The sequence below is a fragment of the Ostrea edulis genome, chromosome 6 (assembly GCF_947568905.1).
Source record: "Ostrea edulis chromosome 6, xbOstEdul1.1, whole genome shotgun sequence".
Taxonomy (NCBI): domain Eukaryota; kingdom Metazoa; phylum Mollusca; class Bivalvia; order Ostreida; family Ostreidae; genus Ostrea; species Ostrea edulis.
Genome location: NC_079169.1, coordinates 60,723,180 through 60,784,127, shown reverse-complemented (window position 1 = coordinate 60,784,127; position 60,948 = coordinate 60,723,180). Strand labels below are relative to the sequence as shown.

The window sequence follows — 60,948 nt, the reverse complement described above, 5'->3', positions numbered from 1 at the left end:
CTTTATCTTAATTCCTCTACGGAATTATTTTTAATTAATACAGTGGTGAGAATTCAAAACATTCTCAATCAGCTGTAAAAAATAAAATAAAACTGCGTCGTTTACGTATCATCCCGATACCAGATGCAGACGCGAGACTATCATGTTAGTGTCGATGCTGTATTAAAACTGTTCATGTAACATGAATGATATTACATGCGATGTGAATACATCAAACTTAATTTGACAGATATTCGACACACAAGATCCTTTATCTGTAGTATATGGAGCTCAGTGCTGTTGAGGTATTGCACAAAATTGGTTTTCCACAAAACTATGAAAAAGGAGGATATATTTTTTCGTAAATAATCACATTTCTTTCCTGTAATAGATTCCTAAGGTCTTGAATTTATCCATTTAACATGATAAGTGACTTTTCCTTATTTTGTACATGATATGGAATCACACTAGCGGGAGATTTTTTTCTAGCAAACTTAAGGCCACATACGAAAAAACAATCAAGAGACAATGTCATGAACCACCAAGCTTCGGCAATGATATTCATGGAAACTACGAAATCTGTATTCTACAGTATTTTTTCACAATATCGTAAAGACATTAAGAAAGTAAACAAAAATCCTATATAAAACGTTTCCATAGAAACTACTCCGATGAATTACCAAAATTAAAAGATTTTCCAATCATCATCGATTATCAATAAGTTTAAGATCTGTAAACGAATAAATTGTTGATGAACATTAGCTTATTTAAAAACATTAAAATATTTAGTTTGATGGGGGTTGGGTGGGTGTTATTCTATTTTAAAATATCATCATGCCTTATTTTAACCTATTGTAAGGGTTGGTATATATCAAATCTGCATCAAGATTATACACTACATGTACATTTGGATATTACCGATATATTGATTTGCTAACTTCCGACTATACTTTTAGGATCAGGCAAAAGATTCGGAAGCATATATAAATCTATCTATATTAAAAGACATTTCTATCTGAAAATATCTTTTTTAACATCATTTAATTATTTCCCTGGCAACTCTTTCGCGAAGGAAATCATGATAGGCTATTGCAATGTAAGTTCATGTATAAAGTTTGGTGGGAAATTTGTTAATGACGATGGTCGTAAAACAAGGTAAATCTTTCTAGGATATAAATCATACTGGTGCCAATTTAAACATCCTCTTTTTAAAAATATATATGTATTTGGATTCATGCAACCATGAAAATAATTCAAATCTGGTCATAATTATGTGATGCAAGCAAACAATATCATATGCTTTAAATGATCAGTAATTCGGAGAGTACGGGCACATATTTGCTGTGAACTATCATATATTGATAAATTGCAATTTATACAAATCATAGCCCTGTAGGATAGGGAGGAGCCTTAATAGGGTATAGTTGTACATGGAGTTCCTGTGGAAAGAGATAGGGCTATGAAGTGTTTACCAATGATGTACCGAGGATCCCAGTCAAATGAATTGGAAAACTTAACTGACGTATAGCAATTAGAACCTACAATACTGGTGCCGACATTCAGAGTCAACCATCATTCAGGTTTTCATATTGCCACTCAAGACACAGCAACCTCAAATGCTATTTTAAAAGACTGTTTAGAGCGTTTGAAATTCAAAGGAAATCCAAGCCTTTAAAGCATACCGGTATATACGATCTGAAAATGCAGACTGCTTTCATAATGTTGAGGGGATATTGTCTGAATGAAAACAGTGACTTGAAAAATTTTCAAGAAGATTTCGATGATCCTCAAAGTGGCAAAAGTATATGCGACAGAAGGGCTGCTCATATAAACATAATCACGTCAACGATTGAAACAATGTCACAACTTCAAGTGAATCCTTGAATACTGTCGTCAAATCAAATATCAGAAATCTCCAAATAGTGTCTACGTCTCCTGGTGGAATGGTTCTGAGAAGTTTTCCAAAAATCAAACACAACATTGAACAATTTCCAATTTCATGAAGACTTTGTACTTGCTTTTACACAATACCAACTTTGAAATGGTATTCACTTTTTAAACACTAATATGTACCCCATCTCTATAACAATCGACATACTTGTATCTGATAGAACAGATGATTGTTCTTCACATCCAGGAATAACGTCAAACACAGAGGCAGGAACAATGAACATATGAAGTGAGACTTAAAGATGATGAGACCAGAATTTGTGATGATGAACCAAACTGGTGAGGAGACTTGATAGAGAGAGAGGGAAGCATCAATGCATCAAGACTTTCAGAATAATGGTGACAGTACCAACATGAATAATTTCTTGAGGTAGACTGCCTCTGCAAATTTCAGAAGTTTTGAAATTCTGGAAGTCATACGAGAAAGATAGAAGGAGAGAGGAATAGAGAAAGACACAGACTAATAGATTTCGTGATATGTAATAACATATTAAGTGCACATTCAGGCTGACGCAATTCAGTCCCTAGTCGGAACACTAAGCAAGGTTTTGGGGTGAAATAAAGGCATCATGTGGAAACCATAGAATGCTATTTCTTTAAGAGATAGGAGTTCCCAATTTACGACTTAAAAATAAGAGTACTAATATTCTACTGAAGAGGCAGCTTGGGGTGTTCCCACGCTCAGTTTATAAATATCGGTGACACACACCCTTTCTACTTTAATTTCATGACTCGGACATTGGATTATATTACTGTGTCAGTCTGAAAATCTGCGTAATGAATAACATTATACTTTCTCTCTTTGGTAGAATTACTCAAGCAAGTTCAGGTCATACCTTTGTTTCACCAACTTTGTTCGTAAATTTATTATCAATTTACGCTAAGTTGGGAAGCGGCGACTTCTGCTCCCTTCATAAATATATATATGTATACATGCGCTATACTGTGATCATTTTCCCATACGACCTCGTTTGAACAAAATCTTTCGAACGAAAAAAAGTAATATGCGAGTACGAAAACTACATTGCCAGAACATAAAACTATTCGCTTGAACGAAAACCAAATTCGTCGGGACAAACATTAATTCCTCTCAGTAAAACCCAGTTCATCCAAACGAAAATTAATTTCTTCAGAAGGTTAAATATTTCTTTTCCATGACCCTTGTACGCCGCCGTACAAAACAGTAGTGTATGATCACAAGTTTCGTTACATCTATCAATTGATACTAGCGGAGGGAGGGACTTCATTGTAGCCAGGCTCATTTCAAGAGCTTCTATTGACATTGCATCCCTTCTACTGTTTGCGACGTGGTCATCGAGTCTGTGGGAATATACCGTTTTACGATTGTAGTTATGTCGCTATGGTGTGAACTAATGGACACCACTCAAGCGTTTTGACTATCGAAGAGTTCATTTGACTCTTAAATTATAACATTCTGGCACATGACGTCACGTACTGGCCAATATTGATGAAATTCAAAAACCTGCACAGGGATAATTAGTCAAGACTTTAGTGCCGACTAGGTAACCAATATAACTCGCAAACTTACGGCAGCAATTTAGCATCTGGGGATAGCGAGGAGTGTTTGCGCAAGTACCAGTCCCATTCTTTAGGCGAGGAATAATTCAAGTTTGATTAAGCATTGTTTTTTTCTTGTTAGTTTCGTTTATATAAAAAGGTGTGACTTCAACCCACGAAATCATATAAAGGTATAACCTTTTCCACTGAAGCAGGAGAATTCGGGATACTTGCTCTGTAGAGGAAAACAGGTAAGAAAATCCATATAAAGCTGATAAATTATGTTGGAACAATATACTAGTAATTCTTTTACAATAAACATTACGAAATAGATCGCTGTCTTTCGAAAACGTAGATTGAAACATTTTTCTATACAAACTTATAACGTACAAGATTAAAAAATAATTTGATATCGTAACGAAAGTATTAACTCTTCTTTACATAACATAAATATAAGTTTGATTTATCACCTTTGTAAAAATCTCGTTATCATCAACATTATATAAATTGACAAAATACGTGCTTCAGGTGGTGTCATTTTCATAGCGTACAGTACATTTCATCACCATTCAATTGTACCTCAGTGACTAAAACTTGATACTACATATTGTAAGTCTAGTCCGCGCTGTATTCTTGTATTTCAACATACACCTATTGACCATAGACGTAATCAGGAGTGTACGGTAATTTACCCGGACTGTATTTCAATATACACACATTGTCATGGGTTGTATTTCAACAGACACCTTTTGACCGAAGGCGTCATCAGGAGTGTGCGGGAATTTACAATGTACATACTTTGGCCCGAAGTCCACGAAGTTGTATTTCAATATACTTTTCGATCAAAAGGTGTATACGCATTCCCGCACATCCTTGATGAGAGAAACCAAAACCCGTTTAAGGTAGTATCAAACACCTGTAAAATCTGGTTTCACTTATAACTTCTTAAATTCATTAATATAAATTAATAGATAAAATATCCATAATACTAATATTCTGTTCTGAACAAACTAATATGATCCATAGCATGCATTTAGCATATTCTGAAAAATATGGGAGGCGTCCAATATATTGGAGGTTTGGTAGTCTAAATCTTGAATGCATTTATTTCATCTTTGTGAGATTTTACTGTCTATTATAAAGTACATGTAACAGGTAACGTTTGTTGAGTAACTAGTAGAGACCTGATATATGGACATCCGTTTAAGCAGTATTTTATCTTAAAGTATAATGAAGGTCAATGTCATATCGTAAGAATAAAGGTTAAATAGGATGACGTCATTTGCCGAATATATCATATTTTTCTGAATCAATTTGTCTAGAAAGTCCAAAATAACCGAAATCCTAGGTTGAATGTTCTTTATTCTGAATTGTATCAATTTTTGCACCATTTTGGTAATTTTTGTCAAAATTTGAATTATACATTTCCTTTTAAGAGATCTCAGTATGATTTTACTATTGACGAGTCATGCATGTTATATTGTACATCGCGGTGTACACAAATATATCAATTGCAATATATTTTGTTGAGATTTAGTAACAAATAGGTCAGCTTTATAAAAAGTATTATCAAATTTTGTGAAATATCAGTAGATAATTTTTACATCAGGCACATTCTTATCATAGAAGTTTAATTTCACATTCTTCTAACTGGGGTATGTTACACTACATTTGACACCATGTGGAGAAAAAAATGGTATGGTAGATTTGTTACACGATGCACAGTAAGAGGCTTTGTTCCTTAGAACAAAATAAAATGTTACGTATCCGTTCGGTACTACCTTCAGCTTTAAACTGAAATACAACCCTTGGGAAATTAACGTGTTAATGAAAGGTCAGTTTAACGAACAGTGAACACTCTCATTAGACTAGATAATAAATTAATTCCCCATATATAACAAATTTTCTCAGTAATGTATTAATGTGCATAGGAAAAACATGTTGATATGTGTGACGTCAAAACATATTCGTGGACGTATAGAAAAAATACCATTGTGATGTCACGTTTTCCGTTTACCCGGATTCAGTGGTCCACTTAATAATTCATCAGCACTTGAAATAAATATTTTTCACATTTTTGTAGTACTACAACAAGAGTATATCACGAAAATCGTTTTAAATACCGCCTGTACATCTACACTGTGCGTATTTTATTAGACAAGAGACCCACAGGCCTTATCGGTCACCTGAGTTACTAGTCAAGGTATCACTAGTCCCAAGGGGAATGAAATTGAGAAAAAAAAATATGTTCTGTATTTCGAAGCTGAATTCTAATATTCAGTAACAGTATAAAAAAGACCTGTTCTTAAAACTTAAATGCCCCCAAAAGTGTCTATAATGTTGAAATTCTACATTATATAATATTCGTAACATTAACATGATATGACAAATTTGGTTTGGACCCACCTAGAGTCAAAACCCTGGGGTACGAAAATTAACAACTTTGGTACACCCTTTTCTGCTTTTCCTAAATATGCATTTAGTTTTCATACCGTATTAGTACTTTTAAATGAAAAAGACAATAATTATGATAATAATTTTGACCCCACCGTGGAACTAAAACTCTTATCTCTTGGGGATAATGAAATTTATAAATTTGATATTTAAAAAAACTACTCACTCCTTCCAAATATCAATTTTGTTTCAATTTAGGACGTCTCCATATCAATGAAAAATTCTCGAGAGGGACGTTAAACAAGATACAATCAATCATCATTACGTGCATGTATATACGAATACATGTATAATACCAAGTATGGTCCCGCCCTAGTGTCAGAACCTTTACCCAGAGTATCATGAAAGCAATTTTGGTAGATGTCTTTCTGCTCTGCATCACTATAAATGCATTTAGCTTTCTTAAAGATATGCGGTTGTCGAGAAGAAATTTGAAAATTTGTCAATTGTTCGCAGCTTTTGCTCCGCTTCTAAGGCCCCGTGGGTGCAGGAGACCTAAAATTTGCAATTGATATCACCCTTGTCCCAAAGATGGTCATTTTTTGCCAACTATCTATTTTGTATTTCTTATGGGATTTATGAGATTGATCACTTTTAGTTATCTTCACCTTTCATAAACATGTACATTACACGGTGTAATCTCATAATGTGTACTGGGTGTAATTTACACCCAGTACACATTATGATATTCAGGGGGGGGGGGATTAAAAGTTATAAGGAGTGTCAAAAGGAATATCATAGTATGAAAAGGTGAAGATAACGAACAGTGATCCATCTCATAACTCCTTGGTTCCTATCAGCGATACAAAATAGAAAGTTTGGCAAACACGGATCCCTGGATATACCAGAGATGAGATCAGGTGTCTAGAAGGAGTAAACATCCCCTGTCGACCGGTCACACCCGCCGTGAGCCCTATATCTTGACCAAGTAAACGGAGTAATCCGTAGTCAGAATCGGTGTGTCAAGAACGGCCTAACAATCGGTATGAAACACGTCGGACAGGATTTGACTCAAGTTGTATTGGCAAACTAGATCGTTATAACGACCATAGGATTTGCGAAATGCTGAATTTAAATGAAACTGTAGATACCCCTGTAACATCAACTTGTTTGTAAGTAGCCTGTCTCGATTTAAAAACTGATCATACGCAGAACAAACGTTTGTGTATACGTCTATAAAAAGTAATTGAAAAATAATTGAATTGAAAGAAAATTCGCCCACGTTGATAAGTTCCCTTGTTTATTTTTCAAATCGTCGACAAAATACAAAGGTTTTGGCAAAACAATCCAATCATAATAAGTTTTATTGACATTTTGCATGTTACATGTACATGTATAAATGCAATTATCACACAACAGCACTTTTCCCAGGTTCATAACACGGGTTCGGAAAAACGATATGAACTCGTAGCACAGGATCATAATTATGCAAATTAGGTACATGTAAGTCAATCATTCATGCGCCACATAAAAAAACAACATGTCATCTTTTGAAATTGTTAACATTGACGGTAAAAGACCTTATTTTGTCGCCAAGGTTGTTCCAAGAGGATTTTGTGTCTTTTATAAAATGAAAATGATTTCAAGTTTCTTGAAACTATGACGTAACAACGACGTCTCAATCGAATTGAAAGCAAAAATTTGTGACATTCGGGTTGTGAAATAGACAGTAAACTAAAATGTGCGTTTAAAGATAGTTGCGTGATGAATAGAATCTTACACTCGTGCTTATGACATGAAATTTATGAAATTCGTCACTGGATTTAATATATCCCTCGCCAAACCATAAGCACTCGTTCACAATCCTCTATGTATTAAAGTAACTCAAACCTTGTGTCACGTCATAGGTTTTGCAAAATCTAAAATTTGTGCATGATAGAAATGTATCTTTAGGAGGAGGAATATTATTCATTGGGTATTATAAAAAATTTGGTAAACAATTTGATATTGAAGATGTTTATATTTCGTGTAAATAATCAATTATCTATATTACGAAATTTTTGTCAAGGACAATAACTCCTGTGCTGGATTTTGTCTATTGTATGTTTATTATACAATGATTTCCTTGATATTCATACATATTTATAAAGCAGCAGTTTTTTAAACTGTGAAATTGATTAAAATAATTTCATTACAACCAGTTTTTGTGTATTTTAATCATGCTATTTAATGAAAATGTGAGATTTTCTGATGTTGATATAAACGTTTATTTTTGTATGTCTGACATATTTAAAAATCTGGCAACACCTGTATTTTATTCGTTTATTGATTAAATTAACCTAAATTAAGTGAAAATCAATACAACTTTCCTACTGTGAACCATGGATTTTTATAGGTCCCATGAGGATGGAGCTACCTTAAACTACTTGCATCTTATGCATGCACCTGGTTTTAATTTATAATACTGTACTTTCAGATAGCTGTTAGCACAAATTAAAGCACACGTTTCTCAGTCTAGAATGTGTCGAAAATTTGTAATAGACCTTGTTCCTTATGAGTTTATCTACAAGGAGATGGCCGAAAAGAAGCTTTTACCATTTTTAAAATTAATTCATGTACATGTAGATGTACTTAAAAATTAAGCTTCCAATACTATTTACCTTTTACAGATATGCAAATAAGATCGATTAGTAAATATGTTGAGACCTTTTTACGAATGTATAAATATGTCAGACAGGACAGTAGTTGTAGTGACGAGTGAGATAAGATCCCCCGCAATAATTGAACAACACAATAGCATTGAACTGGAAGAGTATGGTCAAACGTCTTCTTTATTGTTATTTATTGGTAACGAATAAAAAATAAAATACACCTTCATGACAGACCATATGTTGAGGGTACACGGTCTCTGGGCAATTGTTACGGGTATGCAAATATCATTAAGGTCTTACTTCAAACAAAGACACATGTTCTCTGGATACTCCAGCCGACCTGTGTGCGAAAAGGTGGATGATTTCTTACAATACAAAAGGTGTACAATGATTCTAGATTATCAAAGATTAAATATGGCTGTGTGCCAATCTCATTTATGGCCTAATAACTTTTCTACAATAGATTAATCTATGTACATTAATTTCTCGGGGGACGATCTGTCTTTTATTTCTCATTCGCTTGTATTTACAATGTTCAGTAATTATTGTGCAGTTTAAGAGAAAAGCTAATAGAAGAAAACAGTAATTACATTTATTGCTGTGCTAGGACTAGCTACACTTTTGGTGAAGGTTTCAACACTGAAAAGGAGAGGTACTTTTGATATTCATTTGAACAGATTTTCCCAACGCAATCGTCAGTTGTCGAATGGATTTCCGGATAAAACACTCAATTTGCGATTATCTAAAGTCGTTCAAAACCTCACCAGCTGATACCTGATTACGCTGTGCAAATTACGTCGTTTTAGGAGGGCGATTACCACTCAGTTTACGTCTGCCTTAATAATTAAACATGGGAAGTGAGAAAACGTCTTGATAAAATCAAATCTTCTCCTAAGATTTCTTCCGAAACTGTTGATCGTAATGACTGAGACTGTTAAGGAAATGGAAAACATGTTCTTTTGTGGCATTTAGATTTTCCCTGGCACCAGATGTCTTTCCAGGAACAATTAGTCTCGGTTATGAGGGTGACTTTTCCGTTTTCAATACATGGTTGTAGATAAATGATAGGAATTGAATTACGATCATTAATACTGGCCACGCAATGGTGGCAATACTGATGGGACCTTCTCTCAACATACTGAAGAGCACAGTCAGTTTACAGTGAACATTAGCATAGAATATGGAAAACAGATTTTACATATATTTGATAAAAGATGCCGATAAACATTTAATTCAAATACATGTAGTGTTTTATTATGATAATAATCTAGATAAGCATTGATATATTAGATATCTGATTTCACAGCCAGCACAAAACTCAAAAGTTTGAGTTAAAAAATAGTAGTTAATCAAAACTTAATAGCAACCCCATTAGAGGAACGTACGACCCTACACGTAGTTCTCAAAATCCGATTGCTCTGGCGATTTACATGTACCGACACGTCTAGATGAATATAATTACTTAAAAACTTGTTTTTACGTAGATAATTACGACTTTAGATGTAGGTAGTTTTCACCATAAATTTGCAATTGGTCAATAATGTGATTTCAAAAAGCATATAAAACTTATTATTGACCAAATGATTTCTTTTATGGTGAATATACGGTTTCGAATTATGCTAATGCTATTTTTGATGGTTCAGAAATGACACTTGCCGGGTAAGATTACTACTATGAAAGAAATTGATAAATCTACAAAATGTACGGGCTATTGATTGATTGCTTATGGATTTACGTCGTTTTGGCAATATTTCAGCCAGACTAAAAAATGTCAAATTGTATAGATAAGTAGTAAGAATATTCTGAAGACTGGATTTGTCTAGAAATGAAATTTCAAAGGACTATGTAATTCATATTATTGGCAAATTCATTATGTTGATTTGTTAAGAATAAATAAAAAAATAAAAACTAGGAAAAATAGTGAAAATAAGTCAATAATTGAACATTGGAAAGAAAGAAACCTGACACCAGTTGGAAGAACCATACTTGTAAAATCAATTTTATAGCACAGGTTAGATATTTATTTATTCCCGTATTGTACTGGTAACACTCGGACACCAGATTTGAAGTGTTAGGTCAAGCAATAAAGCCCAACACGGGGAAAGAAAATGTAACGATAACTCCAAGTGCAAAATTTCATTACAGAAGTTGATTGACATTAATAAATTATTAAATAGAGGACCAGATTATATCGACTATGCAAAAGAAAATATACCAAAATGCACCGTGGAAAGATGTATCGATGACTTTCAATGAAATCTAAGATAATTATGATATTGTAATTTGACAAGGTTATAGACATGCTAACTATTGTGTTGATATAGAATTGGGAGTCAGTGTACGGTATACAATGTAATAGTCATGCTATAAAAAAGGCATATAAATTTTGTCATGATTTATTGGATAGCAATTTCATTTTTCTTGAAATACTTCAAAATCAATTTAACATTAAGGATGAACAGCACATCGTCACAATTGCTGACTTCCTTTTGAAACATGACTGAAAATATCGGCAATATTCGTATATTCCTTTCAACTCTTCATTGCCTACACTGTAGCTGGGTAGTTCACTAGGCTAACGTGCCCATTAATAATCTTTAGATTGTGTGTTCGAGTAAGCAGGGATTTGAATTTGTTTTCAGATAACTTTCTTCTTAAACTTATTTAACTAAATAAGGTAAATTTGAAAGTTTTCAATTTCAGAACGTTATTGTACATGTCCTCTATTTTCAATCCATTTCAGATTTCTCGGGTGTGTTATTCCTCCTTAAGATTTATCATTTGACCTACAAAGAAATTAGACAAGCCATTCTGACAGATATACATGTAAAGAATAATTTCTGTACAGATGGATTCATCCATAAACCACATACATGTACATGTATTCCATTGGAGATCATTAAAGTCTCTCTGTATGACCAGAAAGGGGTCTACAGTCTTAGATAAAGATATGATATGGAATAAATGTTTCAACGTCATAGAAAGACATTAGAAGGTAACATGTTGTATCCCCATTTCAGCCATACATACTAGTAAATCGCTGTGATTTTAATACAGAATCCATTATCAAATTCAAACTAGCGACATATTTATACTTGGGAAAGGTAAATAGAATAAATTGTGAGTGGTTTCTGTAAAAGAAAGACGTACATGTATCAAGGAATACGCCCATTGTACAACAGTTGCAGTGATTTCATTTATATCTGTAAAACAAATGTAATGCTAAAAACTGGAACGCCAGTACCTTTAATTATATATATATATTACATGGGCATTTTTTCGTTACATTCTTCTATACTAATGGAAGAAGTGAAGATAGCGAACAGTGATCAATCTCACAAATCTTATAAGAATACAAAATTAAGAGTAGGGAAACAGCAGAGATGGATCGGGTGACTGTAGCTCGACCACACCCACCATAAGCCCTATAATGATCTTGATCAGGCAAATGGAGTAATTCATAGTCAAAATAATTATGAAACGAACGACCTACACTGTAACAATAGGTACAGGCATGACACACGTCAAACAGCATTCAACGTAATGATAAGTTGTACATGTATTTGCAAATACGATAATATTTTAAGGATTATAAAACTTGCCGACTTTAAATAAGACTTTTCAAACCCCTGTAAGATGAGAGACAGAAACCCAATATGAAGGTAATAATTAGATATGAGAAGTTAACGATGGAGAAGCTGAAGTCATCCCGTTTGTCATAAAGTTGTGTTGCTAGTTTATCGTTAATGTCCGGAACATTTTTTTAAAAAATCAGTTTTTACACCCCATAAAACATCTTCCCAGTAACCCTATAAAACATCTTCCCCAATAACCCCATAAAGCATATTCCTAGTAACCCTACACTTTATAAAACTTGGTTTAAATTCAATCCATATATTAAAGGTTGAATAAAATATCTTTGAAAGTGCTGAATTACGATCACCATCCTTAAATGTAGGTGACTTCGTACGATTCAGTAAGTAAATATAATTCGATCTTTTTCCATCTAAGTGTCAAGAAGATGAATGGAACTAAACTCGAAGTCGCGATGTTAATTGATTCACGGAATAGAAATAAATATCAATTCAGGATTTAGCGAATAAATGTTTTTATAAAGATAAACGAGGGTGCCGAACATATTCGTAATAATGTATGCAGAGGCATTACAGGATGCATAACATAGAGATTTTATTTGCACAAATCAATCGGCGGAAAATTTGTTTAATAAGTCATGATGAGTTAAATGTCAAAATAGTGTGTCAATTAATCAATGTGGATGGACGTGCAGTAAAAATGGTAAACAAGCGTAAATAGAAGAAATTAATGTTCTAGCCCGGTCTGCCTGATAGATTATCAATTTCCAGGCTGTTTCGGTGTGGCACTTGAAACTGAGACTAGTTACACTGAAATTAAAAAGCTGTAAAACAGCACATGTAGACGATGACTGGCGTACTCGTTTTCGTTTTTCGCTGATACGTGATATTTTCAGAATATCTCACATTTTGTTCATCTCAAAATGAGAGGAGATGGCAGTGTTATACGTTATGCTATCATATAACTGAGAAATTTGTATGAAATTAAAACATCTGATTAAGGTATTTTGTATAATCTAGTTGTAATATAGAACTATATACCTACATTCCAATCAGTGTTTGATACATTTATAGCCAATGCATGCATTGCTGACGTAGAAAACATTTTTATTGTTCCATAGATCTGCAATTAAATTAGGGCAAGCATTCATTGATTGATAATATTGCACAGCATTGAATGCCAGTTGATATTTGACAATTATTTTCAGGATTTGACAATCATGGAGGGATTCAGGACATCCGTTTATTCCGTGCTTCTATTCGTCGTAGCCACATCGTCAATTGAGATTAAAACACAACATTTTCGAGAAAAACAGTATGTATACTTGCTCTAAATTCAATTACGCACGTGCAGTCAAAATTTAATTTGCACAAAAATTATACAAGTACATAAAACCTTGAATACTTGGTTGAGAGAACAGGTGAAATTATTTGTCTTCGTTGCAAATCACTGATGTTTAGAGGAAGTGAATCTGTGGGTACACATGTAAGTTCATATATGCACACGTACATGTATATCAAAGAAAACTAGTGAGAAATCAGTGATTTCATTTGCAAGTATAAATATTTTCCACCTGTATATATCTTCTATATTAATTGAAAGGTGATTGGAGGGCATACATCTATATATTAATTTATGTATTAATGCAAGATATAAATATTTCTAGCTTTTTATACGTCCGTCTTTTGATGGGCCTTATGGTATAGTTTTCTTCCCCATTCGTCTGTTTGCTTATCTTGAACACTGATAGACCTAGGACCATCAAATTCGGTATGTTGATGTATCTTGGAGGGAAGTGTATCGCGACCCAAAAGTAGTTCATTATAGCATCAGTTTGGAATTGTATGGCTACATATTCAAGACGTGTCTGAATCATGTTGACCACTGTGAGGCCTTTGTCAGTTGCTGTATTTTGGGGGGACGTGTGTCGCGAGCCAAATAAAAGTTTACCTACATGTACCAACCTATTTATCACTTATATGGACATGCATTAGACCACCTTTGTCCTCGACTGACAGACAGATAGTCACCCGATTCAAAACTTTATCAAGTGTTCTAGAAATAATATATATTTGAACATTGCGGATTTTTTTTATTATTATTTCCTTGGACATCAGTTTAAATTGTACATCTTCTATTGATCTGATATTGAACAACAGAAATCTCAGGGGTCAATATTCGGCTATATCAATCTTTCCCAACTTAGTAAACACGCAGTAACTTTGCATGCATGCAAGTTTACTCTCTTAAAAAACCCATAAGTAACGTGGCCCTATTGTCCATAAATCCGTCCATCTAAACCATTTAATAGTACTGCAGTGATAGTTTATTTTCGAAAACACTTATAAAAAGTATCGCCAACTATTCCGAATTTTTTTCATTCTTCTTAAATCGAAATATTTGTTAATTATCTCCTTACTAAATCGACTTCAGAATTATTATGTAAAATTATGAGTTATGTCACAATGAAAATACAAACTGTCAATGCATTTTTAAGTGGAAATAAATCTTAGGATCTGTGCACTTCGTTTGCGGAGGCTAATCACCAGAAACGGTAATATTGTATACTACATCGTAAGATGGGATGTAATGTATTCACTTTAGATATAAATTCATTTTTCAGTTATCCTGATGATTATTACATGTATATTTTTTCAAGATTTATTGAATTTAAATCTATTTCACAGAATAATTCTGATCTATCAAGTCCATACTGTATGTCTTACTTTGTAGTTTGATTACAATGTATTATTGTAATATCATGAAAGTTGCTTTTCATGTCACAGTTGTTTTAACATGAAATATATTTGAAAAGAATATATTTGCTTCAATTTTTATTTTTCCCAAATTCATTAAATTGTCGATTATTTCCCCCCATAAGTGTTTCTGAATATAGACTGAAATATCAACCTCATCTAAAACGTCTTTGCGATCGTTACTAAATTCGAAATGGCTGACTTCAGCAATTGGATGAAAGGTGAAGAAAACGAACAGTGATCAATTTCATAACTCCTATAAGCAATAATGCCATGTGGCAATGCCAGCAGAAGTTTCGAGTTGTGCTTCCTGTGTAAATTCAGAGGAGATACTAAGTAATCCAAAACGCCAGCGGAAAAACAAAACCAAAGAGTCCCACAGGCCATATCGGTAACCTGAATATTAGTTAAAAGTATCACTAACGCCAAGAACTATGAAATCTAGAAAACGTTTCTTTTCTCCATATATATGTATCTAAACTAAATTCTAATATTCAGCAACAGCATGATAAAAGATGTGTTCTTAAAACTTAAATGTCCCCAAAAGTGTCTATACTTGCTTATTACTGATGAAAGGCATTACATAATATATCTAACTTAAACAAGATACGTTAGTTTGGACCTGTCCTAGAGTAAAAAATTAACAATTTTGGTACATCCTTTTCTGCTTATCCTAGATATGCATTTAGTTATTATACCGTATCAACAAACAAAGAAAACTTTCAAATGATAAAGACAATAAGCACTATAATATTTTTGGTTCCAACCTGGAACCAAAACACTTACCCCCTGCCCCTGGTATTATGATTGATTGATTGGATATTGTTTAACGTACCTCTCGAGAATATTTCACTCATATGGAGACGTCACCATTGTGGGTGAAGGACTGCAAAACTTAGGCCTATGCTACGCGCTTACGGCCTTTAAGCAGGGAGGGATCTTTTTCGTGCCACACCTGCTGTGACACGGGGCCTCGGTTTTAGCGAAGGACAGCCCCAGCCTGGTATTATGAAATTTACAATTTTGGTAAAGGACTACCTATTTACCTACTCCTTCGAAATATCCATTTAGTTTTAATCTATTATCAATAGCATTAAAGATGTTGTTTTAAATGTTTTACACATAAATACTATGTATACCAAGTCCGATTGATTGAATATTGTTTAACGTCCCTCTCGAGAATATTTCACTCATATGGAAGGGCTGCAAAATTTCGGCCTATGCTCGGCGCTTATGGCCTTTGAGTAGGGAGGGATCTTTATTGTGCCACACCTGCTGTGACGGGGCCTCGGTTTTTGCGGTCTCATCCAAAGGACCGCCCCATTTGGTCGCCTTCTACAAGCAAGGGGTACTGAGAACCTATTCTAACCTGGATCCCCACGGGATTACTAAGTCCGAACCTCTATCAAGGGTACATGTATCATGAAATTTACAATTTTGGTAATGGCTTTCCTACTCTACATGTACATTACTATGTACTTAGTTTTTCTTAAAGATATGCGGTTGTAGAGATCGGAAGACGATTTTTGAAAATTGGTCAATTTTTGGCAGTTTCTGTCCCGCTCCTAATGCCCTGGGAGTGTAGGAGTCCTGAAATGTACAATTTATATCATCCTTGTCCCAAATATAATTTATTCCAAATTTGTCTACAACTATTCTATGAAATATATGATGCTGTATTATTTTACACAGCAAACAATATGCTACCCCAACAAAGGTAACTGAAATAATAACTCAGCTGAAGATACCTGGATCATTTGAACATTTAGCGTATTCTGCGTATCATTTTATAAATCGAGATAGACTACTGAGAAATACGTTAATGTTACAGGGGTTTCAACAGTCTCGTTTGCAGTCAGCATTTCGCAAATTCTCCGATTGTTATAGTCATCTAAATTGTAAATATAAGCTATCACTGGGTCGAATACTGACGTGTTTCAATCTATGGATTATTATATCTATCTTATCAAGATATTGGGCTCACAGCGGGTATAACCGGTTAACAGGGGATGCTTACTCTTCCCGGGCATCTGATGCCACCTCTGGTATATCCCAGGGGTCTGTGTTTGGCTTTCTTTTAATCTTTATAGGATTTGTGAGATCCATCACTTCTCTTTATCGTCACTTGTTCATTCACTCTCAACAGTCAAATCCTATGAACATGTATGAAATATATCATCTAGATATGGGAATGAGTTACCATCTGGCATTTTCAGTTTTACACTACAATATAATTTCAATACGTAACGTGTAAGGAAAGATGGGCGGTACCGGTAGTGTTATAAAGTAGCCAACCACGGGTCTTTAACTATAAAGAGGGTGTTGCACTGAAGCGGGAATTTTCCCTAATCGGAGCTCCGTGCCAGCACTTGTGATGTAGAACTGACCTCCATTCATATTTATACTTATTGTGTATTTGCCATTTGAATACCTGAAGGATTCCCCAGTACTAGAGGCAAGCCTAATACATTTTATGTGTCAATACATTATAGATAATTCTTGAAATCGTGAAAATTAAATTGTCTTCTTTTTTCTGAGTATCAGTTGAGCTACGCCTCGGTTGACAATGGTTTTCTCGGGGTAAAATTTTCAATGTTACCCTCAACTACATGCAATATTTATATACTACTACAGTCCAAAAGCTCTTATGCTCGTATGTATTACAACCAACAATTGGGAACTGTACATGACTCTGACCACAAAACAAAATATGGGAAGTTTAATACGCATTAATAAAGTTCAACATTATTCGAAGTACATGTACCTGTAAAAATTGATTCAACATAGCAATTTGCTACTGGAATATATATAAACTCAAACTGTTTAACGATTATTTACCTTGTTTGGCCTTGAAGTTTTTCTTCCAAAGCTTTGCAAAGTTCGCAGCGGTTTATCGTAAAAGGCACCATGCCTTTGTCAACAACTTTCATTTAGAAAAACATACAAGTTCTCGTTAGCAGCCTTGACTATTAAAACACAGGTATTACATGCTGTAATCGGCGTGTTGAGAGTTCTATTCACAAACTAAAGAGTGTCCAGGTTGGAAGCTAAAACAGAGATTTGACATGAAACATTTATAAAAACTAGAAGCGTGTTTCAATTAAGGAAAAAATATAGATGGAAAACGTAATATGAACAACAAAAAATGTGTTCGTGAGGGAGTCGAACCCGGTCGTTTTAAAAATAGAAAACATCTTTATAAGAATCGACGACCTTATCCTCTGAACCACGCAGTAGATCATAAGGAAAATTAACGTACAGGTGATGTTGAAAATAATACTTATTACATGATTTAAACTCGAAATATTTTGGTTAATATTGTCAATACACGTCTTTTAAACTTATTTTCAAAAATTATTGAATCAAGACATACGTTCCAATTGGTTTTATCATATATCTTAATAACTTGTATTTTTCGATCTCTCATGCAACACCTTTAGGAAAATTAACATGAGACGTGCAACGCCTTCTTTCAAAATATTTAAAACATGTTCACGTAACCTGTACGCATTTATGATCAGATACATCATCTACATTAACGTAGTGTTGTTTAACGACTAGTATACAAGTAATTGCTGTTTTTGTTTTTCAGTTTGATCAGATACATCATCTACATTAACGTAGTGTTGTTTAACGACTAGTATACAAGTAATTGCTGTTTTTGTTTTTCAGTTTGATCAGATACATCATCTACATTAACGTAGTGTTGTTTAACGACTAGTATACAAGTAATTGCTGTTTTTGTTTTTCAGTTTGGTTAACCAACTAGACAAAGTCCGCCATCAGCTACGGGAGTTATCAACATCAGTAGCAAAACTCAGGACCTCCACACAAAGGCGAGAATTAGCTCATAAGTAAAACGAAAGCCTAGCAGCAACTGTTTAAAAACTGGGTTCACCAATAGTCTTATTTAGTCCTAATTCTGATCTTGATTTAAACTACATAATTAACAGAAGTTTTTGTATACAAAACCAATTTCAATTTTAGTAGCGAATGCACAATGTCACAAAAACTTGCATTCTCCTCTATTTTCTTTCCCTTGTTACATGTTTGGTTTAAGACGTACGGACGCATTCCACACATCAAACGATTCCATATGAGTGAAAAATTCTTGAGTGTGACGTTAAACAATATACAATCAATCATCCATGCATTAAACATGAAGTTGAGGTATTTAATGCGCATTCGAAATATTTCAAGTTGTCAGTGGGAGTTTGTTGTTTTACAACTATCAATGCAAAACTTGTTTTAGGTATAGACTATATAAATAAATCCATCATTCGTTCTATCAACTTTTCAAATTTAATTCTCCTAGTTGGTAATCAATGTATAGAGAATTCGATAAGCGCCAAATGTAACACTTCAATTCATCATTCGTTCAATCATATCTTGTGGGAGTTATGAGATTGACCACTGTTCGTTATCTTCACCTTGCATCAATGTAAATTCAACATTTGTAAGCTGCAATGCCATTCGACAAACTTCGGCAGATTCCGGTTCCTTATATTTAGCTTCGGATGTATGACGGTAAGTGATATGTAGCTACGCCTAACAGTCTATTGAATCTCCCGGAAAAACTTTCACTTTCAGAAAGTAGTGATCAAAATATGTTGCTGTTGTTTTAAAATGAATTTATCGTGCTTTCCTTAGAAAACTGTCCTCTATTTCGAGGGGGAAAAACACAAATCAAAACATAATACTCAAAGAGAAATAGGGCGTTATAAAAAAAATAATGTTAAAATGGACTGCATTTCACGAGAGCTGTCATCTTCGCTAGCCAAGGGTGACACTCCATGGGGTTTCTCTTTAATTATTTTCCTTTTCTTTGAAAAGAGAAACACCGTGGAGCGTCACCCTTGGTTAGCGAAGATGGGGAGCTGGCAGTATTTCCAGTTGATCAGTGATGTTAAACATGTTGTTATACGTCACTGTATACGCATTAGGCGGAAAACATATATCGAGGTTAGATGGAATCGACCGAGGTGATCAGAGTGGTTGTAATGCCTCATGCATGGTGTACATTATTAGAAATGCACTATAACCTTTCGGAACTCCTCTAGGCTTAGTAATAGCTGCATTTTCCAATCTCAATGATCCCAAGCCAGGGCGAGATTAAAAAAACCCATTAAACATTGGTACCGAGTCACTATGTTTACCAGTATTGAATTAGTTTAACGTTTGACAGTTTTGGTTGTTCATACCGTTGACGCATGTAGTTTTTATCAGAGATGAAATAGTCTTAGTCAGAACTCTATAATGTTTAAATTCTATTCATAAACATGCAGTGTATATTCTAAATCTCACACAGTAAAATTGGGACTGATAACAAACCGAGAAAAGGTGGTACTCCTCATCGTGCGACGTACCGTTTACCTAGTTTCGAAGCAGTTCAAAAAATCAAATCTGTACAAAATACGGGGGAGGAGGTATTTATATAATCGTGCAAATTGAATATCTGCATTCTAAATAATTATAAAGGACTTCTGAACCCTGTTCGTAACACTTAGTACTTTCTATCAACTGCATGCATACCCGCGATTTCAGTCGAACTACGAGAATGTGGTAAATTGAGTACTCCCGACTGATCAGACTTCACTCACCGACTACAAAAAATACTCGCATGATTAACAGATCTGATTTATATTTTCATTGATATGTTCCTTTTGCGATTAATGAGTATGAAATATACAATTGATGAAGTGATTTTTTTTTTACATAATCAGCGACCGAGTTGCGTCAACTGCCTCTACTTAGATGTCCGGCTTTTACAGCCTTTCCATCGGGACACGATCCCGATGAATATAAAACGTAAAATACAAAAAATTAATTTCTCTAACATTTGTACATCAAGCGTTACGAAATTTGAACTTGGTCTGTGTTTAACACTCTGAAACTACACTGCAAGTTTCAAAGAATCCTTGCAGAAGTCTGGAAACCCAATAAGACAGACTGACAGACAGGGACAGACGGACAAACAGAGAAGAAACATATAGTCCCCTTTGGTTTTACAAACACATTGGGGACTAATGATGACAATATTCGAAATCATATTCAATAATTCAGACATGCAGATCATTTTTCAAGAAGGAGACAGTTTAGAGAGAAGTTGATTGATGCATTCTGGCAAATCTAATTAGTACTTTTGCTAAACAAAGTCCTAAATCGAATGCACAACCCCCTAAACATTTGAAAGTTTAATGCAATTACAAATGTATGTGTCCCTTATTAGAATACAATTTAATTCGCAATTTGGAGTACATGTATATAAATAATGTAGATCAACTCATTAAAATATCAATCACACTTTAAAATGAAATTATATAAAAAAAATGTTATTTCTTCAAACCTTCACCTTTCATGGGTATTTTTAATCTTTGAGTCACTATTTCTATGCCACGTTCATATAGTAACCTTCGCTCGTAGTAGAATATCTGCCGGAAGATCTGTCATGTAGTAAACGTATATATAGTGATATGGGGACGTGTTTTTACTAGTCAATAGTATTTATCTTGCATAGTAGATATTTCAGCCTAACCGTAGATGGTTCGAATTTTACACACTATCAGCAATATTAAAGGGAAAGGCAACCCTAACCACATATTTGCTTTTATGAATAAAGTATTACTTACTGATATTGTAATTGACAGTCTTTAACAACAAAAATCCTTGATTAACTTTTAAATCAATATTAATCTATCATGTATTTTAAATTATCCGCCGCTAAGAGAGTGGCCATTGCAGTTTATGACGTCACATCGTCTATTCCGGTTTATTTCATCAGCAGCACTGTAAACATGACAAGTCACGAACAGTTAAGTTTGGAGCCGTATAGAATTGAGCCCGTTCTTTCGCAGGAAGAAATTGAGAAAAGAAGACGTCCGGTCGAGTCGTAGACAAGGCAGACGGTAAACGTTCTTCATACAAATGCCTTGAACCTCGATGGATCCACAGTTTACGTAGTCTTTTCTTTTCAAATGACTCGGATGAGTTGGGAATTTCGAAAAGAAAAAAAAAACTTTATTCACATCTCCCCTTCGCATTAGTGTAATTAACTGCTTGCCTTCCTGGCATTCGTAAAATCTACCACATGCACAACTTTGCTGATCTCGCAGGTGCTTGGGTTCAGGACCCCCCCCCCCTTCCGAATAAGCTACATGAGTTGTTTTAATTAATTTTTTTTTGGTTGAAAATATTTCTAATGCATGTCAACGTCTTGCATACCCATAACGTCCAAAATACATGTAATTCAAAATAAGCCCTTTTAAAAAAAAATACCCTCACTGGTTATTATAAGTTCTGTTATAATAACCAGTGAGGGTATTTCTTTCAAAGGGTTTATTTTGAATATTTTGGACTTTATGGGTATGCAAGACGTTGATGACATGCATTAGAAATATTTTCAAGAAAAAAATAATTAAATCAACTCGTGTAGCTTATTCGGAAGGGGGGGGGGTCCTGAACCCAAGCACCTGCGAGATGTGGATGATCTTAGAATCTCTTCAAAACCGGAACAGACGGTGTGACGTCAAAATTATTGATTTTTGTGGTCTTGAATACAAAAGAGTTACACATCATGGCAGCCTCTATAGATCGCGGGAATTTCAATTTTTAACGTTTTCAAATTAGTACTGAAGCTTATCTAGGCCATATATCAACATAATTGTATGACAAATCTTTTATCATATGATTAATCCCATCATGTTTTATGTAAAAATATTTTGGTTTGCCTTTCCCTTTAATATAAATGTAATGGGTAGGGTGGGGGTATCAGATGTTCGGGACCCGCTATGTAAAGAATGCAAATTGTCTACCTGTTATATGACTCGCATAAGTTACAATACAATTTTCCCCTTGTTTAATTAAAATAATAAATTACATGTAATACTTCAAGCCCAGCATATGATAAATGGTATGGAATAGTTAAAAATTGATACCGCAAATGCATATTCCCGAAATCATTTGTGCTATCAGGATTAAGGGGGGATTTACACTATAACAAAATATCCAGGGAGGGGTGGTGGTTTTATGTATAGGGGAATAGTTGTGCCTCTTAATCCTGGATCCACTCATATGTATAGCACAAAAAACCAACAATACTCGACATCCCAAGTGTCCGGTCTAATAGTAGATACGAGGTCAAATAAATAAGGATGTAAAAAGCACTAAAATGACCAACGACAGTAATATGATGTCGAAATTAATCACAAAGATGATGTTGGATTTGGATGTACCCGCAGGACAGGCCCTCTAAAAATTTAATTTAAGGTAAATCGTGGTCTTTTGTTTAGGAAAATGTAAACGATAAAAGAAGCAATAATTTCCTCCACTCTCGGAAAAATAAATGACAAAATCGTTTGATTTATTGAATTACTTTTATTGGGAGAACTGACACCCCCCCCCCCCCTTAACATTTTGCATCCTTTGATAAATTTCACCTTATTCAAAATGACAGAAAATAGTAAAAATGACTACATACAATGTAGGAGACAAGGTGGCCCCCAGACCCACTGCCTCATAAATGTTCACCCCCTAATGGAATTCCTGGATCCGCCCCTGGCTCCTGCAGTATATGAATGGAAAATACTCAAGCGTATAAGGCTAGTTGAGTTCCGAAAGGTTATAATACATTTCTGACACATCACATGCCCCCTGTCGTCATAATGATGTATTACAGCTCACAAATGTTGAATTTACAATGAACGAATGGTGAATTGACATGTTACATGCGGTACTTTTCGAATTCTGTAAACATTTATTACAAACAAGGAGGATTCAATTTCAAACGTTATTAGAACAAGATGGATTTACCTAAACCTCAAAACAAATTTAGCATTTATACTTATCAAAGAACAAATCTTTAAAGTTTCGAATATGCATTGCTGTTTATACATTAAAAGGATACTGCATTGCGAAACAACATTTACAGTCGTTCCAACCCAATGGATTGGCAATGCACTAATAGAACAAGTATTACAATTGTCAGGTTACATTTAACCTTTATATTCAACATCTCTACATTTACGATGAACGGATGGTGAACTGCGTAGTTACAATTTCACATTTACAGGGATAGAATTTGACCTCGTTGGCTTTCCATACTAATCGACCCACTGCACACTAATCAGAACTTTGTTTTAGAGGTCCAGAATAATTGACACTTAAAATATGTGCATCAATATGTCACCCATTATGTAGTACATGCATTTTCATTATAGGATAAGATAAGGGCAAATACTTTAAAGTCATTTCATTCTACTTTCTAAGAGCAGATAACCCTAAGCACAAAGAATTATATAAGAAATAAAATTCCGTCCTTCTTCTAGAACATACATACAATTAAGTAAAATTGCTAGCGTGTGTAAAATAAAAAAGAATAAAATGCTTCGTTCTATTGTCTAAGTAAAGCACAATTAATTCTTGATTACATCATAACGAAAACGTACATTTAATGGATTGATTTTAAATTGTTTAACGTCCAAGTTGAGAAAGTTTCACTCATATGGAGACGTCACCACTTTCGGTGAAGGGCTGCAAAATTTAGGCCTATGCTCGGTGCTTACGGCCTTTGAGCAGGGAGAGATCTTTATTGTGCCACACCTGCTGTGACACGGGACCTCGGTTTTTGTGGTCTTATCCGAAGGACCGCCCCATTTAGTCGCCTCTTACGACAAGCAAGTGGTACTGAGGACCTATTCTAACCCGGATCCTCACGGCACTACATTTAATGGAACATTCAGTGTACATTGTTTATAATACAAAGGTTCCCTAAAAGAGGCACTATACATGTACACAGGCTGTACAGCACTCTCTGACGAAAAATAAGGACTAATTTAATAGATAAAATTAAGAAAATTAGGGCCTTTTTTAAGGATTTCCCCATCATCTCAACAAAATCGCGTGGGTGTTCGTTTGCTAATTTTTCTACCTGTACTGTACAGCGACCCTAAAATTCCTTTTAAAATGTTGAATTCAAGGGGAAATCCTTAAGAAAAAAAGAAAAAAAAGGTCCCATTTTTCATGTCAATTCCTGTTTTTCTTATTTTGAAAATGCATTCAAACTAAATTTGACCTGTGGATCCATGTGTAAAGCTGTTTATTGGTTGTGACTTTGTGACTATTAAGGTTATAGCTAGTAATAGCTGGAAGACACTTTTCCTGCACAGAGTGTTTCTGTGAGTTTCTTTATTGTTAAAATTTGCATTTAAATGCCTAAAACTGCCCTAATCTAGTTATGAAATTCATGATTTTAGCCCTAAACGTTATTGTTACAACAACACATACATGGCTTAACATGCAGTTTAACATTCAAGACATGTGCAAAATATTTATTTCTATGGAGTGGGGGTATATAGTTACTGTATTCATAACCCAGTTCAACAATGGTAGTTCTACGTGCGATAGAAGCAGAGAACATTGACACATTTTTTTTGTTTAACTTTCTGACCGCCAAAACACTGTGTTCTCTGCTTCTATCGCACGTAGAACTACCATTTTAGTATAGATTTCTTTCCAAGCAAATTCTGCAAATGTTGATATAAGTTATGTGATAATTTGTTATTGATAAAGGTGTTAATCGTTTGAACGTTCCTTTGTGTTGATTTTTGTCGACATTTTCCGCGTGTAATTGATCATGTTAAAGTCACGTGATTTGCTACCATCGAATGTTTGAGGTTTAACGCCGTTTTGGCTATATTTCAGCCATTCTACGGCGGTTCTTGCATGTAAACCATTCGTAAAATGGTTTGTTTTAAAATTTGTAATCTAATGAAATTAATACAAATTTTATTTAAACTATATCATTTGAGTTAAGTACAAAATACCTTTTAATCATTAATTAAAAAGTCTCAAAAACAATTAGTTGGACCGATGATAAATGGTTATGTCAACTACATTAATTTAAAGTATACGAAGATATAAAAGCTAAAGTATTCGTCATTCATTTCAGGGAAGCCTGTGCTTTTGGTATCAATTCAGATGTCTGCACGGAAAATTACATAGAGAAAATGGCAGCTCACGAAGACAATTTACAGGGACTCAAGACTGGGAATCCTGGGAAAAGACGCCAAACACGAAGTGCTGGCAGCCCCCTGAATTTGTAAATTTTTATAATTTATTAACATTGATGTGTAATGCTGGGCCTTTTAAAACGCTTATAACATGTTCTGAATATTATAGATTATTTTACTGCTTATCCCACCTGGAAATCCGCGGAATATGTTTACTTTAAAAATACATGTATCAACTTCCAAGTCGCCAGTTCTTCCTTTCCTGTTTTGTCTCTTGTTTTCTTTTAATAACGCTACTTGAACTTCGACTTACAAAAATGTACAGTATCTATCTATACCGATAATAGAAAGGTTTTGCAGAATAACATGTCACCTTTCATGTGAATTACTTCTGTACTCCTGGGCATTAAAAAATGAAGGTAAAGTTAAAGAATGCACTGAACGTGAGAACTTATATGAAGAAGTGAAGATAACGGACATTGATCAATCTCATAAATCCTGTAGAGATTACAACATTGAGAGTAAAGCAAACAAACTTTTGAAAATTATTGTCCCTGGCTCATGTGCTTAAGCGTAATCGCAATGGAAAAAATGCATTAAATGTTCAAGCATTTCTCCCATCCTTAATATCTAGAAACAAACTAGGTGCAGACAGACGTAAGGGCAAGGATTATGCATATTCGGTGAGAATTCTGTCATTCAAATGTGTATAAATCTATAATTTTGATTATCACGCAGAAAAACTACGTGTTTTTAAAAGATTAATGAACACAGAGGGGAAACTACTCATGTCTTGCGGGATCAGAAATCGGGATCCCTAGAAAGAATTCATATTGTGGATATGCATTTAAATATTTTCATTTCCGATACGTTTGCCTTTCATATATTTCCAAATTCTAGTATAGAACTTTCCTTCAGAATGTGTAGTGCAATTGTGAACAATGGGCTTATGAATCTTGATGAACGTCAATTTTAACGTCTGGAAATTCCGATAGAGACAAAAGATACAATGTAAAATCAAATTGAAATATGATTTTGAAAATAAATGGGTCAAATGCTGTCTGACGTGTTTCATACCAATTGTTAGACCGTTTCTTGGCACATTGATTTTGACTACGGATAACTCCATTAACCTGATCAAGATACAGGGCTCACGGCGGATGTGACCGGTTGACTAGGGATGCTTACTCCTCCTAGACACACATGATTGCACCTCTGATGTATCCAGGGTCCGTGTTTTCCCAACTTTCTATCTTGTATTGATTATAAGAATTATGAGATTGATCACTGTTCGTTATCTTCACCTTTCACGAGGGTATGAACTGCGACATTTCACGCCGCCGGCATACTTCATGAAGCATAGTATGAAGGACATGTATGCCCATGGAGTTTTTTGCCAAAATTGTAAAATTCATGTCGCATTGGATAGGGACTCCAGTCTCCCCGTTGAGTTGAAAATGTATTATATCTACACAAATTATGTTCCAGAACTCGTACCCGATACTTCGCACAAAGGTTATCAATGTGTCATCAAGCTGAACCAAGTCCAATGTCACTAGTCTATTTAAATACAGGTCTTTTAAACTTGTTTTCAAATCCTTTTCTGAATACTACATGTACATGATAATAAACACTGTAGGGACCACATTTTGTCATCTTATCAATACTGGTCTTTATACTTAATGATTTTGAATGTTAGCAATATTACAAATGCTACTTAATTGATCAATTCTACATGTAGTAATGGTACCGGATGTAGGTAATTTATCAGCATTGTTCATTTTACTGTGAAAGCTAACTTTACCATTGTTTTGTTGAATTCCATATTTGGAAAAAAATTTGCGTGTATCAAACAAAATTTATTTTCAGTTTTAATATTTGCATTCAATGAATCTTTTCTCATATTTCTTTTGAATTTGACATTGCTTTCATCATCCAATAAATACATTATGTTGCAAACTAGTTCCATCCGGTTTTCTAATGCCAAGTGTCCGCAAAATCATCAACAAACATGGAGTGTCATCAAGGTCAAAGGGTGCATAGGCTGTTCCATTTAACGTAACAAATTGGTCTACATGCTATGCCTCGGTTGAGAATAGTTAATTTTCAATGTTACCTTCAACTACATGCAATATTTGTTTTATTATAATGAATGCTATATAAACAACAAAGCAGAAAGACTTATTTCTGTTGACATTTGATCAATCACTGTCACGCGATTTTTCGTTTATCGATGCGGGTATTCGCGTTCATTACAAACGCTCAAACGACGTCGTCTAACAATTTACGACGAACCGTACGCGCATAAATTCAACGCATGTGATAATTTTTTAAAATATCACCCGTTTTCAAGTACTATTACCCGTTGCTAGATACTATCACCCTGGACCGCGTGCTTTCTGTTCTCAGGGGGTAACAATATGTTTTTTCAAATGCTTCTCGACCAATCAGAATGAAGTATTTTACATGATTGATTGGGGTTATACGCCGTTTTGGCAATATTTCAGCCATTTTACGGCGATTAACTAATTCAATTATGTTTGGTTGTGAGTGTTTGAGTTTCCCTGACGGCCCCCAGTGAGCCTACTCGTTTTCGAACATCAGGGAAACAATCTTTTGCGTGCCAAGGGGGTTGTGATCCTTGACATGGGACACCCTTTAACGTCCCATCTGACGGACATAAAGTTAAAAATACATGTATATAAACAGGTAATATTTTACATGAAAGTATAATAAATAAAAATATAAATATAAACAATAAAATGTCTTGCTTTGTTATTTCATTGGGTGTTGAAGGTAGCAATTATTGCAGAAAAAAATTTCGTGGGTTATGCATTTTTTTCTGCAATGCTAGCTACCTTCATCACCCAATAAAACAACAAAGAAAACATTTTATTGTTTAAATACAAGAGTTGTCATAATTTTGCTCTCTGACAATGTTAGTAATGCTGATGTCGATTGTTTGTGTTTGAAATATTCAACAGGGGGTGCTTACTTCTCGTAGGCGCCTGGTCCCACATCTGTCGTCCGGGACCACGTGTTTATCCTACCTTGTTTGTTTTCTTCATGGGATTTATAAATTTGATCACTAATCGTTATATTCATTTATGTGGCTGTTTACGTCCATGACCCTTTTGTTTATAATACTGAAGACTTGCTTTGAACATTATTATTTAATTTTTTCTTTTACTAGATTCGTAGAAGATTTGCTAAGAAAAAATGAAGCCTTACAGTCTATTGAGCAGATATTAAATAATGTGTCCAAAACAGTACATCAAGAAAAGTAAGTGGATTATAACTTTTTAGAGCTATTCTACTGTATTGCATACTGGTACATGTAAACATCATCGGCAATTTTGAAGTGAATATGACGAAACTTACGCTATCTGAGCGGCTCGGTGAATATTGTACTTCGAGGGTAGCTAAGTCATCACATAGACCGAGAAAATGCCAATAATTGTTTTATTCTGATTGAATATTATTAATTCAAAACATTGAAACTGGTCACTAGACTTTACGAATTGATATCTGCTCGGTCATCTTTGCGTACAACTAAAGTACAAGACCTAGAGGAAAGACACACGCGAATTTTCATTGGACTGTCAAAAAACAACAACACCAAATCTGTTTCAATCATATAATAAAATATTTCTCTTCTCTATCATTTAAGATCTCGTTTTCTGTTTATCGGACATTGTTTTCTAACGTGTTTGTGTTTATCAACATTGTCGTGTATCGTGTTTATCAGGTTTTAAAAAAATATATTGGAGGATCGCTTATCGTGTAACTCCAGATATTATTGGGCTTTTACTTTAAATTTAACTAAAAAAATTACGATATTTCCCGAAAACTATTCGTTTTGTTAAAAACGTTTAGCTCACCTCCTGAGCTGAAAGCTCAAGTAAACTATTCTGATCACCGGTTGTCTGTTCGTCTGTAAACTCCACATTTTCATCTTCTCCAGAACCACTGGGCCAATTTCAGTCAAACTTGGTGCACATCATCCATGGGTGAAGGGGATTCACGTTTGTTCAAATGGATTTACGTTTGTTCAAATGATGGACCATTCACCCTTCAAAGGGAAGGTAATCATAAAAATTCAACAAGAGGCCCATGGGCCTAGAATCGCTCTTCTGATACATTGTAGAACAGGCAAAAATTCTCACTCACCAAGATTCACCAATTAACAAAGTTTCATGATGTTAAGTCAAATAGTATCTGAAAATTTAAATGTAACTGTCCAAAAGTAGGTCACGGTGACCTACTTTAAGTCAACACACTGAAGACTCAAGATGCATCAACTGACAAGTCAAATAGTATTCAAATATAGCCGTCAAATTCCAAAAGAAGGCCACAGTGACCTACTTTTTGGTCGACACACTCCAAAGACTCAAGATGCTTCCACTGACAAACTTTGATAATTGAAGTCAAATAGTATCTGAAATATTCAGATATAAACGTCAAATTCCAAAAGTAAGTCACAGTGACCTAATTTTTGGTTGACACACTTAATATGACTGAAGACCCATCAACTGACAAAGTTTGATGATTGTAAGTCAAATAGTATCTGAAATATTCAAATATTGCCGTCAAAATCCAAAAATAGGTCACGGTGACCTACGTTTTAGTCAATACACTCCGAACACTCAACATGCATCAACTGACAAAGTTTGATAATTATAAGTCAAATAGTATCTGAAATATTAAAATATAGCCGTCAAATTCCAAAAGTAGGTCACGGTGACCTACTTTTTAGTCAACAAACTATGAAGATTCAAGATGCATCAACTGACAAAGTTTGATGATCCTAGCTTTCATAGTGTCCAAAATATGCATCTAAAATTGAAAATGTGAAATTTGAATGTATGCAAAATTCAAAAAGTAGGTCACTGACCTACTTTTTAAAAAAATTAAATATGTTTCGAGGCCTCTAAACGCATCAACTTACAAGGTTTGATGATTCAAAACCTCTCGATATCTGAAATAACAACCTAAAATGTATTCATAAATGATTAGCCATAAAATTCAGATAATAGGTCATGGTGACATACTTTTTACATGTTACAGTTTAAGGTCTCATGATCCATCAACTGACAACTTTTGATGTTCATAGGCTCAAAAGTGTCCAAGATATACATTAAAATCCATTTAATAATAATTACCTGCGAAATTCAAAAAAGTAGGTCACCATGACCTACTTTTGAGACAACATGATATTAGGTCCTAAGATGCATCAACTGACAAAATTTGATGATCCTAGTCCTTATACTAAGCAAAATATCAAAGTTTTAACAAAACAAAATTTAAGGTCAACTTTGAAGTGACCTTGAGACCACACCCTTTGCCCCATGATGATGCCTTGAACAATTTTTTTAATCTACAACCTATCCTCATCCTTATGCATAAATTTGGTGATAATTTGCCCAGTGGTTCTTGAGAAGAAGATTTTTTAGCAACCACTACTTTTGTTTGCATTTTCCTAATTATCTCCCCTTGTGAAAGGGTCACAACCCTAGTTTTAGTACAAATAAGAGCCCTTGGGCCTAGGATACCGCACGCCAGACATATGATTAGCACTTTGAGCCTTCGGCTCAGAAGAGCTCAAATTAGGGCGGGGTCATTTATTGATTGATTGTATCTTGCTTAACCGCTCGCTCGAGAATTTTTCACTCATATGGAGACGGGCTTCATATTTAGGCCTATGCTCGGCGCTTACGGCCATTGAGCAGTGAGGGTTCTTTAGCGTGTCACACCTACTGCGACACGGGTCATCCGTTTATAAGGTCATCTCCGAGGACCCGTGACATTCACACCTGATGCCAACATTCTCTCACCAGAGGGCGCGTTACGCAAGCTTCACATACACCTCTGTCAACGCTTGGAATCACGTGACAATATAATCATATGATATAAACAATCATTCTCGGTTTCCTTTCGCTTTAAAAGTTCAGGCAACAGGTGATACATCAGGCTCTTTTCATAGCAAAATGACATTTTAAAAAGTGCATATTTACCATTTAGCTGTTTGTCTCTTATTTTACAAGTTTTATCGTATTTTTACAGCCTTTTTTACTTTTGATTCCATTCTCCACCACGTGTATATCCTACATTCATACGCATATTACGAAGTAGTTCCAAATTTATGATCAGAAAACGGCGATTTTAAACAATTTACAGTAGGCATCAATTTGATTGCACCAAAACATATCATAATATGACTAAATATTTAGTCCAAAACATAAATGTTGGATCAAAGAAACTTTTACAAGATTTCTGTAAAAAGCCGTTGACAGAGGTGTAGTGCGAGGAGCGCACGGAACTCTGGGTAGATAATGCTGATGCCGAGCGTTTGGCGATGGAACTGTCACTACCTGTTTTAACGACTTAGGTCTGTCGCAGCCGGGATTCTAACCGCCGCCGTGGCCGAGAGGTTAGAGTGTTCGCCCCGCATGCGGAAGGCCGGGGTTCGTCTATATATACGGCAATTGAGCAGTGAGGGTTCTTTAGTGTGCCACACCTACTGCGACATGGGTCATCCGTTTTAAGGTCATCTCCGAGGACCCATGACATTCACACCTGATGCCAAGCATTTCATTTAGTCGCCTCTTACGACAATCAAGGGGGTATCGAGAACCTATACTATCGTACGTGTACTGTGTTATATCGTTGATCATGTCAAGGATAACGATGTGGGTGCCGTAGTACTTAAAGATTAGGGGATGTCATAAACAAATGGTCTTTCTCACATTTGTAAAAATCTAGTAGAAAACACATTTTCAAAACAAGATATGTTTGTGAAACACAAATGCCCCCGATAATGGCCAATTCCAAATATTGCCAAGGTCACAAGGAAAATATCTTGCTACCAGTAGAAAGATTTTGTCACAAGAAATGCTAATGTACAATATGAAAGTTATAACCAATGTAAAAAAATAAATTAATTAAAGATAGGTCAAATGCCAAGTTTAAAACGTTTAGTACCCAGGGAAAGGTCTTGTTGCAAGGAATACTCATGTGAAATATCAAAGCTCTAGCACTTAATCTTAGATCTTGGTGGCATAAAAATATAGAGCAAAATATAATTAATATATTATATGACTGGCGTCGTGAAAAAAGGGCTCTTATCTTTTGACGTCACAATTCACAGAAAACGACGTCAAAGTTTGTGAACTTGAAACGTCAAAATCGCGGCAACATAAAAAAAAAATTTGTTGGTTGGTTGTATTTGCTTACATTCTGGATGCATTAATTATATAAATAATCACATGGCAGTTCCAACATAGACTCTGTATATGTCCGAGAAGAATTCTAGTTAGATATTACGTGCCATTAATTGTACTGAACGGGTACAAATAATACATATGTAGCGCAGTCTAGTAAATACGTACGGGTTTCCAAATAAAAATGTTATACACCACGCTTTGTTAATATGCTGAGTCGTACCGATATTTGTTAATTATCGTAGTACATATTGTTCCTAGTTTTGATGCACCTTTAATTTTAGATTAAATATATACATGTATTTATATCCATACAGTATTTGATTTATCTCACATTTACAGATCTATGTACAGTCCTGTATACTTGTACCGTACATACACGTAAAAACTAATCGAAGGAATCGATCTATTTTCCAAACATACTGATATGTTATATGGAGCTGTAAAATTAGATTTCTGATAATCCACCATTTTAATTCAAATTGAGACAAACATTTCAGGTCAAATAATGATAATACAGTTACTAATTATTTAGTGGAAGTTTTATGTCTAGGGCCCAAAAGGTGTACTATTGTATGTACTTTAGATGATTAAACACAACTTAATATCGCCATTTAAAGTAGTAAATAGTATCTATATATATTACATTTAACCATAACGAATATCAAATACTTTGATTTCAGCTTATAATAAGAAAAATTAAGATAAAGTGCTTACGAGTCACGTAGTACAAAGTAAGGGGGGGGGGGGGGTACGAAGAAGTTGGCTAATATTATCGACAAGCCAAAAAAACCCACCTCAGATAGATGTGTTATTTTGTCCAAAGGTAACAATCACGGGGGGAAAGGGGAAGTCACTAAATAGATCTTGTTTAATGTAAAAATAAATATGCATGTAAAAATAGCGGAAAATGAACGTTCTGAAAACAAGGGGGACAACCTATCAATGCATAAGGACCATAGGGCTCTTGCATATTGTACTTGTAAGAGTACTAGCATTATGTATAAGATTATTTCGTTGTGCATGATACTTGTATGAAGCATGTGAAGAATGAACTTCCAAGTCACATGGCAACAATGGACTCGCCCTTTCGTTCCCGCACGTGATTTTCCAATACAGTGAATACGGATTGCCACTCCCTGCAGTACCCATGTCAAATATACAGCCCAAATCTCATGCACTTCTTCACAAGATACAATTCTGTCTGTGAAGGGAGCAATGGTAGATCTGTCATAATTCATGTTATAAATGTCTAGAATTAAGTGTAGGCGACATTAAGTCAAAAGCCGAAAGGAAAATGCCCATTTTCATTGATTTTTAATTAATGTGTTGATTTGTTACAATTTGATGACGTACCTTCCCTTACATTTGATAACAGTTCACTGATAGTGCAAAACAAATTATACTTTATACTCATCTACATACATGTAGAAAGATTTTGTCACAAGAAATGCTAATGTACAATATGAAAGTTATAACCAATGTAAAAAAAAATTAATTAATTAAAAGTAGGTCAAAAGCTAAGTTTAAAACGTTTAGTACCCAGGGAAAGGTCTTGTTACAAGGAATACTCATGTGAAATATCAAAGTTCTAGCACTTAATCTTAGATCTTGGTGGCATAAAAATATAGAGCAAAATATAATTAATATATTATATAAATGTCTAGAATTAAGTGTAGGCGACATTAAGTCTAAAACCGAAAGGAAAATGCCCATTTTCATTGATTTTTAATCAATGTGTTGATTTGTTACAATTTGATGACGTACCTTCCCTTACATTTGATAACAGTTCACTGATAGTGCAAAACAAATTATACTTTATACTCATTTACATACATGTATTGTTCTACTGTTGGTGCATACCAGCATTATTTGTTGATAATAACGAATTACTAATTTTACAGGAAACGAAGCTGTACCTTGAATTTGGCTTACCATTGTCAAACGTCGGAATATGCAGGACTAACAGATCTTTACAACTATCTCAACAGTAATGCAAGTCCTGGAAAGAGGAGATAACCAAGCCGTGTTCTTGTCATATTACACATTAAACATTCTGCAAATGTACTATCTTTTTCTTACTAGGTATTTTGATTTTCACCAAGATTTCATTGGGTAATAAAATATACTGTATGATATCTATAAAATTTTGCTGATCCTATTTATCCTACGAAATAAAAGTTCACATATATTTTGTATGGTATGGTGTTTCAGTATGATTTCTCGGTATGGTGTCTTGGTAGAGTATCTTGGTATGGTGTCTCAGTATGGCGTCTCGGTAAGGTGATGGTGTGTCGGTATGGCGTGTCGGTATGGTGATGGTGTGTCGGTATGGTGTCTCTCGGTATGGCGTGTCGGTACGGTGATGGTGTCTCGGTAGAGTATCTTGGTATGGCGTCTCGGTAAGGTGATGGTGTCTCGGTATGGTGATGGTATGTCGGTATGGTGTCCCTCGGTATGGCGTGTTGGTACGGTGATGGTGTCTCGGTATGGCGTGTCGGTATGGTGATGGTGTCTCGGTAAGGTGATGGTGTCTCGGTATGACATGTCGGTATGGTGTCTCTCGGTATGATGTTGTGTCAGTATGGTGTCTTGGTATGGTGATGGTGTTTCGGTATGGTGACTTAGTATGGTGTCTCGGTATGCAACGGTTTGTGAAAATTTGAAATTCTTTTCGCTAGAGAGAACTGGAAAAAAAATTCCGTTCCGTTTGCTACAGTTGCATGACTTGCATAAGATTATGCACATTTACATACGCATTCAGATAATCGTTGTACTGATTCTGTCTTTTAATTTTAGAGTCGGTGGTAAAAGAGAAGAATATTTTTGGTTGCAAAATTGTGATTTACTATTTCAGTGACAGAAAAAAAAGTTTATAAACTTTTTAAAATTAATATTTGTGTTAGTAAACCTATCCAGAGACTCTGAATGAAGCAAATTACATTATTGTATTCAATTTTTATATAATGCAGGATATATTCACCTGATCCCACCTCTGGTGTTTCCAGGGGTCCGTGTTTGCCCAACTATCTATTTTGTGTTGCTTGTAGGAGTTATGAAATTGATCACTGTTCGTTGTCTTCTCCTTTCATTCAACAGAACCAAAATCTTTAATTTAATAAACTTCAATTTGATTTAAAGTTACATACAAAACTATCTTCACCTTGCATACAAAACTATCGTAATAGCACATTTTTATCACAATTTAAAATTTGCAGATTGAGAGCTGTTACAATTTTAAACAACAAAGTATTTTATAGTTGTCATTCTTAGGGATATGGCAATCGCCAAAATTGTGGGCCACATTAATGACACACTTTTAGCCATTCGATCACTTTCCTACAATGCTGGCGATCATAGGCGCTCGGGTCATAGATAATGTAAACAAATCACAAAGAACTTTCCTTCAACTAAGCATGCTCGTATCGGAAGTAGTTAATATGCGTATTTTGGGACATGCGCAATAAGGAACTTTCGGGATATGCCGGAACGACCGATTATATTTGACGTTTATACACCACGGTCACGTGATAATAACCAATTGTAGGGTTAAGTTGACATCGATACATATGGTGTTTCGCTAACAGACGGTCCGTAAAGAGCTATGCGCAGTCCCATGATGTCATTATTGGTGCTTAGTACCTGGGTGTAAATTAGATGGAAAGGAAAAGGCGCATACTATTGAATGCAAGGCGTGAAGTTTTACCGATATCCTCAAGACATTCCCTAGATTTATTTCCCGCGCCGACTCGCATAATTTAATCAATTGTATTTTCCTATAAAATAGTTGTAGGGATTCATTTCTTTCAAAGATAGCATTTAAATGCAGGAAATTGATAGCAATTAAATTATTCCATGTTTGTTTACTTAGTTGTTATTATAATCCGGAAGTGACATGCCCTACAATCACGTTCAACGCGCGATAAAAGTCAAGAGTGGATCCGTATCTCGAAAGTCCCTTATACTAAAACAGGTAAGAAAATATAAACATCTGGTGCATTTTTAGAAGCGGAAAAACGTGTATGTAATTTTTTAAATAAACGATGGCTTGACGATTTTTAATATTTAAATAAAAGTTTTCCGAGTCTGGAAAACCTACAAGGAAGATACAGCTGGATTTGAAGAATTTTCATCATTACCCACCAGAAGGACACTCGTACATAAAATCAAAAAGAAAAGAATTATTTGACAGTGTAGTAATAAAGTCGTATGCTTTCTATGGGGGTGCCAGACGGACCAAAGAATCGTCTTGGTCTTGTAGTAGTGGCATCCATAGATTTGATTTTCTTGTCACAGAATCTGATGTGTCAATAAATGCCATTGACAAGATAGGCACACCAGGATCAGAATTCCTTCCACTTCAATCAAGTGCCTGAAGTTATGTGGACAACAAATTATTTGTATGGGGAGGGTTTAATACAAACACCCGAGTACATCAAATTATCTTTATGTCTTTGATGCAAATGAGAGCAAGTGAACCGTAAACATTGTTCAATGTGGTGTAGGGGGCCAGGAAATAAGTAAATCAGTCCAGACAGGCACTGTTCCATCTGCCATGCCAGAACAAGTCATTCCTTGACAAAAATAACAGATATACTTTTGTTGCTGCGTGATGCAACACTCAGGAACATTTTTACTCAAACTTGTAAAGATGGTTCTTTATATATGTTAAACACAAAAACTTGCTTTCGGTCAAAACTTGATCGAGTTCCTGATGTCACACCAAGGGCTTATCACAATTAAGAGTACTTAACAATGGTGGTGTGACATATGAAGGTTTTGAACCATCAGAAAGGCTTCCAAGCAATGAATTTGTTGCCTTAAATTTCATAGGCAAGTCTGCTAAAAATTATTTTCTTCAGAAAATTACTGTGTCAATTGCAAAACCAATGTACATTTCATATCATTCCGTTATTGCCTCTAATGATTGTCTTTACACTTTGGGTGGCTATGTACAAAACCAAAAGGAAATCACTGGATCTCCACTTTTGATCAAATGAACATTTTTAATCTTGAGAACAAATCATGTATTTCTTTACCATTAGACCCTTTGCATATGCAACATGTGGGCATTCTTGTTTTGAGCTTTCCGATGATTGCTTTATGTTTGAAGGAGGAATTAATTATTATTTGTTTACACCAAAAAAACCAATGCAACCATTACCATGTGATTTCAAACCTTATTGTAAAATTGAAAAATCACCTGAAATTTCTACAATTGCATGGATTCAGTTTTGTGTTGGACTGATTTATAAGCGATTGCAAGAGGAAATACATTTGTGAGAATTTTAAATGATTGATTGATTTGCTGTTATCCGCGATGCTCTCTTACCACTCAGTCAGGGAGGCCCCACTTGTGAGAAATGCTAGCAGGAAAAACAACACAAGAAAAAGAAGTGACTTTACACATTTTGGATTTATATGTTTTGAATGGACACCAAATCAGATAGCAATACTCGGGTCAATTTTTCTGGAAAATAAAAACAAGTTTTATTCTGATTTCTCGTGTTTTAGATTTCCTGTCACTGACAATAAGAGGGACAAAGAAGTCTATGCATGTCTACAAATGATGAAAAGTATAAGATACCCCGGCGTCACCAGTTTTCGACGGTGTAAGGATAAATTCGCTTCGTGCGGACGAAAGGTTGAATATATCTTTATCTCTCCTATGTGCTTTTAAATACATCATATACAGTTTTAATTTCGCAATTCCTCGTTCTTCACTATCGTATCCTTTCTGCAACAAAGTAAGCAAATATGACTGACACTTACCTAGAGTAGCGTGCGTAGTACGTCACCAGTTTTCGACGTTATGCAAATGAGGCATTTGGTATGCACGGTAGTCCATACATGACAATTAAAGTACACTTTTTTGGTCGTTCAAAGTTTTAAAAATGAAATAATTTTTGTCACATAATAATTAATTGTCAGTTCATTTTTAGTTCAAAACAAATTTCAAACTTATCTACAGGTAAAAACATAATTCATTTAGAGGTGTTCTTTTAATTCTTTTCTGGGTCACATCCAGGGCAAACGAATTTTCCACCCCTTCTAACAGCTTTGACATTTGTACAAAACTGCAAATGTACCCAGGAACCACATTTGTCACATTTACCCCAAGAAACAATTTTAATGTAATTCAAAGCATTCATATCTTTGGGATAGAACCTATTGCAAACGCAACACTTTTCATCATCAGCGACATCAGAATCTGAATCTGAGGGAGAATCAAGCTGCATTGGTGCTGTTGATTTAGGCTGTAATTTTTTCTTTTTAGTGATGGGATGAGAGGATCCTGGAACTGTCGCTGAAGTAGATTGAGAACTTCAGGGATGTCACGCTTTTTCTCTTTTTGGAACCTGATGACTGAGACTCTATATGAGTCTTAATCTGTTGAAGAACACCATCATCCGTAATTGGCTTCCGAGCAACCACTTTACTCAATGTTTTACGTACTTTAGCTGTTTTTACGTTTTGAAGAATCTGGCCTCCTTTGCATTCCAAAAATTCTTTTTCCTTTGATTGTTTGGGTTGTTCATTTTCCTTGTCTTCACTACTGGTACTTGAGCTTGAATTCGGTGATATGGTGGAGGAAGAAATGGCTGTGAAAGTAAGTGATGGGGCAACAAGGGAATCTGAGACTACAGTTGGGTCATAGGGATAAATTCCACATTTTCTAAAGGCTACCTGAATATTGGATGGTGTCAGTGTGGCAGCATAAACTTTGCAGGGAATTTTACAGACATCAAACCTCGTTATGACATTTCAACCAGATTCCCTCAAATGTCTGGATGGGGTGGTAAAACAAATAGGATGATGTTATTTTCCTTTGTCCACTCAATAAGTCCTATAGATATGTGACTCCTGTGTCCATCATAAAGAACAAGTATTGGAGACTTTTCATCATGATGAGGTAAGTATTTGAATAAATGATCCTTGATATAGAACGTGAAGATATACGTGTTGGACCATCCAGAATCACTCATGGTACCTGTTGCTCCTGGACTTGCACCATCAAGAAGACCATCTACAAATCGTTTCCCTGGAAAAACAAAGTATGGTGGGACTTGTTGCCCAAGAGCATTCCCAACACCAATGATGGTAATGGTCTGAGACTTCCCAGATGTAACAGCTTGTGTTTTGTATGATGATCCAGACACTATTTTAGGGGGTTTGTGGTCTGTAGACAAGCCTTTCTCATCAATGTTATAGATCGCATGCGGCCTCTCTTTAAAGTTATGTTGTGACATGATCTTATCCAGTTCTTTGAAGTAATTATCTATAACAGATCTTGTTGCACACTTTGCCCTGGCTGCTTCGAAACTCCTTGGTTTCCTAACCTTCAAATCTGGCCATCTCTGAAGAAAATTATATAACCATTTGAAGCTAAATGGCTTTTATCGTTGGCGCAATCCAAGGTGAATAGCATAATCTGATGCAAGATTAATAGTCTCCACTCTAGAGTAGCCATATCCCAGCTCTGCCATTGCATTAATGTGCTGAGAAGGTAAAGCCTCTTGTTCCTGGGAAAATAAAGGGGAAGGTCCGGATTTTAGTGTCAACATCAATGCGGCCTTTAATTCTGTCTTTAAGGATAGTGATTGGAACCCATAGGTTGTTGCTGCTCTTTGTACAGGTATCCCTTGTTCCAAAACTGCATTGAAAGCCTCATTTAAAACTTCTGGGTCATAATGTGACCGATAAGGCCCTCTCTTCTTTACTTGTGTCTATAATAAGCAAAAAAAATCCATTTGGTTGCATAATACACAAAAATATTGTTAAGGGGAAAGAAAGAGAAAATCTGCAATATTTGTATAAGAAGTCCCTTATCGGCTTCCATACTTTTTTTCCCGGTAAGCGTCATTGGCGACTTTTGTCACGTGATGATTATAGCTTTTCATAGTAAGTTTCGCAGACGGTAGTAAAACAATATTGTTTTGACGTTTTATATACATTGCACATGCATGAAAGTAAGGGAATGGTGGATATAGGAAATTTTGACTTTAAAAGACATGCAGATAATAAATCTATGGTACTTACCGCACGGATCATCATTTTCACCCGAAACTCGATGTGACAACTCGAAACGTGTGTCTGCGTCAAAACAAAACCTCGTGACCTCTGAACTCGCGTGCAATCCCGATTAAACTCGGAAATACTTAAACCGTCGAAATTAGGTAAGCGTCGAAAACTGGTATCAATACTTGTACTTGGGGTTTAAGAACTGGCTCGCTTAAATGGACCCATCCACATTTTCTTCAATATCGAAATAAGAATGATTTTCATTCATATCTATAAAGCAATAATTTGATAGGCATACACTAAATAAATCATGAAATTTTACTTAGGTTTCAAGATCAAATGATTCAGGATTACAATATCATAATATACATATCATACAAAGTGTGTGTGTGTGTGTGTCCCTGTGATGCCAAACATGTCTGTACCTGTGACTTATAATTTTAAGGGACAAGTTCGTCTGTCATGACCTTCCTTCAACCATAATCCACATTTGTTGGATTTATGTGAGACCTCGGCTAATTTTACCAAAGCCGGGCTGCTATACAGGCAATGTATACACAACACATCACGTAGTCCACCCCGAGTACTACCTTTCCTGGCAAAATGTTTTCGAAATTGGCGAAATATTTTATTCCCACCCGCATTTCCTTCACCAGAAAGCCCACCCATTGTACCTGGGCCATTTCACAGACACCTGAAGTATGGATATTACTACCCCACCCCCTTTTTGATAATTTATTTGGAGTGGCAATAATTTCTCAGAAATATGTGAATTCCCAGTCTATCTCATCCCTCTTTCGATTCATGTAATCGTTTCACGCTTTTTGTAAGCTTTAGAGATTGGCCTTCTACCGGTATAATAAAATACACAAGGCATGAAACAAAAATTTGTAAACAAACAGGGGTTTCCCATTTCGGGGCACATTTTCCAAGTAATTACAGCGTTACCTTAGGAATTTTGGCAACCGGCAGGTCAGGGAGATGTCATACTACAAGTCTCTTCCACTCAAAACCCATCTCATCTCTTATTTGACACAATCTTGCGTGCATTGATCGGACAGGGCTTCATCTCTTCCAATGGCAGCCAAAAAGGAGGTCACGTAAAACGATTACATGCAAAGTGAAGATAACGAACAGTGATCAATCTCATAACTCCTACAAGCAATATAAAATAGATAGTTGGGCAAACACGGACCCCTGGAAACACCAGAGGTGGGATCAGGTGCCTACGAGGAGTAAGCATCCTCTGTTGACCGGTCACACCCGCCGTGAGCCCCATATCCTGATCAGGTAAACGGAGTTATCCGCAGTTAAAATCAGTGTGCCAAGAACGGCTTAACAATCGGTATGAAATACGTCAGACAGCATTTGACCCAATGATAGGTTGTATTGACGAACTAGATATATCATTTTGAAGTATCAGGATATAGAGCTCACGGCGGGTGTGACCGGTCGATTGTAAAGTTTTTGAAAATGCATCAGGATAAGACCAGCGTACACCTTTAACATTAGGGGTGGCAATTTCTAGCACGCCCTTACTGAAATCTTGAAGTATATCTAATGGTTCAAAATTCAAATTAATATTTTCAATGATATCTTTAGTTCTTTTTCTTATTTTTGCAGATGTTTGATAAAACATTTGAAAATATTTTTCACCCTCAATACAATATCTGACATACATGTATTGTGGCATATACATGAAAGGTGAAGATAACGAACAGTGATCAATCTCATACCTCCTACAATATAGATAGTTGGGCAAACATGGACCTCTGGATACAAGAGAGGTGGGATCAGGTGCCTAGGAGGAGTAAGCTTCCCCTGTCAACCGGTCACATCCGCCGTGAGCCCTATATTCTGATACATAAATTCCATTGCATTTAAGTCCCGTGGGGAGCCGGGTTAGAATAGGTCATCAGTACCCCCTTGCTTGTCGTACATTGTAGAAGGCGACTAAATGGGGCGGTCTTTCGGATCAGACCGCAAAAACCGAGGTCACGTGGCACGATAAAGATCCCTCTCTGCTCAAAAGCCGTAAACGCTGAGCATAGGCCGGAATTTTTCAGCCCTTCACCGGCAGTGGTGACGTTTCGATATGAGTGAAATATTCTCGAGAGGGACGTTAAACAACATTCAATCAATCAATTGCATTTAATGCAGAAATTGGTTGAAGGGGGATGACATGTTTTTTCTTTAAGAAAGAAATATTGATGTTTGTATCGCGTTTTTTATTGTAATGCACCAACGCACATACCTAGGCACCCAGCGTAGAAGATTTGTTTCTCCAATTACTGTCTATAATGTTCAATCTAGGTTCACAAGCTTCACGAAGAGCATCGTGAAGTGCCAAAAAAAAAAGAAGATCAGATTTAATTTCCTTGGTTTGGGGGGGGGGGGGGGGGGGGCAAAATTCATTTATAATATAGTCAATAACTGGCTTCAGTCTCTTTTGTCTAACATATTTCTTTTTGCACTCATAAATGGGCTCTTTGACAATATTTGATGATGAAGTCTTTGATTTCTTTTTATTCAGCAATAAATTTACAGGAATGTTCATAATCAGTACAGGAGGTCAAGGTCAATACAGATGCACAGCCTATGCCATTATATTTCCAGAGAACATGAACATTTTCATATAATTAAGCATGTTGGCCACTTAGGGCCTTTAAATCATCTTCAATAGTGACATATCTACATACAGGGCACATGTTAGCTGTACTTAGCCAAACATATAAGCAGTAATTTGAAGTAAATATGTGAACAAAATGTGATGACTGGCTCTAATGTTACACCTTTGCATATTGCACATGTAAAAATTTCACCAAGGTTTTTTTCCCCCCGACAATCCGGCTGCTTTAGAAACTTGAAATTTCAATTGCGAACAGATGAAAGGTTTAGATAACGAGCAGTGGTCAATCTCATAACTCCTACAAGCAATACAACATAGATAGTTGGGCAAACACGGACCCCTGGAAACACCAGAGGTGGGATCAGGTGCCTAAGAGGAGGAGTAAGCACCCCCTGTCGACCACACACACCCGCCGTGAGCCCTATATCCTGATCAGGTAAACGGAGTTATCCGCAGTCAAAATCAGTGTGCCAAGAACGGCTTAACAATCGGTACGAAACACGTCAGACAGCATTTGACCCAATGATAATTTGTGTGCAGCTTTGTGATTGGTATTAGATTCAAATGTCATAGCTTTTGATATATCTGCTTTAGAGGAGGAAGAGCCTTGATCTTGCGAAGACAAAAATCAGATGATGATGTAGAGGTTGACTGCTAGATTGGAAATTGTCATTAAATCAGTCTGATTTGTTTTTGTATCAACAATTACTTCCTCTACACAGTGACATGAAGATTCATCTGAGGACAGTTTCAATTTCTTTAATAGAGGTTCAGAATTGGTAAAGAAATTAAAAGTCAAAGACTTCTACTTTACAATAACTTTTTCACCCCGTTTCCGATTGCAAATTTTGCAGTTTTCTGAATGTATGGTATAAAAAATCTGGGACATTTACTGTATAAACACTTGAATTTTGCTTTGCCTTTCTAATTTTGAACGAAAACTTTCTGCATGATTGACAAAGACGAGTTGGATGTGCATTAATTAGGAAGATCATCAGATACTAAAGTACTTTTAACACGTGGTTAATTTCATCACAGGATAGTTCTTTGATTTTAATTTGCTTGCCACAATCTCTACAATGGCTATTGATATGATTTATATGATCAGGATCTAAATCTGGTTCCATACTAATTGGAAGGTGAAATAATAAAGAAATGCGAAATAAAATCAAGAGTATTCCCTTAACTTGATAGTTTGATAGATAAGAAAAAAATTGTACCAAATACTTGTTAATATAATACTCAGCTGATAATTGAAAAGGCGAAAAATAAGTATGAAATCAAGGAACCGGATGTAGTATTTTTCTCAAAAATTGTTATAGTGAAATTTGATTTACCCCAAAAATGAGGGTAAAACTCGGAATTCTTAATTGCTAGAGGAAATTCAAGCTACTTACAAAAACTAAAGATTCGAATCAAAATATCCATATATTAACCAGTACTTCAATCACCCTGTTGGGAGTAAATCAATCTCTTAAGTCACGACCAATTAAAAATTTCTTAATAAATTTCCAATTTTTCCACCCCAGTTCCGTGGGATCCGGGTTTGAATAGGTCCTCAGTACCCCCTTGCTTGTCGTAAGGGGTGACTAAATGGGGCGGTCCTTCGGATGAGACCGCAAAAACCGAGGTCCCGTGTCACAGCAGGTGTGGCACGATAAAGATCCCTCCCTGCTTAATGGCCATAAGCACCGAGCATAGGCCTAAAATTTGCAGTCCTTCACCGTCAGTGGTGACGTCTCCATATGAGTGAAATATTCTCGAGAGGGACGTCAAACAATAATCAATCCACGGAAGCGTTTGTTTATACCTTTCTCAATTCCTGATCAGTGTTCATGTTCAATGGGAAAATCCTTTCTGAAAATAGAGATGCGCATACCTGATACGGTAGTATTATTAAACGACCCGCTTCAGTGTTGCGACGTTATATGTAACCTAATTTGCATAAATTATTCATAGTTACAAGGTATGTGCAAATATAAGCTGGCGATCGTCATCTCATCACTAATGACAGCAAACCAACGGACTTATGTAGGTGTGTTTTGTGATAAGTTGGTGTTTTTAATACGCCCGTCGAAGACGGGACGTATTATGGTATGGCGTCGTCCGTCTGTCTGGACCTTGTGGGCAGGATACAGACTGAACCATAAGCCCTAGGACTTTACAACTTGGTACATTTGATCACCATGATGAGAGGAAGACGCCTATTGTTTTTCAAGGTTAGAAGTCAAACGTCAAGGTCGTAGTATCACTTATTCGGAAAACCTTGTGGGCAGGATACAAACCGAACTGTAAGCTCCAGTATATTATAACTTGGTATATTTGATCATCATGATGAGAGGAAGGTGCCTATTGTTTTCAAAGGTCAAGGTCGTAGTATCACTTATTAGGAAAACCTTGTGGGCAGGATACAAACCGAACCGTTAGCATATTTATGAAGTAGCGCATTCTAAGGCTATCCCTCTTTATATCTTGATATCCATTTCTACAAGCATAATAATGAATTAGCTCACAGAGGACAGTGCTAACTTCACTAAAATATGAATCCCACTGAAATATGTTTTCCTTGAGCAAAATCTACGGGCGTATTATGCCACGTTGGCATTGCTCTTGTTAATCCCCTACTGACGAAGTCGAAGGGTCTTTAGGTTTGCACTCCGTCTGTCTGGGAAATCAGTTTTCCGCACTTTTTCTAACAGATATTTGGTACATAGCTTTGCCATAGTACGTCACGGAAACTACTAAGACCCAAATCCCATAGTTTTCAAGCAAAACCTATCCGAAATAAAACAATCCAAACATTCTATAATATTTATACAGATGGTTCAAAAGATAAAAATAAAGTCTCTGCAGTAATCACAAACGACGTTTTTTACATACGACTCACAATTTAACAACAATTTATACCGCCGAAGCAAAGGCTATCCAACTTGCCTTTGAGTACATTCAAATTTCGAATACAATCATTTTACTATATTCTCAATCTAATTTTAATTAGATTACTATATTCTCAGACTCCATATCATGTCTACAGTTAACAAGCATTCTGAGAGTATTGCAAGGCAAAACATAGTCCCCTACCGGTTGCTAAAATTACTGTACCACAACAATATTCAAAGTTCATTATGTAGGTTACGGTAAAAGGGAAAATTGGGGAACCGGGATAGGAATGGTTGGAAATCAACTACCATTCGAGTAGAGACTAGACCTGGAAAAAAGACAAATTTATAATTTGGTTTAGGTCTTCAACCAAGTCAATAAACTGTGACATGTAGGTGATCATGAATAATTTAGCTATATTGTTGTATTCCTATGCTAGAAATTTTGATGAGTGTAGTACTCTTATTTACAGAGATAAGAAACTTGGATGTAAACTAAGAATTCATGCTATTTTTCTAAGTCCAAGGGCCATAAATGAATGAAAGTTGAACGGGCCAAAATGAAATTCAAACTTGATGTGTAACTTGTTATGGCAAAGCAACGTACCAAATATCAAATGAATATCTGCAAGCACAACCAAAAAAAGTCTGGAAAATTGATTTCTAAGTCCAAGGGTCATAACTAACTGAAAAATCAACGGACCGGGACCATATTCATACTTGATCTGTAACTTGTTATGGCAAAGCAATGTGCCAAATGAATATTTGCAAGAGCAGAGAACAAAAGTGCGGAAAACTGGACTGACGGACACTTCGACTTCGTCGGTAGGGGACTAACAAGCAAAATTAATATTGATCATCCGTACATTTTGAACCAGACCGCGGTGGTCTAGAGGTAGAGCGTTCGTCTTGAATGCGGAAGGTCGGGGTTCGAATCCCGGCCGCAACAAACCCAAATCGTTAAAACAGACAGTGACAGTTCCATCGCTAAACCTCAAAGGCATGAATATCATGGGTCCTAGGAGATGACCTTAACGGATGTCTCGTGTCGCAGTAGGTGTGGCACGCTAAAGAACCCTCACTGCTCAATGTCCGTAAGCGCCGAGCATAGGTTTAAATTTAAAGCACTTCACCGTCTAGGTGACGTCTCCATGAGTGAGAAATTCTCGAGAGAGACGTTAAACAAAATACAATTATGTAATCAAATCCCTCCATAGATGAAACGAAAAACGAGTTATTTAACTGAAACGGTTAAATAATATTATGTAATCGAGCAAGAAACCAAGGCGTTTTAAACATATCAGAAGATTTAAATTTAATCCTTAACAGAGATTTTTAGATTGATAAAGTCATCCAAGTATAAATGAAAGTGAACTAATAAATTTGGGCATAACTTTAGGAGATATACAAAGAATGGAAGCGGAAGTTCGGGAAAGCAGCGCTAAAAATCCCAGCCATACATTACGTACACGGCATAATTTCTTAAGGAGAGATGGAAAAAGGCCAAGAAGCAGATATTCCAACAACAGTTATACATCTACAAGTAAGAAGAAACATGTAAAAACTTAAACAGTGACTGTCGTCTGTATACATGTACCTTACAATACGTATATCCTCTCTGCCTCGGATTTGGGGATTAAATCATGCGAGTTTAAATCTTCTAATATTTCTAACGTACCTTTCGTGTTTGATTATAAAATAGATGTTAATTTATAAATAAAATTTTAACAACCCTTTTTAATTATTTTCATCATCACGTATACAATCGGTATTTCGCAAAACAACCTTTTCGATATGCGATGGGTTCCGAGTGACCATTTATCTACATGTATATTGTTCCGTCACTGGAATTATTTATCCGGATTTTGATTTTTAGTTCTTTCCGATCTGATGTTTTGAGAACGTAGTACAAACGTTATATGCAGCATGTGCTCCTGAGCACTCGCGTATCTGTTTACCTGTATAAAATGTAGATCTTCAGTGTCTTGTTCACTTGAAACTGTTCCTGCACAGCGTAAGTGTTTATCTAGATGTTTTTTATTTAGATTGCAAAGTTATGGAAACTTGATTACCTATTCAGTTTTGCATATGTATACTAGGTTGTGGATCAGAGAAATTTCGGGATAAATATGAAAGGAACTGTTATTGTGAAATTATCTGGATTTTTAGCTCTTCTGAGCCAAAGGCTCAAAGAGCTAATGCTATGGCCATTTGTGCGGTGTGCGTAAACTTTTTAGAAAAAGGGCTATAACTCAAGAACTCCTTGGCCAATTTCTTTCAAATTTGGTACAGGGTATCATTGGCCCAAGGGCTTTCATACATACTAAATAAAGGGATGTGACCCTTTAACAAGGGGAGATAATCAGGAAAATACAAACAAAAGTAGTGGTTGCTAAAAAATCTTCTTCTCAAGAACCACAGGGCAGATTATCACCAAACTTACACATAAGGATGAGGATATGTTGTAGATTAAAAATTGTTCAAGGCATTACCCTGGGGCAAAGGGCGTGGTCTCAAGGTCACTTCAAAGTTGACCTAAATTTAAATTTTTTTTAAATTCCTTAAATCTTAGATATTTTAGCCATTATAAGGACTAGGATCATCAAATTTTGACAGTTGATGCATCTTAGGACCTTGTGTCAAGTTGTCTCAAAAGTAGGTCACAGTGACCTACTTTTTGAATTTTGCAGGTATTTATTTTAAAATTAATTTTGATGCATATCTTGGACACTTTGAAGCCTATGATCATCAAAACTTGTCAGTTGGTGGATCATGGGACCTTGAAATGCGTCAACTGAAAAATAGGTCACCGTGACCTACTTTCTGAATTTTATGGCTTATCATTTATAGATATATTTTAAGTTGTTATTTCAAATACCGAGAGGTTTAGAATCATCAAATCTTGTAAGTTGATGCATCTTGAGGCCTTGAAACATATTTATAAAAAAGTAGGTCACAGTGACCTACTTTTTGAATTTTGCAGATATTCAAATTTCACATTTTCAATTTTAGATGCATATTTTGGGCACTGTAAAACCTAGGATCATCAAACTTTGGCAGTTGATGCGTCTTCGTCTTCGGTTTGTGTCAACCAAAAGTAGGTCACCGTGACCTACTTTTGGTATTTGACAGCTAAATTACTATATTTCAGACACTATTTGACCTACAATCATCAAACTTTGACAGTTGATGCATCTTGAGTCAACGGAGTGTGTCGACCAAAAAGTAGGTCACCTTGACCTACTTTTGGAATTTGACGGCTATATTTATATATTCAGATACTATTTGACCTACAGTCATCAAACTTTGTCAGTTGATGGGTCTTGCATGTTCGAAGGGTTTCGACCAAAAAGTAGGTCAACTTGACCTACTTTTGGAATTGGACACCTATATTTATATATTTCAGATACTATTTGACCTACAGTCATCAAACGTTGTCAGTTGTTGGGTCTTGCATGTTTGAAGGGTGTTGACGAAAAAGTAGGTCACCTTGACCTACTTTTGGAATGTGACGGCTATATTTATATATTTCAGAGACTATTTGACCTACAGTCATCAAACTTTGTCAGTTGATGGGTCTTGCATGTTCGGAGTTCGATGACCAAAAAGTAGGTCACCATGACCTACGATTGGAATTTGACAGCTATATTTCAATATTCAGATACTAATTGGCTTAAAATCATAAAACTTTGTCAGTTGATATTTCTTGGGTTCTCAAAATGTGTAAACCAAAAAGTAGGTCACATTGACCTACTTTTTTGAATTCTTAGGATTTAACTAAAGATTTAGAATACTAAGAGGCTAAGAATAGAAATGGTGGGGTTGTACAATTTATCAGAAGAGCGATTCTAGGCCCTTGGGCCTCTTGTTTGTAATGCTATCATACTAGCATTTCTTGAAGTATTTAAACAAGCCTTAAATATGAATATTTCCTGATGCATACACAATTTAGGTATTTTTATGCCATTTACATGTGTGTATGGATGATGTTTATGATGCGGGGTTTTGTATCGATGGTATATACATAGTTTTTTACATGAATTTATGAATATCAGAGAAAAAGTGTATGCGCTTATATTTTCTATTATCATATTTCAATTGTTTGTTTGCTTTAACACAATTTAAAGCGAATTGCTGTCCGAATTTAAAAAGTATGGTCACCAGTTATTGTCATAATCTTGCATTGATTTGTGTATGTATGGTTAATCTCATTTTTTGTACATGATTGAATTGTAATAGTGTGTTCTTTGTTACTTTTCAGTTTTCTTACCATTTCATCTTTACTCAATAAAGTTTTGGAGTATTTTTGACTGGTTTTACTGCAGTATTGTCTTGGACTCTCCAGACTACAGACTGTACAGTAAGAAAAGCTACTCAGAATGGATCCAGTGGTACAAGAAGAGGGAGATCTCCGCTCCACAAGGACTTTGACCGACAAGGGACAAAGTGTATATCAATCCTCCGTAGATAAATACAAATCCAGGCTCGATGACTTGTGGAAGACTATTGGTTTGTCAGTCAGCACAATCAACAGAGAAACCAAATTCTCTACACTGTGTAAAATAGAAGAAGACCTCAACCAAGCATACGAGAAACTCAGTTTGATCAGAGAGGACTTTACGCACTTTCTTCAAAGGACAAAAACAGAAGAGAGTGAAAATTACTTAAAAGATGTGGTTATTGTGTTCGATGAAAGAACAGTAATAGTAGAAGAAGCATTTCGGAACATTAGTGAGTTAAAGGAAATCGCAATAAAAACAGCTTCAGTTGTTTCCCGTGTCACATCTCGGAAGTCTCGGTCCAGTGGATCACAAGTAGACACTGTTGTAGCCCTCAAACGCGCTAAGGCTCAAGCAGCAAGAGTGAGAGTCAGATATGCTGAAGAAGAAAATCTAGTACTTAGAAGGAAAGCACAGCTGGAAGAGCAACAGACCTTATCCGCGGCTAAAGAAAAGGCATACATAGAAAGATCTAAACAAGAATGTGAGGCAGAACTTAAACTGTTGGAAGAGAAGAAGGCAGCTGCGGAAGTTGACGCAGAACTGCACGCACTTGAACTTGAGGCGGAAGAACGTGGTTCTGTTATTTGTGCACTACCTAGAGAATCAGAAAACACTCAACAAAGAACAGCTAAGTACGTAGAGGCTCGTAGGTTGAATTTCACACCCGATCCTGAGGATGAAAACTTAACATCACATCACCGTACTGAAAATTCTTGTGATATAGAGCCACCTACCAACAACATTTACGAAAGAGGAGGCCTTTCAGCTCCAACAATGTTAACGACAGCTCCAATTGAAATAAACAATCAACTGTCCGAATTCACACGTTTCTTATTAAAGAAGGATCTTTTGATGTCAAGACTCAGGAACTTTGATGATAAAGCAGAGTCTTTTGCAGCATGGAAAATGACTTTCCAAAATATCGCCAAAGAATTGAGTGTGTCTACAGAAGAAGAAATAGATTTGTTAATTAAGTTCTTAGGGCCAGATTCATCGAAACATGCCAATAGCATCAAGACCGCTAATTACCATGATTCTAAACGATGTCTTCACAGAATCTGGGAACGTCTCAGTGATAGATATGGCTCTCCAGAAATGGTGGAATCTGCCTTAAAGCAGAAACTCGCGAACATACCCAAGTTGACGGATAAAGACAATAAAAGACTTTACGAACTCTGTGATGTTTTGAGTGAGGTAGAAGCACTTAAAGAAGATCAAAGATATGCTTTGCTTCTAGCATATTTTGACTCCTCTGCAGGCATCTTACCCGTATTAAACAAACTGCCACATTCGATCCAGGAGAAGTGGACAAACCATGCCGTGAACTATAAAAAGAGAAACGATGTGTCTTTCCCACCCTTTTCAGTGTTTGTAGAATTTATGAGAGACATAAGCAGGGTGAAGAACGATCCAAGCTTTCAGTATGGTGGAATTCAGTCGTCGACAGAAAAACCATTTGTCTCCAAGACAAAGAACTTTCACGTGACAGCGAAGAAAACAATTTCTCAACAGGAAGTTCACGAGGAACCAGACAAGGAGTGTCCTCTACATCACACAAAGCACCCATTAAATGACTGCAGAGTCTTTAGAAACAAATCATTAGAAGAAAGAAGAAAATTTGTGAAAGAAAATGGCATCTGCTTCAAATGTTGTGAATCAACTAAACACGCTAAAAGGAACTGTCGGAAGGATATCAAGTGTACCGAGTGCAACAGTGACACACATCCCTCTGCTTTACATGGCACACTTCAGCAAGTAAGATCCCTCGGAGTGCCCAGAGCTGACGGCGGGGAGGGAGAGAAAAGGTCTGACATTGTAGACACCAAATGCACACAGATTTGTAAAAATGTCAGTAGCGTCAGCAGATCATGTTCCAAAACTGTTCTCGTTAATGTCTACTGTGAAGGATTTCCCAACAATGCAGTGAAACTTTATGCGATAATAGATGACCAGAGCAATCGATCACTTGCAAAATCAAAATTACTTGATGATCTGCAGGTCAAGAGAAGATTAGTGGATTATATCCTCACATCATGTGCGGGGTCTGTACCTACTAAAGGAAGACGTGCCACAGGTCTTGTTGTGCAGTCTTTAGATGGCAGCACCAACCTTAAACTTCCTACTCTCATAGAGTGTAACAACATTCCGAATGTTCGTTCCGAGATTCCAACACCAGACGTCGCCAGATCTTATCCTCATCTTCAGGACATTGCTAAATACATTCCTAATTTGGATGACGGTAGTGATACTCTGCTTCTTATTGGTAGAGATCTCATGGAGGCACATCATGTTTTAGATCAACGCCTTGGTCCCAGGACCACACCTTACGTCCAACGCCTTCGTCTCGGTTGGGTTATTGTTGGTGAGAGTTGTCTCAACGGAACACACAGACCAGAAGTTGTGAATGTGAACAAAGTACACATTTTGGGAAATGGACGACCATCTTTGTTTGAACCGTGTGTTAATGTACTGGATCTCTAAGAAAGCGGATTAGACACTTGTGCGCATTCTGTGTCGTTTAATACCACAAAGTATTCAAACTGCAATAACTCCGATATTTTTGTGAAAACAGCTACAGACGAAAGAATTGCGTTTTCTATCGAAGACTCCGAATTCTTAGAGCTTATGGATAGCGAATTCCGAAAGGACTGCGACGGAAGCTGGACAGCTCCTTTTCCTTTCCGGAAAAATAGACCCAAATTACCAAATAACAGATCTCAGGCGATGAAACGAGCAAGGATACTGACAGACAGCCTCCGTAAAAACACTCAGAAAAGGCAGCATTTCACCGAGTTTATGGAGAAGATATTCATGGAAGGGCATGCTGAGCCAGTCCCCTTGATTAACAGTGACAAAGAATGCTGGTATCTTCCCTTGTTCGGGGTATATCACCCACAAAAGCCAGATCAGATCCGAGGCGTTTTTGACTCATCTGCCAAATTCAATAATATTTCCCTCAATGACGTTCTGATGTCAGGACCCGACCTCACCAACCGTTTGATTGGAATACTTCTTCGCTTTCGTCAAGAACCCGTTGCATTGATGGCAGATATCCAGAGAATGTTCTACTGCTTCAAAGTTGAAGGAGAACATAGGAACTACCTTCGCTTCCTATGGCACAAAGACAATAACATTGACAATGAGATTGTAGACTTCAGGATGTGCGTGCATGTGTTTGGAAACAGCCCGAGTCCAGCAGTGGCAACTTATGGTCTAAGGAGGACGGCTATGCTTGCAGAGAAGCAGTACGGCGCTGACATGAGGGAGTTTGTCAATAAGAACTTTTATGTTGATGATGCCTTAATCTCACTCCCGACTTCAAAGGAAGCCATAAGTCTCCTAAAGCGGACACAAGAAGCTCTAAAAGCAGAAGGCAACTTGCGTTTACACAAGATCTGCTCCAATTCCAATGAAGTTTTATCAGCCTTCGACAAAGAAGACTTAGCCAAGGAACTCCGTGACCTGGACTTTGACCACGACAATCTTCCCTTACAACGTAGTTTAGGAGTTTGTTGGAACCTGCAGCTTGATACATTTACTTTTCGTGTATCCTTGAATGAAAAACCATTCACAAGGAGAGGTGTGTTGTCTGTGGTAAATGGACTGTATGATCCGCTTGGATTCGCGACACCAGTGACAATTGGTGGGAAATTACTGTTACGTGAAGCAATGATAGAACCAATAGAGTGGGATCAACCACTGTCTGATGACTTGCGAGTCAAATTTGATTCTTGGAGAGACAGTCTTATCTCTCTAGAAAACGTCAACATCTCAAGGGCTTATATTCATCAAGTTTCAGGAAGGAAGAATCCCAAGGATCTTCTCGTATTTTCGGATGCTTCCGAAAAAGCTATCGCCACAGTAGCATACCTGAGAACTTTTGATGAAAACAGTACGCAACATTTGACATTTGTGACCGGGAAGGCTAAAGTGGCACCAAAACATGGCCATACCATTCCGAGATTGGAATTGTGCGCAGCTGTGATGGGAGTTGAAATTTATGAAACTATTCAAGATGAACTTGACTTGGATCTGAATCAAGTGACATTTTTCTCAGACAGTAAAGTCGTACTTGGATACATAAACAATGAAACCAAGAGATTTCATGTATACGTCAGAAATCGCATCGACAAGATCAGAAGAATTAGCAAACCTGCACAATGGAGATATGTTCCTACGGGTCTAAACCCAGCAGATGAAGCCACACGCTCTATACCTGCTAGAAACCTTCAAGAAAGTTTGTGGCTTAATGGACCGCCTAGAAAACTCCTAAGTCAAGTAGATTCAGATACTTCTTTCCCACTAGTTTCACCAGAAGAGGATAAAGAAGTCCGAGCCTTGAAAACGAGCACGGAGACAACATTAGGTTGTCATTATTTCGAGAAATTCTCAAATTGGAGAGATCTCAAGAAAGCGATTCGCATTCTTAAAAATTCAGCCAGATTGAACGGTGTAGTGCACAATGACAACCCTGTATCAGAAGAAGAGTCGCAGATCTTCATCATCAGAACCCTCAAAAATGAGATGTTTCAAAAGGAAATAGAAGCATTACATTCAGGACTACCTTTGCCGAGACAGAGCACTATACTTTCTCTCTCCCCATATCTAGATGATCTTGGAGTACTGCGTGTAGGTGGTAGACTTCGAAATGCTAAGATGAACCTCATGCAAACGAATCCCATCATCATTCCCAAGCATCATGTATCTGGTTTGATAGTACGTTACTATCATGAAAAGGTTCACCACCAAGGTCATCAAATGACAGAGGGCGCTATTCGAAATGCTGGCTTTTGGCTGATAGGCAGCAAAAGGCTTGTTACCTCTCATATAGACCACTGTGTCGAGTGTCGTAAATTACGAGGCCGTCAAGAAGAACAAAGAATGGCGGACTTACCTGCTGAGAGATTTGACATTGCACCGCCATTTACCAACATCGGTGTGGATGTTTTTGGGCCCTGGACAAATTCCACGAGAAAGACGCGTGGTGGCCAAGTAAATTCCAAACGATGGGCATTGATGATCACCTGCCTAGTTGTACGTGCGGTCCACATAGAGATTCTGGAGGAGATGACATCCTCGTGTTTCATTAACGCATTAAGACGCTTTTGTGCCATCAGAGGCGAAGTCAAGATGATAAGGTCAGATTGTGGAACGAACTTTATTGGGTCTGTAAAGGACTTGAACGCGAACGTCATTAGCGTAGAGGCACGACCTGTCAGAGAATATCTTATTGAGAACAGAATCAACTGGGTGTTCAATCCTCCCCACTCCTCACACATGGGTGGAGTGTGGGAGAGGATGATTGGTGTTGCACGTCGGATTCTCAACTCTCTTCTTCTTGATGTCAAGCATTTAACACATGAAGTACTAACCACACTGATGGCAGAGGTTTCATCTATCATGAATGCGAGACCTTTAGTACCAGTGTCGTCTGATCCAGGAAATCCACTTCCTCTGACGCCCAACACTCTTCTAACCATGAAAACGGATCAAACTGTGCGGTGCTTCGAGATGGATAACTTTAATCCAAAGGATCTTTACAAAAAGCAATTGAAGTGTATTCAGTACCTTGCTGACCAATTTTGGACGCGATGGAAACGTGAATACTTACCAACTCTACAGTACCGCAATAAATGGCAGCAAAATCGCAGAAATGTGAAGGAAGATGATGTCGTACTCCTCAGAGACAAATCGCTGCATAGGAATGATTGGCCCATGGGGATTGTAGTGCGAGCTTTTTTGAGTGACGATAAAAAGGTCCGTAAAGTAGATGTCCGCACTGGACTAGATAGAAAGGTTTTCACAAGACCTGTCAGTGACATTGTTCTCCTTTTGTCAGAATGATTGTGTAGTCATTATTTGTAAAGCATATGATACTTTGGATTTTGTATTGTGATATCTATTGATATCAGACGGGGAGTGTTCCGTCACCGGAATTATTTATCCGGATTTTGATTTTTAGTTCTTTCCGATCTGATGTTTTGAGAACGTAGTATAAACGTTATATGCAGCATGTGCTCCTGAGCACTCGCGTATCTGTTTACCTGTATAAAATGTAGATTTTCAGTGTCTTGTTCACTTGAAACTGTTCCTGCACAGCGTAAGTGTTTATCTAGATGTTTTTTATTTAGATTGCAAAGTTATGGAAACTTGATTACCTATTCAGTTTTGCATATGTATACTAGGTTGTGGATCAGAGAAATTTCGGGATAAATATGAAAGGAACTGTTATTGTGAAATTATCTGGATTTTTTGTAATGCTATCATACTAGCATTTCTTGAAGTATTTAAACAAGCCTTAAATATGAATATTTCCTGATGCATACACAATTTAGGTATTTTTATGCCATTTACATGTGTGTATGGATGATGTTTATGATGCGGGGTTTTGTATCGATGGTATATACATAGTTTTTTACATGAATTTATGAATATCAGAGAAAAAGTGTATGCGCTTATATTTTCTATTATCATATTTCAATTGTTTGTTTGCTTTAACACAATTTAAAGCGAATTGCTGTCCGAATTTAAAAAGTATGGTCACCAGTTATTGTCATAATCTTGCATTGATTTGTGTATGTATGGTTAATCTCATTTTTTGTACATGATTGAATTGTAATAGTGTGTTCTTTGTTACTTTTCAGTTTTCTTACCATTTCATCTTTACTCAATAAAGTTTTGGAGTATTTTTGACTGGTTTTACTGCAGTATTATCTTGGACTCTCCAGACTACAGACTGTACATATATAGAGGAAATCAAAAACCAAATAAAGTTCAATTTTTTTTATTGATTGGCGTTAATGGTCGTGGCATTACAAAAGCAGCAATAGGTCACCAGGCAGGGCAGACCCAACAATCAAACAACAGCAGCATACAAAGTATAATTAGCATAAATGTTTGCCATTCCGGATTGACCGCAAATGGATTTACACTTCTAAAATATCAATCAACTCTTCACAGTTCAATGTTTTGCAATCATAACATATTAAACATACAGTCAGCAGCACGAACTTGACACATCAGTGGAATGGATGGGCGCCATTCCACTGGACCACGACCAACAATATTACATTTATCTCAACAGAGGGTGTCAGGAAACACGGATCCACATCCACTGTTAAAGTACTCAAGGCCCCCCTGTATGTTGTTCAAAAATATGGAGTTACCCAATTGAGTGAGGTGTACCTTATCACTGGACAAAAATTAGTCTATGTTTCTAACGAGGTCCGGATGCTTGATACATTGTATAAACCCCTCCTAACTGCAGTACCTTACATATGTTACTATGGTTATAATTGTAATCATAACATGCGTGTTGACTGGGAGGGAACGGAGACTGGATGGGGAATTGCAGTGCACTGGTTGGACATTTGTACATAAGCCACAGCTCGTTGAAAATACGGATGTATATTTAATTGCTGTTATAAAATTTAGAAATTCATTTCAAAATTAAGGATTATCTCCCTCATGCATAGCTCTTATCCTTGGACGAATTTGGCTCCATTTTTTTGGCACGCTGTTTTTGGCTATATTTAGCTCTAAAACTTCATAGTTATTTCGGATTTCAAACATTTCGGTTGAGCATCACTGAAGAGACATTGTCGAAATACGCATCTGGTGCATCAAAATTGGTACCGTATAAGTTTTACATATTACCCCATGGTATGGTGGGATCAATGCTGCGACGTAGGCGAAGTTGCTCGCCATATCTCTTACAACCCAAGCCACCAACTCTGGATGCTCCCAACCTGACATCATGAATGTATAAATTATTATACCCCCGCAACAAGTTGTGGGGGGGGGGGATACTGGAATCGGGTTGTCCGTCTGTCTGTCCGTCCGTCCGTCCGTAGACGCAATGGTTTCCGGACTCTAAAGCATTATCCTTTCCACCAACCGTCACCATATCATATATATGGACTACCCATGGGATGAAGATGTTCCCTATCGATTTTGGGGTCCAAAGGTAAACGCACTGGACATCGAAGTAGCAATATGATTTCCGGGCTCTAAAGCGTTATCCTTTCCACCTACAGTCACCATATCATACATATGGACTATCCATGGGATGAAGATGTTCCCTATCGATTTTGGGGTCCAAAGGTCAAGCGCACTGGACATCGAAGTAGCAATGTGGTTTCCGGGCTCTAAAGCGTTATCCTTTCCACCTACAGTCACCATATCATACATATGGACTACCCATGGGATGAAGATGTTCCCTATCGATTTTGGGGTCAAAAGGTCAAAGGTCACGCGCACTGGACATCGAAGTAGCAATATGGTTCGGTTTGTCATGCCATTTGTTTTTTACACTCAGAAAAGAGGTAGTTTATACCTATTACTAACACCCTTTGGGAGATTGGGGTAAGCGGGGGGGGGGGGGGTATTCTTAGTGAGCATTGCTCACAGTACCTCTTGTTTGAATAAACCTTGTACAGAGTCCAGATTAACTCCGCAGTAGATACTAGCATATATTAAAAATGCATCTGTCCATTTTTCAATGGTATCAATTTTGACAGAAGGTTTAGTAATTTCTCTGGTAACAAGCTCTCCCCTTGCATTGACATGAATTGTTTTTTCAGTGGGAACAACTTGGCTACTGTGGAGAAGCAAGGCAGTGTCAACATATGCTGCACTTATGATTTGTTATTTTATATTTTGTGAACCATTAATTGCTAATTGGTGTGCGATACTCTGCAAGAAAATAGGTGCAACACAATCTGTATCTTGCACTTGATCTATCATGGGGGTACCTGTAGAACTGACAGGTGGTGGTGCATGAAACTGGCGTTGTGGGGGGGATCATTGTCACAGCGCTTCCCTGACACTGATCAAGGGAGGACAGAGCCATCACATTGTCCAATTCCTGTGTCTGTATGGGTGTTGGATTACTTGTTCGAGTTCTCGTTCCTCGCCGTGTGTCCGGGCCCCTCTTTTGATTTCACTCGTGGCATATCAAAATTGGATGAGGTCAGGATGAAAAGAAAGCTGATTAAAGCTGTATGACCCGATGTTCATGTATTATTTTTGTACACAATTACTTTAAAGCGGATTAATGACTTTATAAAGTTATTAACCTTCCTTTAATTACATGCTTGAAAACATCTTCATGTAAAAGAAAACAGTGAGAATATTATTTAGAAAGTAAATATAGTGTGGTACATAATTATATATATATAGTAACAACATTGTCTTTGTTTGTAAGGCTCATTATTACAACTGTATTTTAAACGAACTTGGCATTAATTCCACTTTTGGTAATCATACTTATACTCCAACTGCCCTTTCAAAAGACTAAATTCTTCAAAACCATGCTTCAGTTTTAGACACATTTAATATTCCAGTCAATGGGTCGAATGAATATGAGTTACCGTACCTATACTGGATTCCTAAACTACATAAAAACCCTTACAAACAAAGATACATTGCTGGCTCCAGTAAGTGCTCTACTAAGCCCCTATCTTTGCTCCTCACGAAAATGTTAACAGCTGTGAAGGAGAAACTTCAAACTTACTGTGCGACTACATCTGTCAGAAGGTGTTAATCAAATGTGGATTCTGAAAAATTCTAAAGAACTTTTAGTAAACTTGAAATCACAGAATGTTTCCCAAATCAATAGCATTAAAACCTATGACTTTTCAACACTATACACGACCATTCCTCACGATAAATTAAAGACTAGACTTTTTGACATCATAGACAGTTGCTTCTTCAACAAAAACGGAAAACGGAAATATTCATATCTAGTGATCAGTCATTCAAAAACTTACTTTGTTAAACACCACTCTGATTCCACGCACAGGTACTCTGAAGTTGAAATAAAAAATATGCTAGAGTTCCTCATTGAC

General features: G+C 36.4%; 2 protein-coding genes across 4 annotated transcripts; both read left to right on the top strand.

Annotated features, from left to right (window-relative positions):
• The first annotated feature begins 3,271 nt into the window (after positions 1–3,271).
• On the top strand, positions 3,272–35,264 carry LOC125648270 (uncharacterized). Of its 3 annotated transcripts, none has more exons than XM_056140311.1 (6): positions 3,272–3,698; positions 13,294–13,400; positions 18,595–18,678; positions 25,788–25,937; positions 29,042–29,131; positions 34,973–35,264. In XM_056140311.1, exons 2-6 carry the CDS (start codon positions 13,306–13,308, stop codon positions 35,085–35,087), a joined length of 534 nt encoding a protein of 177 aa, XP_055996286.1. In that variant the 5' UTR covers positions 3,272–3,698; positions 13,294–13,305; the 3' UTR covers positions 35,088–35,264. The 3 variants fall into 3 exon arrangements, with proteins under 3 accessions (XP_055996286.1, XP_055996285.1, XP_048731204.1); XM_056140310.1 differs by lacking the exon at positions 3,272–3,698 and adding an exon at positions 12,860–13,087; XM_048875247.2 differs by lacking the exons at positions 3,272–3,698; positions 18,595–18,678 and adding an exon at positions 12,971–13,087.
• An 18,461-nt stretch (positions 35,265–53,725) lies between these two features.
• On the top strand, positions 53,726–56,944 carry LOC125676295 (uncharacterized). Its single transcript, XM_048914179.2, has one exon. It carries the CDS (start codon positions 53,726–53,728, stop codon positions 56,942–56,944), a length of 3,219 nt encoding a protein of 1,072 aa, XP_048770136.2.
• Positions 56,945–60,948: the final 4,004 nt, after the last annotated feature.

Excerpts from the sequence above, each read along its gene's own strand:
- LOC125648270 (XM_056140310.1), top strand. The coding sequence starts at position 13,064 with ATGAAATTAAAACATCTGATTAAG. Across the intron at positions 13,088-13,293 it reads AATTAAAACATCTGATTAAG|GATTTGACAATCATGGAGGG; the intron begins GTATTTTGTATA and ends AATTATTTTCAG. Across the intron at positions 25,938-29,041 it reads GCTGGCAGCCCCCTGAATTT|ATTCGTAGAAGATTTGCTAA; the intron begins GTAAATTTTTAT and ends TTCTTTTACTAG.
- LOC125676295 (XM_048914179.2), top strand. The coding sequence starts at position 53,726 with ATGGATAGCGAATTCCGAAAGGACTGCGACGGAAGCTGGACAGCTCCT.